The sequence below is a fragment of the Nipponia nippon genome, unplaced genomic scaffold (assembly GCF_047370975.1).
Source record: "Nipponia nippon isolate SJK-2023a ecotype South Korea unplaced genomic scaffold, ASM4737097v1 scaffold_3, whole genome shotgun sequence".
NCBI lineage: Eukaryota > Metazoa > Chordata > Aves > Pelecaniformes > Threskiornithidae > Nipponia > Nipponia nippon.
Window position 1 is genome coordinate 15,780,675 of NW_028262347.1, and position 72,089 is coordinate 15,852,763.

The 72,089-nt window shown below is 42.3% G+C and overlaps 1 protein-coding gene and 1 long non-coding RNA gene across 3 annotated transcripts; both read right to left on the reverse strand.

Moving 5' to 3' along the window:
• Positions 1-8,833: 8,833 nt before the first annotated feature.
• NAMPT (nicotinamide phosphoribosyltransferase) lies at positions 8,834-41,693 on the reverse strand. 2 transcript variants are annotated; one of them, XM_087766682.1, is made up of 12 exons: positions 41,516-41,693; positions 28,948-29,104; positions 27,542-27,645; positions 24,634-24,762; positions 23,998-24,156; positions 23,498-23,634; positions 20,610-20,835; positions 19,281-19,400; positions 16,668-16,685; positions 13,795-13,935; positions 13,505-13,639; positions 8,834-11,756 (listed from the first exon to the last, which is right to left on the reverse strand). In XM_087766682.1, exons 1-12 carry the CDS (start codon positions 41,573-41,575, stop codon positions 11,643-11,645), a joined length of 1,500 nt encoding a protein of 499 aa, XP_087622808.1. In that variant the 5' UTR covers positions 41,576-41,693; the 3' UTR covers positions 8,834-11,642. The 2 variants fall into 2 exon arrangements, with proteins under 2 accessions (XP_087622808.1, XP_087622809.1); XM_087766683.1 differs by lacking the exon at positions 16,668-16,685 and having other exon boundaries at positions 41,516-41,692.
• On the reverse strand, positions 35,663-36,959 carry LOC148054508 (uncharacterized). Its single transcript, XR_015706659.1, has 3 exons — positions 36,728-36,959; positions 36,615-36,650; positions 35,663-36,320 (listed from the first exon to the last, which is right to left on the reverse strand). It is a non-coding gene; the product is annotated as an uncharacterized LOC148054508 (long non-coding RNA).
• Positions 41,694-72,089: the final 30,396 nt, after the last annotated feature.

A 72,089-nucleotide genomic window follows, 5' to 3' on the forward strand; every position in this document is an offset into this window, starting at 1 on the left:
CCTCTGGCTTTCCTTAGATGCAGACAGAGGGATCTGGTGTCCTCGGAGCAGCCGTTTCCCTACAGACTCCCTTGGTCTGTACGACTTTGCTCTCCCGCAGCTGGCAGCTAGGCTGACCTGGAACTCAGTTTGAACCTCAAATGCACCTTATATGGACAGCTCAGCCTGGTGGGAAGCACCTTGCATGCTAAATGATGGTTACCCATCCCTGCTCACACCTAACTGAACAGGAGCAATGTGGATGAGGAAAATGCACTTCGTGCAAAATCCTTTTTTTTCCCCAGGGTATGCTGGGCGTTTGAAGGGAGTTTCCTCTTCGCCCTCGGTTGGTTTGCTGGCCGGTTACTCCCCACCTGCTTCTTGACATTATACTTCTCTGATCCAGATCTGTGTTGTATCTAACTCAGCAGTTTAAATTTCATCCTGCCATCATCCATGTGTTCACTCTTGGAAACACTAATGCCACAGTGGCCTCTCTGGACCCAGCTTTGGATGCTGTTGCCCGGGTGCACTGGCCCCGGGGCTGGAAGAACAGCATGGCAGTCCCACCAGAGGGTAGAGGAGGAAGAAGGAGACCGTGGGATTGCTCCATGTCAGTGGCTGTCCTGCACAGGTGGAAACCACACCAGGCAGAGCCCTCTGCTACCCCACGGGGGATCTCACAGCCCCCAGGGAACTGCACAGTGAGGCTGCTGTGGGTGTATGAGTACTTCTGCAGAAGATGAAAGAAAACTCCTGGCTCCCAGCGAGCAAGCAGGGCTAGAGGAACCCAGGGAGGCAACCAGGGCAAGCTCTGGGAGGTGTGTTATGGTGCATTATCTCTGTTGCACTATAGATAATCACAAAATACAGCACATATTTGCGTCTGAGCTGCTCTAAAAATGCACAGGTTCCTCTCCCAGAGAGGTCTGTTGAGCCGCTGTGGGTTGTCAAGTCCTGGCTGAAGCAGTTCAGTCTTTGAGCTCCTCCTTTCACAGAAGACCTGCTCTCTGTGCAGTTACCTGGCACCTGCAAGCATGGGAAAGGGCAGGACTTTCTTCTCCAGACCCTTGTGAAGACCTGTTCTCTAGGAAAGCCCAATGTTGGTCAGACTCAGCACACCACCACGCCTGCTGGGTGGTCCCATTCCTGACAGTGACTGTCCCACCCCTGTGCTCACAGCATCCCAACACCCCAGAGCCCTGCATCCCCTTCAGACAAAATTCCTAAGCTTGGATGATGGCATTGGTGGCTTTCCTTGAAAGACAAGCAGACCCCAGACTCATTTTTCTATGGCCATGTGTGCATTATCTTCAGGAAACCAGTGCTGACAGAGAACCTGGGCCCTCTAGTGCGTATGACTGCCACTGGCGTAACAGGGGCTGGGGGCTGGCTGCCTTTCCCACCGGAGAGCAGGTATCACTGGCTTGCCCTGGACCATGTCTATCTCAACAAGTTGTCCTCTCCCTTAAAAATGTTGTTCCTTTACTGTCTTTTCCTACCTCATCAGCATTGCTCACTGTTTTGTGGTGACTTTTGGCACATTAACATGGGTGAACACTACATTTATGTTCATTTCAGAAGCTTTTAAATGTTGCTGGAGCAGCGTCTTGGGGACATATCATCAACTAGACTTAGGTCCACCACAGCTATCTTCCACCTTCTTTATCACCAAAGTACGCGGGTTTTAATTTCATAGAAATACAGCTGCAAGCTGCATGATCGTCTGCCGGTTCTGCCTGGGTGCCGAGTGCCTCCAAGCGCCCTGATCTGCCCCACCTGGGACCTCCCCTTGCCCCCAGCCCATGGGCCAGGAGCCCCATTGCAGCTCAACAGGAGCCCCAGTCCTGCGGCTCACCATGTTTGGTCCAACACAAATTGCCCAGGGATGGGCGAGCTGCCAGGTCTGGGCTGCGCCGGGCAGGACAGTCCCCACAGTGATGGTCCCTGCCTCTTGTGTGACTTTACCTAGCTGACACACAAGTCCCACTTCTCCCCGGGGCCGTGTTTTCTCCAGTCAAATATTCCCAGCACATTTCTTACCGAAAGGTGTTTCCTTTCGTCATTAGGAATTGCAGTAGAAACCAGGATTTGGCCGGCAGCACTTCCTGCTCAAAGCTGAAGGGAGAAGGAGATCCTAAACAGAGAAGGATGTCATCTATAACCTTTCAGTTCAGAGCACTTTACTGGCTAGTCGTGACAAAGGGAACTAAATAGGGCTGAGGTCTTTTTAATGATGGGATCGCAGGTCTGTGGAGTAAAGAAAACCATCGTAGTGCAATGTTAGTTCCTCCAAGGCATTAGTACAGCACTGTATTTGGTTTTAAAAACTTGTGCAATATAGAATTACTAGGTAATTAACTACATGGATTAAAAACTGGGTCTTTCACTGATTTCAAAATACTGATCATTGGGAGTCACCAATAAGCATGCTGACGTTTAGCAGCAATGCCAAAGGGCTGGGGTCTTTTTGCCCCAGTTCAGTCTGTTCATCGGTGAACTAGACAATGTCATAAAACTTCCACTGATAACCTCTGTGGGAGACATGTAAATTGGAGGGTAATAAAGACAGACAAAGACAGGTTACTGTAACGCAAACCTGACCTGCCTGGTCGTAGTCCCATGACATCCACTGGCAGGTAGCTAAATACCAACTTACACAACACCAGAGACAGACATGCAGACTGTCTTGGCAGGCAATAATTCAGAGACAGATTTAGGAGTAATCATAGATGATCATTTCAGCATAAGCTGCCGGTCAGGTGGTAGCTGAAAAGGCTGCTTACACAACCCTTTCACATATAAAATGAAGTTATCTGGAAGAAATAGGGCAAAGATCCCTGTACGCAGAGTTTGTGAAAGATCATAGCTCATGAAAGATCACTATTAGAATGTCTTTAGTCTTTATGGACATTTCCTTCTATAGATAGAATATATACACATCTATATATGGCTGTCTATTGATATATAGATAGATTGCATGTTTGTGTGTGTAAAATATATGTGTATATATACTTATATTTATGTGATCCCTGTACAGCCAGTATATGTAAAAGACTTATTGCCAGTAGTCACTTCACGCCCAGCAAACATGCCAGAGGCACCTCGTTTCAAGTATAGAGATGACCAGGTTTATATCTCTGTTTTTTCAGGACATGAGACATGTCCACAGAGCCTTGCATGGGGGTCTAAACCAAATGGCTCTTTACTCAAATAGAGTAAGACAGATATTTAGACAAAATAACCAACAGGCCTACATGCGTTTTCTAGCCTCAGTTTCCCCAGTACTCTGCAGTCTGGTTTAGCCCAGAGTCCCTTGTTGAATACATGAACTTTTCTGGAGTCCAAGGATGAGCACTGTGCAAACTAGGTTCTCTCTGCCTCTGGTCCAGATCAAATTTCTCGTGAAGTGGCTGGTGAGGCTGCCTCTTTTATAACGTCCAGCTTTCCTGCTCCTGCGAGTCCCTGAGAAGCCCCACCAGGTGACAAGCCTCCCACAAGTCCGTCTGTCACTTAGTAACTGTCCCTCTTTAATTCAAGCCTGAAGAACAGATTTGTCCTAACGGCTAGCTGTTGTTCTTATCCCAAGGTGCTCCACTGAAATAGGTGACTGTCAACACATGAATAAAACTGCGGAATCTTGTCAGCATTGTGCCGTTCACCACCGAGAACTGCATTGCAACATGGCAGAGACAGCAGGAGAACAAGGATCAGTTTCACAAATTCCCTGAGTTGTCTGGGGTCAGATTTTCCAAATTTTCAAAAGACTTTTGATATTGCGGACAAAGGCATAGAAAAACCAAGGGACTGGACGCTGAAGGTGGACAAACTTAAATGTGAAATTACAGGAATTTGAAATTGGCAGGAATGAATTTAAGCTCCTGGGAAAGACTCCGCATGACATGTGCGAGAAAAAGCTACTTTCTCTGAAGTCCTTTGAAGGAGTCAGCGGGTGTGTGGATAAGGGAGACTCTTTTAATATAACCTACTTTAATTTCAAAAAGGCATTTAACAAGGTTTCTAATCAAGTCTTGAAGGAAGCTAAGAAGTTTTGAGACATGAGGGGAGGTCCTCACATGGCTACAACATTGATCAAAGGATAGAAAACAGAGTACGAAAAATACTAAGCTTTCACAGGGAGTGTGAAACTCCACTTAGTGATCTGTGCTGGAGCTCATGCTGCTCAACATGTTATTAAACAATCCAGAGAAGGATGAGTAAGTAGGCGACAGTTTGCTGGAGGTGCTGAGTTACTCAGGGTAATAAAGATGGGAGCTGCTTGTGAAGAATTGCAAAAGGACCTTACGAAACACAGTGACTGCAAATTAAAATGGGAGATGAAATTCAGCATAAACATAAACTGATGTATATAGGAAAAAAATAATCCTTGCCTCACGCATGAAATGATGTGTTATGATTCATCTACTACTACTTAAATACAAAATCCTGGGGTTATTAAAAAATAGCTTCATAAAAATGTCAGTACAAAGCTCAATAGCACTAAAAACAAACAAACAGAAATACCCTAGGCAATTCAAGTGTTAGGCAAGAATCATAGAACCATAGAATTGTTTAGGTTGGAAAAGACCTTTAAGATCAAGTCCAACCGTGAACCTAGCGCTGCCAAGTCAATATCCTTAATTTTGTTTATATACATCTATATTCCTACAAAATCTGAATTGCTTAATGCAACTTTATTTTCACTAGCTGTTTATCATAAGTCAGTTGAACAGAGACTGTAACACAGAGCTTTACCTCATTGTAGGAAAATTACACATGGCTGCTTGGTGAGAGCGGTACTTTCCAAATTCCATGTGTTTTAAGAGAGTAGTGGATAAAGAAAGTCAGTTGGAAGAGAACCAGAGGCAGCCTTAGCCAACAGGCATCTCGATACCCTCGCCTTTGCTGCAGTGTTGTAACAACCATCTCAGCGACAGCACTTGTGTCCGATCAATTGACTTGGGAAGGAATTATTATTTACAATCATATCACAACCTGCGAAGTCACTCCCTCTTCTCATGCTGGCTTACAGCACACCACATATTCAATAACCATATGGGCTCTTGTCTCAAAACGCCTTTGGGCAGGACCCCGTTGTAACATGGAAGAGCTAATGAAACGCTGGCCTCATCTAGTCCGGGCCATAAAAGATAGACAAGGGATAGAACACGTACGTGCTTTCTTACAACAAAACAGCCATGGGAACAGTCTCCACAGCTATAAGCAGAGCTGGAGCTGAATTAGGCTCACCAAACCCACCAAAAATGCTTTTTAAACTCCTGGGTTCAGGAAGGCAGCAGGACATGTTTTTTCATATAGCGTTGGACTCTCTCAGCAGACACAAGACCCGGCGTTGTGGTCTCTATAGACTTGAGTGCTTTGTCTTGCTATTCCGTGTGCCAGCGCAGCCTTTCTGTCTGATGGGATTAACTGCGTGCAACGCGCGTGGAATCTGGCTGGGACCCGCGAGTCAAGGAGCACCTGCAGAAACCAAGCTAAAGTGTTTGAATATTCACCTGTTTATTAATTACTAGAAAGATTATATGTGTATGTTTCAGTAGATGGCATTTATAAGGAAACTGATTTTTAAGAGAACAAATTCTCTTTGTTTTGCCAGCTCTCATGTGCCTATTAATATTTTCATGGTCACAACTCAAGACACGAAAGGCAGCAAAGGGACAGCTTTCTCTTTTGGTTTTACTGTGCGAATCTATTTGCTTTTGTCTGAAGGTGCAAAGACTGCAAAACCTTGTACAGAGGTGAAATCTTTTTATCTTCTGGAGATTTATAGTTGCAATAAAAGCAAATAATGGCCTTCAAGCAACAGTGCTGGAGGTGAGGCTGCAAAATCCACACTGTGTGGGAAGAACAGTAGCTTTAATGAAGTTTGTCACTGGCATTTGGCTTAACAAGTAGTTGCAGACCTTGAAAAATGGATTAAGGTTGGACGGGGGCACATGAACAGACCACTGCTTTGTTGACACAGGGCCAGGGCAACATTGTTTTGGTTGAACGGCCTCAATGTTTTCCCAGCAGATTATAGGATAGACCTGAACCTGCTCAGCTGAGACAGAAATCCCAGGGAGGCACCCTCACCAGAGGGAGATTAGTTGTCATGCTCTGACCTTTCTGTGACTTACAGACATATCTCTGCCCAAAGCCATTTCGTCCAGAGATTATCCTCTTAAATTGCTGGCGTATGTCATCCTTCTGACACATCCAACACCGAGCCGCAATTCCTTATGCTTAAAATAGGGTAGCATCTTTTGGAACAGGGAAAACTTCCTTGAAAGGGAAGAGCATGCCAGCCTTGTTCTTTACACTCAGAAAGGTGAGGAAACCGCATCCCAAACGCTCTGAGAAAGCAGCTTTTTTCTTCTTTTGCGGGAAAGGGAAGGAAGCTTGAGACTAATGTTCTTCGCTTTTCCTTAGAAGATAAAAGGTTTAGAGTCCATACACCTGACGTGGGAGTGTATCACTTTTATTAATCTTTTGGTGATATGAATGCTCAGCCATTATAAAGTAAGTTTCCTCGTCTCCTTTCATATAAAAGAGCTCATGTGAAAGCTTTAAATAGTTACCCTAATAACCTAAACTAGTGACAAAGAAGTAAAATTGTCCAGCCCTCAGATCCTCCCATGCGTTCTTCAACTACCCACTCAAATTTCTTAAAAACTGTAATTATAGAAAATGCTGAAACCATTTTCAATAATTTATAATTACCTGGCTACATACAGTATGTTTACTTGACACAAGCATAGGAACAACCACCAAGAATCAGATCTTCAGATCTCATAGACCGATATTAATCAATGAAGCATAAGGAAATGTAAATAGTTACACTTACTAATAAATTAGAGTATGCTTGTGTAAATATAGTTAGAAACTATATTTAGTTTAGAAGTTTCAAGTCTAGAAACAGCTTGAATTGATTTAGGTACCATCTAAATTTCTGGAAAAAAAAGAGTTACACAACCCAAATTTTCTGATTTTTTGGCTCAAAGATAAACAAACAAACTTGTCCTTCTACTCAGAACGGTTGTATAAGAGGGAAGTAAAAATATTGCCGGAGGCATGATGGCTCCCTATCCGTCCCTAAGAGACCTCTCTGCTCCAGCCAGGGGCAGGAGAGAGGGCTGCAATTCTGATTCCAGGAAACCTCACCATAAATTGAAAAGTCTAGAAATTCTATTCAAAAAGCAGTTAGGAGTACTCAGATAAAGATTGGTAAGGAAATGATACTGAACAAAATATGTTACTTGAGAAAAATCCAGCTGACTTCACTCCCATATCCTTTAAATTGCTCTGGATTATGTTACCGCAGAAATCAGGGTACCTTTCAACAAAATACTGTGCTGCAGGAAAATACTTTTTGGAAATGCTCTATTGCTAAGTGTTTTTCATCCCTTGCCATGAATTAAAACCAAACGTCTTGAGATAACTGTGAAGGGTGTTTTAAAATCATTAACAAGATCAGTTGTGCTACTAGCAAAACAGGGAAAAAAGTGAACGTAAATAACATCCATGGTTAACAACTGTGATTTCGGTAAGTGTGCCTTTACAGAGCATTTTTAATCTCAGTATTTCCTTGTGTCTGATCACCAGGTTATTTAGAAGGCATGCAGTTCTCCACATAAGGTGCCTCTATCCAGCAGGTTTAAGACAAGAGATGCATCTTTCACTCAAGCGTTTACAAATTTCACAGAGAAGGTGCGCACCTACAGGACCCTGACGGGGCTCTCGTGGACAAACCCCCCCCCCATGTTACCAGGTAGAGATGCAGTTACCATTGCTCAAATGCATCCTCACAGTTCCTGCCTCGAGCAGCTCAGCACAGATGCTATTTTATTTATTACGGTAGAATTAAAGGACATAGTAGACACATTTGTGAGTCCCTTGCCTTCTGCACAGTCCGAGGCCTGGAATTTCCCTGCAGACTCCTTTGTGGGATGATCTGGGAGCCTACCACCATACACTCACCATTAATAATCATTTTTGACTTGCACGAAGGCCAATTAGAGTAAGAAAAGCTGGAGTGTTGGAGCTGGAAGTTTTTCCCAGCATGGAAAGGAGGAGGAAGGGGCCTGCCTACCACTTAGGCTGTGCATGTTCTCTATAAAGGTAACGTAACAGAGACTTTAAATTCAAGTGCTAAAAGGCCATTATTGTAGGCTACAGGAGCCCCTTTTTACATTACAGTATGACTTGAAGGGACTAGCAACAAATGATGGTAAATAATCTTTACACTAGGTGCCTTATACACCCAAACTAACAGCGTCTGTGTTTGTAAGGTACCCTCTGCAATTTAAAGTTATGTAGGAGTTAAGCGTAACTTCTTCCAATTATGAAAATCCTGTCTAAAGGGACATGAGATGTTTTCTCTGTTGAAGAGCTGACATTTTTTTTTGACAGATACTGAAGTGAACTGAAGGTTGCAACATCTTTGGTTAATTTGCTTCCGAACAAGCATTTTTAGTAGCTTTAGAGGTAAAATTTAAATAAAGATTCTTTGTTTGAAAAAAGCTTATGTGAAATATAAAGAGAGGATAATTCCTTGCATAAAATTCAATTACAAGTGCTTCATTTTTAAACACAGACATGCAAGATGCTGAAGCACAGATGTGCTCACGCCCTAAAAAACATCCTCTTCTCTAGAAGGGAGCCGACTGTAAATTCGATCACTTAACCACAAACAGCATGCAAGCCAGCCGAGCGGCTCTCCTACGGGGGACTGTAACAACAGCACAGCTACGCTCCAGCCTGTGCTTGGCAACAAAGAGCACAGGAATGAAATCCGATGCCCAACATCGCAGCTTTAAGACAGAGTCAAATGGCTATTATTTTCACTGCCAGAACTAAACTTTATTTCCATGTGTATTACATACTGGTATTTGATGCCAAGTACATTAAAATTACTTTAACAGAGGATTTAAGTGAGGAATATTTATTCTTCACTAAACAGGTTAAGAAGGAATGTAAAAACCTATAAGAAAAAAACCTGTTTGAGCTTTGTTTTGATTTTGGCAAACCAAACAGTTAAGTACTCTTCTGCTCTCTCCTCAGATCTTTTGAAGTACCAAAAAAGCATCTTTTCATAATCATGCAGCTCAAGAAAAAAAAAAATAGTCTTATAAAATCCATTTCTTATGCTAAATATGGTTACAAATAAGAGTATTAACGCAAACCTCCCAACTCCTATTTTTAAATACAAATACTGTATTATATTATGAAATGGGGATAATTAAAATATATCAATGACTACAAATCTAGTAATTTAAAGCAAACTTAAACATGCCGTTTGCTTTCATGTGGAAGAATTAGGATATTGTATGGTTCAAGCACTGCAGTAATTTCTGTCAACTCCTTGATGGCCAGAACGTCAAACCGCCAAACGCAGAGAGACATGTATTCAGGTCTGAATAGCACCAGGTGTTTTTCTTTCTTTTTTTTTTTTTTTCCTTTTAAAGATATTAACATTTAATAAAATGAGTGACGTGACAACTTTCTGAAAGTGACATGCACAAGTAGACAATTGCTTCAAGTCTCCAACTAATAAGGTAGAAGTTTTAGACAATACTGAACAATCACTAACGTATTTCATGGTACACAAGAAAACAGTGCTTCCACAGTATATCCTCAGTTCTCAAGTACAAAAATATCAGTTATGGGTAGTCAATAGTTATCAAAATTTTTATTGGTACAGAATGAAAGCAGCATTTACTTTATTGTTTTTTAAACCATACATCATAAAATTCCCTTGTACACATGTGGAGGAGTGAAACAGGCTCTGTACTATTTACCTGCTACTGATCCTAGGTCCAGATTTAAAGTCTTTCCTGGCCAAATACAAACAATATAATTAATAGCAAAGGGAAGGCAGTTCCTCAGTGTGAAAGGTCAGCATTTAGAGTCTTACTAAAGCACTATTTTTGAAACAATACATCACTTAAATGTAATTACATACGCTACAAGTGGAAAACAAGTTTTTATTAACAAGAACTATTGAGACTGGGCATAAATGTCTTAACCACAAACCCTGGAAATATTATGGGTGCTTTGATGTGGCCCTTTTTGGCGAGAGAATAAGAACAATGAAGTATGGCTTTTCAATCTTCCTTTAAAAGCATGTTTTATAAAATTTTGTAGGCTTAAATTATTTTAGAGGACCCCCTAACATTTTTCTGTAACATCATTTACGAATTAGAAGCATTAATTACATCAGTATATTAAGCTATTGGCTGATAGTTGATCACCAGTGTAACAGAGGAGTCATTTGCTTTTGCTGTTGTTTTTTGTTTTTAAGGGAGGTACTTTTCTAGTGAGAGCCATCCTACAGTACTATGAAACATTTCAGAGGTTACTACACAGCTTCTCAAATAAAATCCTCAACAGTTTTGTTTTCTAGCAGATATTCAAATCAAGCCTATGCAGAGAGCAAATACAATCAAGTGCAGACAGTTCAAAGTATCTCTCAAACATTGTTTTACAGTTACCCTCTGCAAAATAAAAGCCCCTCTCCTCACCCCAATGTGATGGGGCAAGAAGGGGAAACAGGTCTGCCATTCATGTAGGAGTTTGGCTAGCATTAAGTTTTATTAAAGTTGTTAACAAAAATAGTTAAACATTTTTACAATTTAACATCCAGTCCGACAAAAGGCAAATCAATGAAAAAAATACAAAAAAGTAAAAAAGTGCACTACCCAGTCCAGTATTTTGCTTTAAAGTCATGTCACTTACAGTATATGAAAAATAAACCCAGAAGTGTAATTACTTTAAAATACACCGCTTCCATATTTCAGTATTTTACACATATATTCTATAGTGGAAGAGGAGATCTCTTAAAAACTTTACTCTTAAAATATTGAGGTGCATATGCCAAGTGGGATAGACTTGGCAAGTTGAGTTGCAGTAGAGAATCCTTTCAAATTTGGCATTTCATTTACATACCTTACAGTGCCAGCAAGGTCTGTAGTACCTAACCCTTCTAGTAAGAACAGTAATTTTCTTTAATGTAGATTTACTAATACAGACAACTACAAGAAACAGTGAGGTCAGCAATTCTATGGGATCTTAAGGAGATACGAGTCCTGATTTAGTCGTCAAATGGTACAATGTCACAACAAACTTTAAGGCCATGTTTTATTTGCTGATTAATGGACAAAAGGCAATGGATCCCCCCCTCCCCCCCCAAATATTTTCTTGAAAGTCTGTGCTCATAAAAATCATGAAAAGTTGGAAAGACTTAATTATTGAAACTTTAAATATATTTTACACAATCTTGTTTGTACAAAAATACAAGTTAAATATAAACATAAAGCAATCATGATAATTTTATGTAAATCCATTTTGTGATATTCTGTTATATATAAAAAAGTTTCTCAGCTCTGTCTCATTTGTGAAAAGATCAATACCAGATTGAATCACTACTGGCAAAGGGCCCTAAAAAGCACACTTTAGCATTAAATATGTTCTACAATGTAAGTACCATTTCCTGATTTCATCTTTTCTAAAGACTGGCAAAAGATAGGGCAGTATGTCCATAAACCAACAAATAATTTGGCTACAATGTCATAAAACACAAACACACAAATCTGTACAATAAACCCAGTAGCTATGCAGTACGTACTTGTTACATACACACATACACAGACATGGAATGAAACTTAGTGAGACGCCACTTCTAGTTCACTGTTCTTCAGCCTGGCATTTTGTCTTACTTCATCAAATGAATATGACTTCGTTACCTTTCCATTCTTAAATACCGTATGAAGGAGATCCTGCAAGAAACACCACTGTTTTAGCAAGAGTGATTTGGCGAATGAACAAACAACATAGGTTACACAAACTCAAAAGCGAGCACCCAAATCAAGCCTGGTAAGACTAAAGCTTTAGACTGTCAAGATACTAAATCTTTACAGCTTCTTCTGACATGTTTCACTGAAGGTTAGACAGGAAAAAGGACTCAGGCCATCCTGTGCACAGACAGAAGCTTTGTGCCGAGTAGTCCCAAAAGTGAGTTGTCCACACCTGGCCAAAGCCAAAAACGCACATCCCAAATATACCCTGCTCGAGCAGCTAGTAAGAAACTCAACCAACTAAATACAACTCAATTACAGAGGTTTAAATGAAGTCTTCATTTCCTCTAGAGCAACTATAAAAAAAAAACAACAAAACAACCAAACTTTCTTTGCAGTCCCCTTTGCACATGTATTTTGTAAAACAGTGTATCAAGAAGTGCTTGCTAACAGCACACTGAAAGAGAAATAAGCATAGCTTTGTACAGAAAAGCTAGCACAAAAGTGATGTTGAGCAGTCACTAAGCTTGATGACCTATTGCAAGGACCTGTGGACCTGTGGCTTTAGGGAAACGGGCCCACAGAAGAGCACATTTCCCTGTCATTTACCAGGGAGCCCCAAAACCTGTACCACACAAATAACCCTCTCTAATATCCCAGGACAGAAAATTTCTTAGTGAATTATTTCACCTGTCAAAAATGAAGGAACTATATATTGCCTAATTTCAGAGCCAGTGTCTTGTGATTTGTTTTAAAGAGACTTCTCACCATTAGGTCCCTCACTCTCTCTTTCAATGTTCACCACAAAGATATATACATCCATATGTGTATATATAACTTTGAAAGTCTTTTTTTTAGAGCTTTGCATCCAGAACACATTATCTACAGTGTATATCACTCAGTTTGTTTTCTGTCTTGAAATTTCTCAGAGAAATCTCAGGTTTATGCTTACTGTTGCATAAAACAGCATGCCTAGTAGTACCCCTCTGCCTAGTAGCACAGAGACATGCTTCTGCATGACAGAAAACTCCAGAAACTTCCAGCTTCTAAAGCCTGAAGTGGAATTTGATAACTTATATTCAATCCTCTTAATTCAGGAAGAGACTCAACATGCAGTTAAACATTTTATTGCTTGCACACTGAAAACGTAAGAGATATCAAACTGAAAGCCTAAGATTGGCATAAAGTTTGTGCTTACTTTACTGAAATAGCATTTCATTTTTCAATTGTAAAGAATTAACAGGGAAACTGAATTCCTGGTTTAAATTTACATCTTTGAAAACTGGGCAACTACTCCACGTACAGTGTTAACACCTGAAGGAACTATTTAAAAATCTCAGTGGGGAAGTAGAAACCAATTTTAGTTATGTTTGTCCCTCTCCCACCTCCAACTCAGGTCACTACTCAAATTGTGCGATATAGCCCATACAGAACTACTTGGCTAGCATATATTCTGCAACATTGAGACATTTTGGGAAAAAACAGCAACGTTCTCTTGTTTCTGAAGACAAACAAAAGAGAAAGATCTCTAATTGTAAAGCCTGAACATTCTACTGGCATTCTAATATTCTGTTGTTACAGAATTTGGCACTAGGGTCACTTCTGAGGTAATAAGATGGGAGTTGAACAAAAAGGCAATAAAAAATAAATTCTGAAATTAAGTTATAACCTGCTTTTTCTCCGTCTATTTTTGCACGAAGAATGATGTAATACGTTTTGAAAATTCCTACCTGTCCATACTCTTCAAGATCTCCCTTGCCTTCTTCAAGCGTCACATAATCTCCAGCAGGAGTCCTATGCAATGACAGTCTGCCTTTCTTTGACCTTTTGTTCGGATCGGCAACCGGATCCTTGAAGACATTTACCTAAAATGAAAAGAGTATTTTTTTAAAAGGAAAGGGCTTTGTGGGGCTTGTGTACTTAATGCAGATGGTGGTAACGTAACAGGAAATGTCAAACAGGTTTTCAAGTGGGAAGGCCTCTATTGAAAACATAATGGTAGAAGTTGTACAAGACATACCCCGAGACCGTTGGTCACCACGTAACTACATTTGAAGGAACAGTTTAAGAGATCTCTGGTCAGTTTCTGCAACAAAGCTCCACCAGATCCAAAGGCAATATTCTCAATACTCCATTTATTCTTCTTCATTCCCTCCACAATCTAATAAGAAAAAGAAAATTATGATGGAGCATACTTTTAGGCCATGCCATTTTTCCATAAAAATATTATACTACTTAAACAAGATGCTTTTACAGACAATTAAACCAACTAACATTCAGTTTCCAGGAGATGTACGTAACAATTCTGTCAATACTTGGCATGCTGTTTGCATTTTTATTTGTGATTCCAGCATGGCATAATTATAGAAAGATTTTTGCTGTAAAACTATTATCATGCTGGCATATATATTTTCCAAACTAGGGTAGCACAGTAATGCAATGCCCAGACAATCAGAGCTCTAAAGAAAAGATACTTCACAGGAGTATTTCAGAGCCTTCCGATTTCTCAGAATTATGGGAAGACCTCAAAGCATAGCATGTATACGGAAACCAAGCAGTCATCTTGCTCGTCAACTCCAGAAAGTTATTACCCGCTTTGACCAATGACTTCAACAGAGCAGTTCTGAAAATCACAATCGACTAGAATTAGATTAGCAGTTTTGAAGACGGAAAATGGAAATACATAAAGCTGCTCAAAAAGTTCGCTTTGCCATCTTCTCAGGCACATACTGATCAATGTGAACTGCACTGCTATCAACAGTCAAGTTAAAACTTACTGTATCGTTTCCCCTCACCCTCATTCTATCCAGACAAACATGGCATCCTCTAACCTGGAGTAATGGGTGCTAGTTTAGTCATGCTCATACATGGCCAAGAGTTGTTTCCCTGACCTGTTACTCTTATGACAGCCTGAAATGACGGTTATAGCGCCAATAAGAGAGTGTTTGAACTCCTATCTCCTAACCTTTTTACTAACAGAAGTGGGTGAGAAAACTTCAGGGTGGGTGAAATAGCAAAATCCCATCCATCCAGAAAAAAGGAAGGTGAGAAGCAGAATAGAAGGACATAATCTATGGGGAACAGTACAGAGTTTCAAAAATCAACCTCGTCAGAAATCTGGTAATCTTTTGTGCAGTCTCAGTCTCCTGCATCAAAAGGAAATGCCAGAGTAACACTGAACAGGACTGTTTCAGGACCTACTGATGTCAAGTTACTTTAAGGGACAGCTAAGGCAAGATTAAAGTTTCATAAAAAAAAAAGAAAAAGACACAATTCCAATTTCAGACAGTGGCAAAAGTATTTTGTTTATCCATTTAGTCACATGCAGACTCTCTCTTCACAGATACTCTCAAAGTCTGAATGACTGACAGAGGCCAGCCAACAGCAGAGGCAGACTGCGGAGCCAGCACCTTCTGAGGGTATGCTCTGAACACCTTCCCACTACATTTTTAGCAGAGATTTCCCCAGTAGAGATCTCATCAGTGAGTTTTCATCATTCTAATGGTACCAGCTTATTCATCCTCATCCAAGAAGAAGTCAAGCAAAACGAATCTCAGGCTCTACCACCATGACTTTCACTTAAGGGAACCCTCTGGAAGCTTCTTATCCTGAAGAAATACCCCTTCAATATGTGACAATCCTGTGGATTTTAGCAGTAGCCATCATATCCTTTCAGACAGTGACTGTGCACAAAAGGAATCCATATTGTCAGGTGATTAGGTTCTCCTGGGAGCAGTTAAAAGGGGTACCCAGGAACGATAAAGGATTGAAATGAATGAAATTCTCCCTTAAGCATCTCAGAAGTAACTGAAGATGACAAAGGAAGGGTAGGAAAAGGGATTTTGTACACCCCCTCCTGAAGCATAAAACCCAATAGTGCTGTAAGAAACCAGAATTGACTGGGCCTGGATACCGCCTCTGCTTATCCACACTGTCTTCTTAAAAGGCAAATATAGGTAAATGCCACCTGGACTATGATCAAGTTCTCTCCAGATGCTGACCAAGCCTGAAGCCATGTGAACTGCTGGCCAAGCCTGAGCTAATGTATTCTACTCCTTCCCTTATCCAGTTTTATAGATCAGGTTGGACATTGAACTCGCTTGAACATGCTCGCAAGATGTAGCACAAACTATGTGGTATAAACAACATCCTACCAAGGCACATGATGCTTAGACTTCCTGTTCACTGATACTCGTAGGTTAACAGATGCTAGTACGAGTACAGTGCAGCTGGGCCATGGCCGCTTAACCTTCTTGCCTGGGTGAGAAGAAATGTGAACCCCCTTTCAGCTGGTGTTCCTGCTCTCATTTACAGATGGTTTGTTCCTCCTGTGCCACAGGCACAACTCCTCACTTACCCTGGGTGAAGAACTGGCTTCCACCTTTCCACTCTCTCCCAAGGGATTTCCTTACTCAGACTGATCTGTGGCTGGTGAGGGGTGGAAGGGAAGGGAAATCGAGACTAAGTTGAAAGACAGCTCTGACTCTACCAGTGACCCACAGCAGCGGCCCAGATAACAGCTTCCTTAGATATGGGGAAGAGATGGCAAACAGCAGCAGCAATAGGGAAGAAAAGGGGGAGATGTAAAACAACTGAAGCCTCCCCCAAAGGAAAACAATACAGAAGAATTTCTTGTCTCATACTTTCAAACCTATACAGGGAGAACAGTTCAGGTGTCAATGTTTTGACCAGCTTTCTCTGACCATTATGAGCATGATTAATGTATCAACTGTGACTCCAGGTGAGAGGATTTTCTTTGTATAAAAACTTAGACATCTGGAAATTGAATGTTCAAAGAAAATCCTTTGAAAGTGTAGTACATTGTGGAGTTAGCAGATTGGAATGATTTTAAAAAGTGAAAATGCTAAAAGAAAGTCAGAAAAGGTTCCTTACCTGTTCTACCAGCAACCCCTATTAAAACAAAGAATTTTAAAATCCAGTTTATACTCTGAGTTGTTTTCGATATTGTTGTTTCAGCTAGTTCGGATATTTAAATGAGACTGATTGGTCATTACTCATTCTACATTTTCTTATTGCACCCATTACCTTTCATCTGATCCATAAGAATAAATCATGCCTAGAATCTAAGGCTGATATGGAGTAATTAGAATAATCACTTGCATAGGCTATAAGAGGAGGGGGGAAAAAAAAAAAAAGATGGCCACAATAATACACTCATATTTGTTCATGTAAACTTGTAAACTCCTTTTTGAAAAGGATGAATTACAGTTCAGGGTTGGGTTAGTTTTGGGGTGGGTTGTTGGTGTTTTGTGGGGGTTTTTTTGTGTGTTTGTTTGGTGTGGTTTTTTTGTTGTTTTATTTTGTTTTTTGTTTTGTTTTGTTTTTAAATGGCAAGCTATTACCCAGTCTTCCAAAAGTCAGCATGGTAATCTTATTTTTGCTGAAAAAAGAGGATAAAGAGATCCATGAAATTTAAACATGACTAAAATTAGGCTGCAAGATCATGGTCTTTTCGCTCCAACATAACTTGCTGCTGTCAAATGAGAAGTGTCTCTTTCTTTCCTGCCTGCTTCTCCCAGCTCAAAACAACAGTTGATTTTCTCTCCTGTATTGTGCTGGTGAGTACTGGCCCCTTTTTTGGGCCAATTTAATTCACTAAACCACAAAAATGATCACTTTTGGCTAAGTTAGTTGGCTGCTACATGTGTGGGCTAAATTAGTTTAATGACCAGCGGTTCAATGACCAAAGCTGACATGATGTGCGCAGCAAGATTACAGAGTCAGGAAGAGATGAGAAGGCAGCCACTGGGCAGCAATGAGTTATGTCTGCTCTGTACATCTTGTGGAACTGGATCTTCAACTCTCTTCTACTACGTATTACAGGTAGACTTTTCTACATAATCAGTTACAGTTTGATGAGGAAAATATGTAAACAGACAGATCATCTGAACAAAGAATTGCTCCTTCTGCCTCTTATCCTCTCCCATTAGCTCCTGGAATTATTCTCCTGCTCTATTTAGAACTTGGAAAGCAGTGCATTTATTCTTCTAATGTAAAGATTTTAAATACTAGTTTTAATATTTTGATTACAATTGATGCTACATAAGCATCTTTGAATATTGTCCAGTATAACAGAGAAAGCAACCTTTGAGTTCCTTACAAGAAAGAATTAACAGTCCAGTTTCTTTCCTGTCATGACTCATGAAAATCTCAACCACAACATACTTTGCTTAACAGAGGCATCAGTCCTGTTAAACAGTTGTTGAGAACAAACAGTTTATTTAAAAAAAAAAAAAAGTCTCTTCCCCTAGTATCTAATAAGACTTTCTTTCCAGCTATTAACCTCTCATGCTCGCTTTCTGTTAAGCACATTAGCACAGTTGTATGTTCTCAAAAAGCCACATGGGAAAAAAAAAATTGCTTTAAAGGCTATCGGAGGAGAAACAAAACTGTAGCGCGTGACTGCACTACAGTTGGCATATCGGGTAACAATTTCAATATTAACTGCTCTCTAAGGATCTGAGTGACAAATTTGAGTTCTGTCGTTGAGGTTCACATTATATGCTGTATGTTAGGTATGCAGACAGTTTCAGACTAACTAAAAAACAAGCCTGATGTCTCTCTTACTCCTAATTTTGAGGAGCAGCAAAAGTCAACTTTGTTAAGAAGAATCTAAGGATGTGTCAATCTAGAAAGCTAAGACAAGCATCAATAAAATCAAGTAAAATTAATATTAAATTCATCCAACTTATTTCTGTTTTTGAACTCTAATACAGCTGAACATGAATGATCCAGGACAAACTCGATAAAGTCAAGTCCTCCTCCTTTTACATGCCCCTCGTCATCTGTAGTTACTGCAGTCTGTACCTTTGTAACCATATTATATTACTTAGTATCTCTATCTAGTCAATAGTGGTGAATTTATAACTAGTTTCAAGCATGCAGCATCTACTAAATAACCAATTTTTGTCTTGATGAAATTGCACTTTTGACTCAGACTACAGTGTAATCTGTTACATGTATTTTCTATATATTCCATTAGTCGCCAAATCAATGAACTCACCTCCCTTGCCTTTGCTTTTAAAAAGTCTCCTTCAGAACTACACCTTCAATATTTGAGTGCAAGCACACTTCAGACAGTACATAACTAATGAGCCAAACCAGTTAATTACTACTATTGCTATAGCACAGCAATCATGCAGTGTGCCTTAGGTATCAATGGAAGGACCAAACGCTGCCAGATTTTGATCTGAATTAGACTTGACAAGCAGGATGAAAGCAAATAAAAGGAGAGACAGTGGGAGGAGAAGGGTTACAACAGGGGGATTAGGAAATGCCTTTTAGGTTTTTTTACGCATCTTAATAATTCCCTGTGGAGTTTTAATGAATTTGTTTTACACATTAGGATATCGCTGCCAGTGTCTGGAATGAAGGGCAGGGTGGGGTCATCAGTCTCTGCTGCCACATCTCACTAGTCATGACACAGTCCAGATTAGATATCACCATTTCCAGTGTCACCCTGACAGTCGGACAGGATTCTCCTACCTCTTGCAATGTGTTGATATCCACACCATCCCCTTGAATAACTCTGAGATATGGTGGCAACAACTTGTAGCCTTTTGAATTCTCTGTAATGGGAAACTTCTTCCCTAAGATCTCCAAGACCTATTGAAAAGAGAAGGGAGACAGTTCAAAATAAAAACAAAAACCCGCCTTTCCAATAAAGAAACACAAAATTTCCACATTTCAGTCATGCTCTCTCTCTCAAAAAAAGAAAAATCCATTAATATGCCCACATATCCTGCTCTAAATCTATCCACATAGGCACACAAACAAAAAGCATTGCCAGCCATCGTGGTGGAAGCCATTAGATGAAAGCAGTCACAGATCATATGGCCTTTATGAACTTGCACCCGAGAGCTAATCAGAACTACGCTTCCCTCCTTTCGCTCTTTGGTTGCTGCGAGTTTTTGCTATTAAACGTGTCAACTGAAGATTCTGCTCTTCTTTTGACCTCCCTTAAGATGGTGGATGAGGCTTTCAGTTTTCTGTGATTTTGTTAGCCACCAATAATTAAAAATGAAACACTTCAGCTAGGAGTCTCTTACCAGCTCTGATAAAGATTATTCAAAGTTCCTATTTGTGATATGTCATTCGTCCCAAAGGAAAAAAAAAAAAAAAGTGTTAAAGCTGTATGGATCTAATTTGATAGAGTACCAACATAACTAAAATCTCCCCTACTTTCTTATTAAAACAGTGCTGACAGCTACTCAAATTCAGAGGTATCAACAGCTTTTATTATAGAATTGCAACAATCATGCTCTCTGAAGAGCTACGAGGCAAGAAGCATTTTTCAATTCAGACGTCACGTGCCACTGACTTAAATGCATGTCTTAGAAAAGGGAGAAGAGTGCTAAACTTGTATTTGTAGCATAAGACAGTGAATTACATTAATACAGGTTGCCAAGATACCTAAACTTGGTGGTATGAAGTCTTCTTGGCCTGGCATTTATGAACACTCAAGTCGTTTCCCATTTTATTTGTTATTAAGTGATGAAAGTTTCTCTTTATAGAATCATTCCAGCATCATTAGACCAGCAAAACTGGTAACTGTAGTAAAAGCTTCAAGAATGGCATGCAAGAACGGGTTTGATGAAAAAGATTAAACTATTCAGACTGCAGAAGAGTTTCCACATCTATATGGAGATGAGGTGAATGTTTACATTTTTCATAGGTCCAAATTATCCAGCATCAATTATATACTATGCATACCAAGTTAGAGCGTTAGGTTTCCTATGTTTGTTAGTCGGTCATTACAAAACAAACAATTGCCCTTCCCAATCTCGTATACAAATGACTTCAAGAAAGGATTACCTTTAAGACAGTGTCAAGGGGATTCCCAGAATCTGGTCTAATAATAAGTGGTGCCTCTGGACTTCGGGCTTCAATTATATGCCTTAAGTCATCACCCCATATTTTTTCACAAGCATTGTAAATGTCGTAGCTGTCACTAACCACAGATACAGGCACTGAAGAAAACTGTGTCACTATGTGTTCAAAAGCATCTTTTTCATGATCTTTCCCCCAAGCTGTTATGGTACTGTAAAGTCAATTGAAAAATCCATATTAGAGAAGCATTTATATGTTAAATCACACATTCTGTATTTCCTACCAGCAACAGTTCAAGATAACGATAGGCAATATGATTACAAGACAGCATAAACTATGTGCTTATCAACTCTGTGTTGCATGGAGAGTAAATATACTATATACTAAATAAACAGCACCCTGGATTTATCTTTGGCAACTCAGACAAACGCTTGACACATGAAACTTCTTTCATATGTAAATGTGACTTTTTTTTTTTTAAAAAAAAAAAAAAACATTTGTAAGGGAGTTTCTCTTCTAAATCTGAAATTCAGACAGTTAGGGGACTACAGATGCAAGAACAGAACATCTGCTCTGGCAACTTCAGACTACAAAATGGGAAGTAGAGAACTAGCAGCATATGTCAGAAAAATCTTAGAAGAAAACACAGTTTATTTTCTTTTTTAATAGTGATTTAAAACCATTATGCTCACTCATACAAACATTCTTCTAGAGGAACCTCAGGGCATTACCCTTGCTACAAGGGTACAGGCAAGCACATAAAACAGACTTGCTAAGAGAGGTAATGAGTTATTGAATGGCAGCTGGTCTGTAATAGCTGTTCTGTATGTGGCTGTCACAGACCAGCTGACATAACTGACTTCAGTAACCTGTGAGTGAACACCTAAAAATGCTATCATGCAAAGCACAGGTGTGCAGTAAGAGCTAGTGGGCATTGAATTTTTACCATAAATGCTAGCATTAACTACTGTGTGGACAAGCCCCAGATCACAGTAGTGAAGAGACAAAATAAAATTTGTTTCAAAGAGGTTTTGGTAGTCCGAGGAACAACCCTGGTGGTGTGTCAGAGGCAAGCACCACACTCACAACACAACCTCACGTTAGAAGTTGTGGAACAGTAGAACAATTCAGGAAAAATTCATGTCTCAACACAACAAGGGTCTTGCGCATCAACTTGGAAAGGGTGACTGCAGTCTGCATTTGGCAACGCAAACTTTAACTAGGACAGTTTAAGCTGTCTGCTCTCATACCACCACTTCAATATGCTGTGCAAAAGATGCTTGTTCTGACTCCATGTGTTTGCCTTCATTACAAAGAATTTTATAGTTGCTTGGGCCACCATTTTTTGGATTTAACTGTAGTATTAAGCTAAGCTAAGAGAAGACATTTCAGACTGTGCTGGTTTTGGCTGGAATAGAGTTAATTTTCTCCACAGTAGCTAGTATGGGGCTCTGTTTTGGATTTGTGCTGGAAACAGTGTTGATAACACAGGGATGTTTTAGCTATTGCTGAGCAGTGCTTACACAGAGTCAAGGCCTTTTCTGCTTCTCACCCCACCAGCGAGGAGGCTGGGGGCGCACAAGGAGTTGGGAGGGGACACGGCTGGGACAGCTGACCCCAACTGACCAAAGGGATATCCCACACCGTATGACATCATGCTCAGCATATAAAGCTGGGGGAAGAAGGAAGCGGGGGGACGTTGGGAATGATGGCGTTTGTCTTCCCAAGTAGCCGTTACACGTGATGGAGCCCTGCTTTCCTGGAGATGGCTGAACACCTGCCTGCCCATGGGAAGTAGTGAAGGAATTCCTTGTTATGCCTTGCTTGCGTGTGTGGCTTTTGCTTTCCCTATTAAACTGTCTTTATCTCAACCCATCAGTTTTCTCACTTTTACTCTTCTGATTCTCTCCCCCATCCCACTGTGAGGGGAGTGAGTGAGCACCTGTGTGGTGCTTAGTTGCCAGCTGGGGTTAAACCACAACCCAGATAAAATTTGTCAGTTCTACTGATGAAGCAGGAGTTCTAGAACAGCACTACGTCAATGGTCCAGAAAGTGATATGAAGTAGTGTTCCTTTAAAGATGATCACTACCATATATGGGCTGTTCATTTAATAAGCCTTTCCATTATTTGTCTTGCAATCCTAAGTGAAAATATTCACTATTTAAAAGCACTAGATTTTTGTACTCAATAAGAAAGACCCGTCCCTTCCTTTATATTCTGCTCATTTCAGTATGCAGACATGCAAGTGAAATCCAAGGATTTGCATTAATTTCTGACCTTGTACAGAAATTGGATATAAAAAAAATGAGAGCTTTTCATCTCAAATGTCTGTTTGAGATCAGTTGCTTACTCTCAAAAACTCATTCACAATTCTTAGTGAGAGATCAAGGATTTACCATTGGCTGAATTAGTTATGCTGATGGAAAGCTTTAGAGCAACTGCCTCTTCTGGAGGTAATTGTGATCTGGGTGGGTCCACAATTGCAACTGACATGGTTTTTCATTTTATTATTTTATGTTTAAAACAAAATTTGAAGTTCATAATGTGAATCCTCAATATCTACTTTAACCTGTAAGCCTTCAAGTCCATTCTAAAAAGAATCATCCAAATTTACTTAGACCTTAAGAAAGTTAGAGATAAAAACATTTAAAACACATTTACAGTTAAGAACAACCACGCCACTGTTGTGCCCCTAGAACACACAGAGGCATCAGTATTGAACTTCAGCCTCAACAGCTGGATCAGTCATGGCTGCTAATACTGTATGATATAAGTGAAACAGCTTAATATTTCTGGATACAAAGATGGATAAGAAAAAATTACATTTTATTAAGCTATTTTTAAAAAGGCTTTAATAGCCCAATATCTTACCTGTGTTCAGCAGCTGGAACAGAATATCCTGGAACTGGATCTTTTGTACCATAGTACTTTTTAATTAATGCAATTCCTGCTACAGTGTCTGTTCCTTTGAAGTTCACCAAATGAGCTGAAGCTCCTATTCCTGCAGTCTGAAAACGATGCAGCTTTCAGTTGACACGCCAAATATAGAATCCTAAATCCAGTCACTGCCTAGCACTAGTTTGTAACAGCAAAACTCTGACTCAGGTCCCGTTTCACCAATACCCGCTTCATGCATTTACACAGGTAAGACAGCTTCCATATAAAAAAAGCTCTCCCAGTCTAGTGCTCACAGTCGAGACACATACCCGTCCCCAGCCCAGATCTCCCTGCTCCACAATCAGTCCAAACAGTGCTCCATGCATTCACAATTTCACTGCTGAACAGGGACACAATTGTTAACAGATACATGCTACAATCCTTTACAGTTAAGAACAATTAGACTTCTTAAATTATTAGACAAGTAGTCTTACCTCTTGTGAAGAAACTCCTCTGTAGCCGAAGTCATGCAGTTTATATTCCAGTCCTTCTAAGCTGCCAGAAGTCTCTAGCAAATATTTGGCCAAAATCTTTTTCTGCTCTCTAGAGTTTGTAGCCACTGTGATTGGATACCATGACTGCACAAGAATGGTCTAAAACAAACCCCATCACATTATTAGGTGTATGTTTGCTTAGGACTTAAAAATCCCCACTTGGCATTTAATCAGGCACAAAAAAGTCTATTTATTTTCATTACCCATTCAGAAAGTACTGATGCCTCCAATAGTTTGCTTTAGGGCTAAAGTAAATAGCCTTTATAATACCTTTATAAGGTAGGCCAGGTATTGAGCATCTCAGGAGTTATCTACTCCAAGCTACAGACACACAATTCCCCCCATCCTTCTTTCCTTGTGGATAAGAGTACTGTTGTGAATTGTAAAATTATTACAATCTCTTGCCAGGTAGGGGGAAAAGGTCTGTGTAAGAGCACTAAAAAAAATAATCCAGGCTTACTTAAAGCAGAAAATGAAGGCTGCCAGAGATTCCCCTTAAACCAATAAGGATTCAGCCTTTAATTTAAGTGCGTTAATATTTACTTAGAAAAAACATGTTAAATTTCCAAAACTGACCTCAATCCAATTTGTAAGCCAGTAGCACTCTGGATCTGTGTTTTCTACTGTGAAAAGAACATTTCCTCTGGGAATTACAGAGCCCTCAGGAACAGCCTTTATTTCTATAGGAAGATGGCCATCGTATTTCTGTGTAAGAAACAGTAATATTGTTAGACAACAGGAAAGATTAGGACCTACCTCTCTTATTTGACTGCAGTGGATAAAAGTCAGGCTATGAGTTTATTGATGAAGATTTCTTCTTCATTTCTTTCAACCCTAAAAATAATTTGGTTTGTTTGCACACCCACCAGCCCAAATAAATAAAAAAATCCACATTTATCAAAAAAGGAGGAAAATCCTGTAATGTAAAAAATAGTCTCTGTATCAAACCAAATGATGGCTATCAGTTGTATTCCTTGTGCAAACTGAGTCAGGAAGGCTTAAATATTCTATAAAAATACGTAAGTTCTACCCACAGAACAAGAAATATTTGCTACTCAGTCTTCCTCACTGCTTTCACATGAAGTAAGCTAAAAAATGTTTAGCTATTATTTCGGCCTTCAAAAAGATCTCTAGTTTTGCTTAGTATAGATGTGTGCTTTGTTAATTTATTAGAGCAGGATCCATTTAATATCTATTTTAAAGAATATTTTATCATCTCAATTATTCACTAAACACGAAATCTAATCTTGAAGTGTCATTCTTTTGTCAAATTCAGTCTTTCATCCCGAAGGACTAAACATTGTGTGAAATATGCCTTTTGAAAAAGAGTCAGTTGCAAACAGCAACTCTAAAAGAGTAATTATAACTTTCTGAAAGAGGTCTGAAAGCTAAACTGATAAAGTGTTTTGTATATTAATATTTTTGACAAAAAGCTTCTCATGAGATATCCTTTAAAGGCAAGAAAAATTGCATCAATTCAGAGAAATTACACAGATTCACAAGTAGCATCAAAACATATTCTCCAGTGCCCAAAACACCTCAGAAGTTTCTTCTACACCAGAGTTTAAAAGTTTCTTCGAAAGTGTAATATGCTGAAGCAAATTGTGTTCGCATACCACACAGGGTTTAGCTGTCAGGCTTGGAGATGTCTGTTCTGGATTAACAAAGGACAACGAAGCCTTCAAAAAGGGTCAAAATAATTTAATGATTCAATGAAGACAAAAGTATAGTTAAGTGAAAAAACAAAACAGATTTCTAAGTTGCTACAGGTGTTGATTTCCACAGAAAAAAGCAATATGGTCATGCCATAGCACTATATTAGAGCCCTTTTCAAAATTTTTAGGTAGGATCAACTTATACAATTCTGGGGTTACATCTCTATCACTCATCAATTCCTGCCGACTTCCAGCCTTTACACCACCCCCTCGTTCTCCAGGCAGTCCATTCCTCTCTTCCAGCCCTTCATCCTATCAGTATTTACTCAGTCATTTACTCTTGGTACAAATTCATGTGTGTACATTTCAAATTCATTTTGGCACTTCACTCATACAGCCATTGCTCCCTGCACTTTACCTAACACTATACATTAGGTAACAGAGCCAGAAAGCAAACAGTGGTAGGTATCTGAATATATACAGGAATTCAGTGAGCAGAAGCAGGGTCTCTGTGTGCATGTAAGGGCATACAAAGACCCAAAGGGTACATATACTTCCAGTTTGAGAGCCATCAGCATCTAAGATCACGAAGTGGAAATCATATTTGTTTATATACATGCACAATTTTAACAAGAAAATCTGACAAAGGAATAAACAATGCATATATGGGGTATGCAGGAAGGCTTCTTTTGACTAAACCAAAAGTTGAACATAACTAGTTAAACCACGTTAAAACTCAGTGTGGACATGCATGCAGCATTAAAAGTGTATTAATTTGTAAGTTTGGCCAAAGAGGGATCAAGATTACTTTAAATACACGAGAGCAGTTCACAAAGTATAATGTAGCTTAAGCACAAATATGGATTGAACTCACACCTGTAGTTATTTCAAATGGATGCAAGTCCTCTACAAACCTTTCTGTCGGAAAACAGTACTTTTTATTGACCTTGCTGCCCTTTGCAACATTTAGTTGAAATTCACTTTTCTCTTGCACACCTTATGGTCCACCCTGGTTGCAAGATGACATCAACAGACAGATGCCACCATAGAATATATACAGTCAGGGTATCCAGGGAAAAATAAATGCAAAGAATTAAAAACTGTGTTTTCAAATGCCAGAAATATCCATTCACTAGAATCCACAATGAAACTTAGCATTTAATTAATCTGCAGACATTAGAACAACTCTGATGAATGCTATTAGTCTGAATCCGCTGCTTTTACAGAGAAGAGATGTTTGCAACTACTTGAAGACTGACACCTTTTTAAACAAAAGGGAAAGAGGATAATTGTGGAAAGACTTAATTTGGAAGGATTTGTGTGTCAGAAGTGCTCAAGCCTTGTATTTCATAATAAAGGTCAACTTAAGTATTTCTGAAATATTTAGGAAACAATTGAACAAAACATGTATTTTCTAGAACTATTTACACACACAAGAAGTTGTAATGCTTTCTGCATGAGAATAAAAATGGTTAAAGATTAGTTACAGAAAGCAATGTAAATGATGCAAGCAACCACTAAGCACTATATTACATATGGAGACTTGCCAACAAGCCCCCACTTATACTAGCTGGCTGATGGCAGCCATAAATCCTTATTACCTGCAAAGCCGTATTTGGAATCTGAAAAGATGAAAATTACTTTTCTCTAAGGAATTACAATTATATGATTATTCTTTGACAGCTGCTACTCCCTGTACACTAAACATAAAAAGCTACATTTATCCAGTCTTTACTATCATGGTTAAAAGGAGAGACTGCTGTATTTATTCTACAGTTGATTCATAAATCCCTTCATGATGATCTCATACTATTTTCATAAAGTTTTACCTCCAGAATATAGTTCCATCCCTTTTCGTTGAAGACATCATCTTGAAAATGCTCCCTATATACTTCTTTGGCTTCCTTGATTTTCTCTTTGGTCACCACTTTACCTGTGGTTTCAGAAACAGATGAAAGCTTAGACACTTAGGATACTCATCAATTTATAAAATAAATAACAAAAAGGTTCAGACACAGAAAAGACACTTTGCCTCCAACAAAGACATGGAGAACATGTCAAATACAGTATACTAGCTACGTTAAAACCAAATTTTACGTTGATTATATAGATTAGGATGCTCAAGAAACCAACAGGATAAAATACACTTGTGGTTTGCAGGTGACTCAGGAACAATTTGAGATTATTACTCTTTTACGGCGGTCAAAAACCTGTCAAGAGTTTTAGTAGCAGTGCTTTTCCCAGAGGAATGCGATGATTGTGCAAGTTGGCACATGCAACAAGACATAACCAGACTAGCACAAAGGTGAAGCTACGCTGCTCCAGGGATAATCCTTGTGGAGAGGCCTTACAACCAGTCTCTGATTGACCACCTTGTGATAGGAACTGACAGACTAACCACATTATTTGAATAAGCATTGCTACTGCTGTAGGACCAATCATCTACTGGTAACGTTAGAGAACAATCCTCAGATTGCTGAAGAGAAAAGAAACAAGATTATCAAGTGTTTTGATTATAGTGGAATTCTATTCTTTGGTGGAATTGGCAGAGAGATTTATGGATTCTGGATCAAGACAAAGATATATAAGCCATATGACTAAAGTTTTCCTTCTAAAGCTTGGCAGAAGGCAACTTGCATTCAGGTCAGAACAGGTGGTATTTGCACATAATGCAAAAAAGCAAACAAAATCTTAAATGGCACCAAGGAATTTTCAGATGTTCATCTTAAAATTGTCAATACTGAAAACGCTTTCACACATAGCTGCCATATTCAATGATCTAAGCTGAGTGGCAACCAAAATTGAAGGGAAATTGAAACCATTATTAGTTTACACAGTAAATAAACCAGCAAACACAGACTAAAGTTTACGTTAAAAATGCAAAATGTATTTTCCCCTCAAATCTTCTGTCTTCTTGTGATTCTATGCACAGTCTTGCTCTATTCCCATTCATTTCAATTTAGCCCACTGAAGATGGGACATGAACACCTCTTCATTTTGAATAAACCATTGGCATAAACAAACATAGTAGAGAGGTGTCTGAATTAAGAAGTCAATATCATTTTACAAGGGTGGACATCTCATTTTCAGAATCACATAAATAAGATCTTATGCATGTCACTACCTACACTGTACCAAGATAACCTGGAATTGTTTCAGCTATAAGACTCCAGGCTTGAGAAAAATTAAGATATTTATTTACAGGTGAAGTTTTACTGGAATTTGAGACAGTTACCTTTTAAGTATTTATTCAGAATGTACTGCAAACCGTAAAAAACAGTTTCTTCATATTTCACTTTCCTTAATTTGGAATTTTCAGTCTTCTTTTCACGACATTCAAAGTAGGAATATACTTTGCTTGTATTAGGTGGATATTGCTTGTAGTGTGTAACCTACATTAAGAAAAACTTCAGTAAGAACTCAAAGCATCACTGCAAAGCACAAGAGAAATCATATTTGTACGTTAAAGCTTAGAGTAACTACCACTTCTTCTGAACTATTATTATTTATCCATTCATATTCTACGCAGTAAGTATTTAGGGGATTTCTCCTCTTTTAGCTACCTTCAAATTTCAGTTAAAAAAACTGAATTCCCCATCTTATTCTTTGTTTCTGTGTCAAGCCTTTTCCCCTAGAGTCATCTTCACAATCAGCTCTTCCACTCCCCTGATGACTTTGCTTTGATTAACTGGGAAAAACACTGGCTAGGATTTTAGGGGCGGCACTGAGCACCAACATGCCGGGTCAGTTTTCACTCTGCCGCGCTTCGGCCAAGGCTAATAGCTACAGGAAGCACAAAGTTGCCTGCCACTACCAAAGCAGAGGTACCTGCTTGTATTTGACTGGAGTTTTGAAGGCTGTAATCACATAGTTCAAATAAAAGCTATCCAGACTCAAGAAGGCGTTGACAAGGACCTTTACCCAAGAGCCTCATTCACCATGATCAGAGTGGGTTTCTCAAGCCCTGGTTACATCAAAGCCAGCTTACAAACCCGTTACTGTCAGTAATGCTGTTAAAAATCTACCTGAGGTTTGTACCTCCTCGTAACGTTTGCTAGATGGACTTTCTTCCAATCTTTGAAAAAGTGCACGTTCAGCATAAAGGAAGCATGAAAAGTTGCAGCCTGTAAGCGCGTATTACATGGTAACTGGTTATATGAACATACAATGTTATGCTGCATTCAACCATAACAGCTTTTTTAGCTACTGGTAGTAAATCTACCCAGAAATTTACTTTGAGTAATGTATCATTTGAAACAAGTACACTCTAAACATTAACAACTTAAACTTGCAAAGTTTTATCTCCTAATGTACAAAAAGCAAACTCCATGCAAAATCCATAACTCGGTATTAAACAAAGAATACACAATGACATAAATTTCATACCATCAGTGTTTAAATTACAAGATACATAAATCAGATTAAGGCATTCCCAAAGGTGAAGATATCAAAAGTTTTCTTAAATTATGAAGAAAAGTCTGTGAACAAGTCTATACATTCCACAAGGGAAAACTTCCTACAGCCGAGTAAAGCACCATCATACATCAGAACAAAACTCAAAAAGGTGTGAAAGACGTCTGAATTTTTCTCAAAACCCCAGTTTTATAGGTTAGAGCATGAGTTCATTATAAGCTTCTTGCTGTTACTTCTTATTCCAAATCACCTTAACAATTTTTGTATCTAATATCACAAGGAATTGGGAAAGGGATAGTTTTAACACTTCTTCCTTATTGCCTGTTTTTTTTAAACGTACCTCTGACACTTTCAAAATAAAATATTTGAAGGTTTCCCTTACCTGTATTGCTAAAACTGTACATTAAAGGATTTTAAAAACACAGTTTTCTTTTTCCTCTCAAATGCCATTTATATTTAGTATTTCACCAAGTTTGGACAAAGAACTAGACCACTCAACTGAACTTTTCGGTTCTCCTATACCAGCACAATGCTGTTATGGTTGTGTTTCCAATGGTGCAAGGAAACAGTCAAATAACGAAAAGGTCAATTTTCAGATCTTTCCATTATCTTTACTTGTATGAAGTTTTCAAGGCCAATCAAATAAAACCCAAGCTTGTCATTGCAAGTTTTCTGCCTTTACTTCAAACAAAGCAATGCAATGCAGGCATTTAATGGAGCACAAACCTGTTCTGTTCCAATTCCACAGCCACTCAAAAGCAGAATGCTTAAGAGCAATATTAGACCCAAAGACAAAACATTTAGTTCTAGCTATCAATAAATGTCTCACTACACAGATTATAACATGTTCTTTCCTAGTTCTACGCAGAACTTCCAAAAAAGTAAATCACACTGCCATCTCACAGAAGACTGTCTTCAGGATATCATCACGTTTAAAGGAAAAAAAACCCCAAACAAAACGAAACACACACCCCCCCAGCCCTTACTGTGGAGCAGTCAAAAATATGTTCTGTTTGACACGCGTTTCTAACTAATGGGAATATGAACACATACATACACAACCCCCTTAAAAAAAACTTGTACTAAATGGACTCTGAAAAAAAGAGCATGTAAGAAATCATTAGCAGGTTCGTTCACTCTAAGGCACAGAGAGTAGAAACTCCTTGCTTTGTACTGTTGCCACTTAAGTAAGTTACAGCAACTGTATGGAAAATTTTGCTCTTTTTTATGCCTGGGACTGGACTTTAAGTTGGTGCTTCTTTACGATTTGATTGTATCACTGGGGAACTCTGTTTAACCTTATTTCCTTTCTTCATCCTGTTGGCATGCTACAGCTTCATGATTTCAGAGTAAACGCTCAACACAGAGCCCACCAGCTTCAAGTATACATAGCAGACATCCCAGGAACGATTCCCCAAACCAATATCTGAACTCCTTGTGACAAACTCTAGAGCATACCAATGTAACGTTGCTGTTCTCACCACAACGGATCACGCAAAACAAAGAAAACTACATCTGTGTGAGACTGCCTACTCAGGTTTCCTTAAAAAAGTTTAATTATCCAGCTTACTAACTATGGGCAGGTTGCTAAAGCCAACACCTACATTATAATGAAAATTTGTGTGATCTTTGGCTATCATCTTTTAAAAAAAAATTTACTTTTGCAGTTCAAAGACACTTCCTCCAGCTAAATGCTTCTCTCTATCAAACGGGTTGCAGACCCAAATTAGTTTAAGGTGTCCAGTGCACACATTGAGTTGGAGCCACCTTTTCCTATTGCATTTAAAGACAGGTTTTTTCAGAGACCTCCTGTTCTAGCTCTGCTTTGAAGCATGATCACAAAACACAGTGCTCTGGCTGCAAATCAGAACATGAGGGCTGAAATCAGGCTGGAATGCTAACAGCAAGATTTATCCTTCATGTAGCATACCTGGGGAAACAGCTCCTCCAGACTACCTTGCTGGCAGTTTCAACCTAAAAAAAACCCACTCAAGTTCCTCAAACATTAAATCACAGGTTTAGCTAATTTTTCTGACATTAGATTAGATCTTAACCTGAAAAATATATACTGGCTTATGTCCAGAAAATAGTTATTTCTGGGGATTCAAACCTAAATAAAAATTTTGGGTATGATAGAAATGTCATTTTATCCATTAAATTGCTTCAAGTACTTGAAAGAGATTTTATTTTAATTTCACAACAGTTATATGTGTAAGATTCAATTATATTCTTCACACATTAGAATCTATTTAAACAGTGAAAAATACACATCCTTGGCAATTAAGATATTTACATCTAAGCAAACTTTACATCTGTAATTTTAAATAACTCTTGCTTCTTTTGACATTCCACAACGCTATTAGTTTTACCTATAAAGCTGAAACACCCTTTGGGTGTCTGCAAGGCTTCTCACAGACTACTCAGTATTTAAGGACACAATCACAACCTTAAGAGTACCACACTTTCCAAGCACTGCTTACTCCAGGCATGCTGTATGGGTATGGGAGAAGTGAAGCAGAAGACCTACATCCCCTCTTCACTTATCTGGCCATCTGTTTTGCTTCCAAGCTCTCAGGCAGGACACCATACCTAGCAGGAGCATATTAATACCCATCCATCATAGCAATGATGGTCAGGAGGTTTGGCATGTAGTGAAATGCCTGGTGGTAAAAAACAGTCTGAAAAAGGATCAAACTCTAGGGAGCAGGAACAGTTCACAGAAGATGCAAAGAATACCACTGAAAACAAACCAACCAACCAACCAACAACAACAAAAAAACAACACGACACTACGAGGCACTTGGACAATGAAAACTATGCTTCAAAAAAATGCCTGAATTTTCCATGAAGTTTTGCATCTTTCTGTATTCTAAAGAGGCGCAGAAAAAAACAATCAGTGACAATGTACAATATTTGAAGTGTATTTTATGTGACTCGCAGATCAGGACAGTATGATAAATCCATGCTTTCAGTTAGGGGATGACAGAAGCAGGACTTGTACAGATGGGCTCTTGGTAAGTAGGAGTGGCTATGAAGTCAACAGGAAACCCCTTCTCTACAGAAAAAAAACCAAACCAAACAAAAGCCTTTACTGGGATTAAGAGACCCTTACAAGAAAACAAAACTCCAAAATACCTTCAAAGGCCTTTTGATACTTAGTTCAAAGGCTGTGGTTTAGGTTTTGTCTACAAAAAGTATGATGAACAGCCTTGGAACAACCACCTACAACAAGGTTATGTACTATCACTGAAATAGAGCACTTTTATTCCAGTTGTGAGAGCTCCTTATTAAATTTAATCCAAATAAAGGTATATTCTGAACAAAAAATACTTGCACAAGGACTACATCTACTTAACTAATCAAGTCAGCCATTTGAGAAAAGCCATGAAGCACAAATCACATTTAGATCAGCCATCCAAAAAACCACCCCAAACTTTAAGAGTTAAATTTTAAGAAAAAGGGCTTAACAAGTATTCATCACAACACAGGGGTGACTGAGGTAAAGGCTGCATTTTTATACGCTAGACAAGAAAACCTCTGGCACACAAGCCAAATAATCTTATAATCTACAAGCTTTGTTGAACAAGAGATTGCAATTGAATGACTTCAAAAGGTTATTTACGTCTATATAACTCAAGCATTTGAAAACATGAGAAAACCAGGTCTGACATGAGTAGAGAAGTCAGATGTGGCCAAATTCTCCATCAGCGGTTTATTCGTGGTGCTCACCTAGGTCAGATGGGTGTTAACATGAGCCATCAGAAAGATGCTTCTAAGCCCTGCCTACAGTGAAGAAAACAAAACCCCAAATATCTAGCCAGCGGGGTCTTGCCTGCACTGTAACTCTACAAGTGGTAAGACAATACCAGTTCATCTAAGATGGTATTTGAACTTTCTGGAGTTCTTTTGAAAAATCTTTAGTGCAAATCTTCTGGAGAAGAGGAGGCTGAGGGGAGACCTTATTGCTCTCTACAACTACCTGAAAGGAGGTTGTAGCCAGGTGGGGGTCGGTCTCTTCTCCCTAGTAACGAGTGATAGGATGAGAGGAAACAGCCTCAAGCTGCGCCAGGGGAGGTTTAGGTTGGATATTAGGAAAAACTTCTTCACCAAAAGGGTGGTCAGGCACTGGAACAGGCTGCCCAGGGAAGTGGTCGAGTCCCCAACCCTGGAGGTATTTAAAAGAAGGGTAGATGTGGTGCTCGAGGACATGGTTTAGTGGTGGACTTGGCAGTGCTAGGTTAACGGTTGGACTCGATGATCTTAAGGGTCTTTTCCAACCTTAACGATTCTATGATTCTAAATGGGTACGGAACGACCCAGCTACTGAACCCGTGGCACTGTACAGGCACAAACATGAAGAATCAGAGGGACAGGTGGAAGATAAGCCAGAATAAGCACGGCCCTGGAAGCCAGTAGCTGGGCCACTCAGCTAGGGCACTTTGGCTTTGCAGCAAGTAATTAGGGCCCAAGGTATGGGTTGACAACTGTACTGCAAGCCTTGTGCGCACACTGAAGTGGGTTGTATCCTTTCCAGTGTATGTGACAATTGATCATAGCCTGGTTTACGTGACAAGTGAAAACGAGAGCTACAGTTGTGAGGTGCTGTGTCAAAATGGCTTGTTGATGCTGGAAGAGATATTTGGGGGATCCTCACCCCCATATACAACTTACTGAGTTAGATGATTTTACTGCAGTGGTGCCTCTGGCATTTACACGGGGGAGACTTCTGCAAAGCACCTCTAAGATCCCCATTAGTTATGGTATTACCTATTATTTGAAAACATTGTGGAAAGAGGCCGTGATTTGAAAGACTGCTTCACCTAAACCTTTACGAGGTTTAGCCAATGGAGCGGTTAAAAGCAAAGGCTGCATACAACCTAGGTGGATAACAACATTGTTAACAACAATGAGGAGATGAACCAGTACTTGGGAACAAAGTGAATGCTTTTTCAGATACAGCTCACTGGGATGACACATAACAAGCAGCAGTTGTAAGGTAGTGCTGACCCCCTTCAGGAAAAAAAAACCAAAACCAAAAAACCACAACTGTGACTAGCAGTTATATTCAACAAGGATGCTTTTGTAGATTTCAAAGCAATCACAAAAGGAATGCACATCACAAACAAAAGTGGAAATGAAAACCAAACCAAAAGTGAGTGTGGTTAAATGATAAGGTTATTTGAACAAAAGAGAAAACCTCCAAAGAATCAATCTATCTTTAATAACGCAACAAAAAGGGCATCCAACAATAGAAAGTAAAGTGCAAAACACTTGGAGTTTAAAAAAAAAACAAAAAAAAAATAAAAACAAACAAACAAAACAACAAAAACCCCACCCCAACTAAGAGTCAAGTAGAATCTTACTATTTTTGTTATACATGAGCTTCAAATTACCATAGCAAAGTAGCCTTAGAGAGACTCCAGACCCCTTACTAAAAAATGCATAAGTGAAGCAAATACAGATTAAGATAATAAGAACTAAAGTGAGAATATTGAGAGATATCTGCTCTTATGAGATGAGAAGGATAAGATAATGCAGGTTATGACTGAAGGTTGATCTTGTACCACTTTTAATGTCTCCGTATTCGAGTTCACACATCATCTCTTATATGTATTGAAAAATAAGAGGACCAGAGGTGAGCAAAAAAAAAGTTAAGAGATCAGTCAGTACTAAGAAAACTACGGAGAACACATGCAAGCAACTGAATCCCTATGGAAGCTGCACATTATCAGCGGAGATGCTCTAAGTGACCACGTCCACATTCATTTAAAAAACAAGGTCAAGTGTAAGCACTAGAAGTGAAGGTATTCTAAATTGCTCAGAGAAAATCCAGTGTTTAAAAAAGGTAACTCTCTATAGCAGATTTCTTTACCACTAAAAATTTCCATGCGTTTTGCATCCAAGATTATCATAAAAAAAGATGACAAAATGCCTTATGTTTACTGTTTACACACTTGTGAATAGTCAGCTGTACTACTGTGCATACTGCTACAAGTTTTCTGTTCCTTAATGAAAAAAGAAAAACATTTACCTTTTCAACAATGAAAGTTGCAATGATTCTGGATGGGGTTATTTTCCATTAATTTAAAAACTGGCTGAATTCTGTACAGTTGCAGTGTTCCTTTAGAGTAATGATGACTCGGGGTTTGTAACAGGACTGTGTGACTGAAAATCAAAACTTGGAAGATAATGAACCTAGATAGAGCGAAGATTGCTTCTTACAAGGAATGCCGAGCCAGAAGTTTCCAATGCTTTTCCACTGACAGAATTACAGGAGGTAAGAGAACACACTCACACCCCCGCCACAAGATTTTAATTAACAAAAATATATATATACACACATATATGGGCCGCTGAAAAAATATTCTGCAGTCATTAAGTACTAGTATCAATATGCTAAAGAGTATTCGTGTCTCTTCCTTGCATACCTCTAGCCTTCTAAATAAAAAATATACAGGCTGTCAGAGCCTGGAATAAACACACACTCACGTGAAGTGCTTCAGAAGTAAGTGCTCTCCTACATCCCTGCAGAGTAAAAGAAGTCATTTAAAGTGACAAATACTTAAAATTCAACATGTAAGACATACAGAGTTAAAACGTACTTTTTAGGCTTCCTTGAAGCGTCCAGAAAGAACCGAATTCTGAAACATCTCATTTACAGTCTAGACAGCAAGTCAGGTCCTCCTATGGGGTAATTGCATGGCAGCTCATTATAGCTATCAGCTTAATTACAAAACATTCCAAGCAACAGTAATACATTTCGTTGGTAAAAGCAAAATAAGCTATTATTACTTCAGCGAACAAGGTTTAGTCCTCATTTTGATAGCCCTTCCCCACTTGCAGCTCATGGTCTGTCCACCCCAGGCCTGGTATACACCAGTCCCTGATATCTTCCCACTGAACAACACGGCTCCGCTAAGCTGATCCTCCCAATACAGTTTCAGACTACATACACCCTGGAAGATTTCTTGCCCGCGCAGAAATAAACAAACATGGGATAAACAGAGCATTGGGAATCAAAGAAAATGGAGAGGTGGGGTGTCAACAGCGTCAGATGAATGAGAAACTGAAGCGCACGGACCCGTTTGCTTGGGAAGCACAACGAGTGAACGGAACCCTCGCCGTCGCAGAGGGGCGAGACTGCAGGGACTTCTGAGTATAGACACAAGAGGAGGACATCATGCAGCATGAACAGCGGGCTTCAAGGAGCCTGCTGATAGCCCCTCATGGCAGCTTTCTAGCAACAAGGATTTTGACCTCAAATGCTTCCCTTTTTCAGTTAATACTGAGTCACTAGCAGAAAATTTTACTATTAAAAGTGCCATTGCTATACTGGACATTCAAGGACCTGGGGGTGTTGGTTGACAGCCATCTGAACGTGAGCCAGCAGTGTGCCCAGGTGGCCAAGAGGGCCAATGGCATCCTGGTTTGTATCAGGAATAGTGTGGCCAGCAGGACCAGGGAGGTGATAGTGCCCCTGTACTCGGCACTGGTGAGGCCGCACCTCGAGTACTATGTTCAGTTTTGGGCCCCTCACTGCAAGAAGGACATCGAGGTGCTGGAGCGTGTCCAGAGGAGGGCAACGAAGTTGGTGAAGGGTCTGGAGCACAAGTCTTATGAGGAGCGGCTGAGGGAGCTGGGGTTGTTTAGTCTGGAGAAGAGGAGGCTGAGGGGAGACCTTATTGCTCTCTACAACTACCTGAAAGGAGGTTGTAGCCAGGTAGGGGGTCGGTCTCTTCTCCCTAGTAACAAGTGATAGAACAAGAGGAAACGGCCTCAAGCTGTGCCAGGGGAGGTTTAGGTTAGACATTACGAAAAACTTCTTCACCGAAAGGGTGGTCAAACACTGGAACAGGCTGCCCAGGGCAGTGGTTGAGTCTCCATCCCTGGAGGTATTTAAAGAATGGATAGATGTGGTGCTCGAGGACATGGTATAGATGGACTTGGCAGTGTTAGGTTAACGGTTGGACTCGATGATCTTAAGGGTCTTTTCCAACCTAAACAATTCTATGATTCTATGATTCACAAAAAGAGGTTCCCCAGAGAACATCACGTTGCTCAATCTCTTTAAAGTCTTATGATCCAAAGAATTAAAAAGACCGCTGTTATTTATCAGCAAGATGCAGACACACCATACCATACGCCCGCACCCAGATTCTGAGGGGATGGCATATAATACCCAGCACGCTGGAGGAATTGTCCTGTTGTGGGATTTGGAGAAGCTCAAGAATACGCAACAAAGTACACAGGAAGAAAAAAAAAACCTAACTGATGTGAAAACATTTATCTTGTTATGGGGGTTAGAGAGAAACTGGACAATTTGAAGCCCTGCCTCAAAACCCTGGAGCACTTGTACAATTCAGTAAGCCCCAGTTCATAATGGAAGCTCAGTACTGGGTCCAGCGTGTAGCAAGTCTCTGAAATTCACCCATGGGGAACTACTCCTATCTAGAAATATTGAGTATACTAGAAATTAGCATGATACTTGGTTGTTTTCCAAAAACAGCTTTTAAAGATTTTGAAACTGAATATTTGATAATCTTCTGTGACTTAAGAGGAAATGTCCTATGACGCACACACAGACACGAAAATAGTTGAGAGGAAGGGGAGGCTGGATTAACTGTCAACAGGCAAATCTTTGTCTACCAAATTACTTTGTTTCTGAATTTTTACAGGCACTAAACCAGTAACCAATTTTCTCTCCACCCCGAATTTCCAACTGTACCAACAGAGAACTGGGACACTGGAGCTACCCCTCAAACTAATGAGTTGTGACAGATAGGACGCTGAGATACCACAACTTTTTACTCATGGACAGCTGCCTAAGCTAGGGTTGTACTGTTCAGGACGGTCTGCACATTTTTTTTCCCGAGCTGTTTATTTCCACATGACTTTCGTCACCAACATTAATTTGTATAGATTGGCAATAGGATCCCCAAGTAAGTTTCTGAACTCATACATGTTTTTCATCAGAGTCTGAATGTTACACATGGTACTGCACACAAACAGATCCTACAATTGTGGATACAGCAGAAATATCTAAAAAAAAAAAAAACCACCAACAAACACACAGTAGAGCAATTCTCAGTTTTGTTTTAATTGCTAGTAAGAGTGTTTGGTAACTCCCGTAAAAAGCTTGATGTTGCAAACTACCAGATACTTTAGTGCAATTGTTACTGAAAGTGCTATCACTAAGTGTGTTTCATTGATTAGGAAATGACGGTATCACCCAGGGAGAAGAAAAGTGACGTTTGCTCACATTACTTAACAAGATAAAAGAAGCTACTTGTTTAAGCATTGTTCAAAGATGCTGGAGTTTCTAAGATTTGGAAAAAAGCATACAGGAAGAGAGATAAATTGAATAGTCCTACTAAAGCAAAGTAGACAATCTCAGCTGTTCTTAATATAATACAAAATGCTCCTAGCTGCCACAGAAAACTTCATCCAAATTCAGTTTTAAAGTGGAAAAAACCTCAGGCCTTTACTTGACCTCTTTAAGATTTCTACCACTCCTGGAATGTTACCAAATCGTCTTTCCTATGAAACAGCAAACAAAACAGAAGCAAACTGGTCATCTGTCATCCCAGAGCTCCTCACTACCACTAATCCTAGAGCAGATCCAGTGAATTTAGGAAAAGTAGTGTGCAAATTAGATTTAAAATAGATACCGTTTAAACCCAGGCCTACAGTATTTGATGTGATTAGTCTCAGATATGGGAAAAAAGCGGATCTTCCATATTTGAATAAGTTTGATAACAAACACTTAAACATAGTTCTTAAAGAGCACCATAGCTAGATTAAGCCCTTAATGAAAGCAGTTTTGCGAGCCCTCAACAGCAGTGTTAGGATGCTCTAACTGAGCTGCTCTAAGATTTATCAGCACCTTCCAGTCTTCCAACACACCTTCCCAGAAAGAGCAACAATAAATGTTAAGAATTTCTTTACAAAAAAGAGCGTCTTTATGTAACATCACATGATAATAACACCACAGAGGAGCTGGGAAAGGTACAACAGCACAAGTCAGCAATCAGAGCACACACTGAGGTTTGTCCTTTGGTAGTCAGCCAGTAACAAGACCTGGCCGTAACACCGTATTTGCTTTTTTCAACTCTTCTATCTAGAAGTAGTCCCTGTCCCATCCCCCCCCAAACCCATTTGAGTGGTCAAATCTTTAAAAAGCTGTAACATAATAAATGCTTTATGATGATAATCAGGACTGTTACTGTAGTTTTGTTTAGGGCACCAACAACCTCTTTGACATTGCAATGCAGCTCCTGAAGGAACAGAAGTTAGTTTTTCATTCTAGGAGACGTAGGGCACATCTGTAGGAACCAGACTCGGGGAGTCACACGCCAGCTCTGCCCAGTGTCTAGAAACCGTATGCTTACATTAACGCCAGGCTGCGCAGAAGTGGGACTTGGGCCTGGGCATACTCACGTTGCGAGGCACCTCAAGAGCTTCTGGGTCGGAAATCAGCAGATCGGAGTGCGGACAGCGCGCCTGTACTCGGCCACTGCGCCCGTACTTGGCCATTGCTATCAAGCAACACTATTTTCAAGCAATTTCATGGGATGAAGGGAGGATTGTGAAGTGTGGTTCCCTACTCTGCACGAACACCTCGCCCAGCAAATCTGACCCCGCAAGGACCAGAAACCAAGCAGAGGACTAGAAATGACGTGGTTTGAGTCAGCCGGTTCCTCAGAGCGCTATGCAACACAACCAGATACAAAACTGCAACCGGCACAGTTTCGCCGCCCGAGCCGAGCGGAGCGGGAGAAACGAGACACGGAAAAAGCGAGCAACGGCTCTGCCGGCTCTCCACCCTCCCGCCGAGGCAACATGTGCGCCCGCTCCCGTCCCCGGCGCGGGAGGGCGGGCAGCCCGGCGGCCGCCGCGGGCCAGAGGATGCTCGGCGGCGGCAGGCGGCCCCCGCCTCCGGCGTGCTCGCCATGGCCGCCCCCGGCGCCCTGCCCGCCCCGCTCCGCGCCCGCGGGACGGCGGCGCCCACCCCGCCCGCTTTCACTTTCTTTTCTCGCCCGGCCGCCGCCGGCACCCCCCCGGCAGCGCGGCCCCGGGCACCCCGCGGCGGGGAGCGGGCTCGGCCGCCCCTCCGCGGCACGGGGGCTGAGGGGGGCGGCCCCCGCCAGGCCTCCGCGGCCCCCCCTCACGCCGCCCCGAGGCCGGGCACCCTCCCTCACGCCTCGGGGGGCGGGGAGAGCCTCCCAGCCCCGGCCAGGGGGAGGCAGCCGGTGGCGGCGGGGACGGCCCGGCTCGGCGCCCCGCGGACGTGAGCGGCCCGGCGCCAGGCCCGGCGGGTCCGGTGCGGCGGCGCCAGGGCGCCCGCAGAGGTGACCCCCTCCCGCCCTCCCTGCCGCCGCGCCCGCGCCCACCTTGTAGGAGTCGGTGGCGAGGAGGATGTTGAACTCGGCCCCCGCCGCAGCGCACTCCATGTCGCCGAGCCCGAGGAGGAGGAGGCGCCGCCGCCAGCACGGACAGGACTGGGCTGCGCCGCCGCCAGCGATCGGTGCGGGGGGAGAGCGGAGAAAGGGGGGACGGGGACGGGGCGGGGACAAGGGGATTACGGCCGGGGGGCGGGGAGCTCGCGCGGCTCCCCGCGCCGCCGATTGGCTGCACGTCTCCGCCGCCGGAGGAGGTGCCGCGAGGTCACTGCGCGGCGGGGGCGGGGCCAGGGCGGCGGGCAGGCTCCGATTGGGCCCGCCGCCCGGTCGGCGGCTGTGACGCGGCGGGAGGCAGTGAAGATCCCCGTGCTGCACGTTGTCTTTCATTGGATTCCGGGCGGAGGGCGGGAGGGGCGGGGCCGGCACGGTGACGTCACCGCGCGGCCGGTGCGCGCTCCCTCGCTATTGGCCGGCGACGCAGCGGCGGGGCGGGCGGGATGCTCGGCAGAGCGGGCGACGCCTCCGGCGGCGGGAGGGGAGGGGGCAGCCGGGGGGGGGGCGGTGGCGGCGGCGGGAGCGGCGTGCGCGTGCGTGGGGGGGGCCGGTTTCGATTCTCTGCGGCCACCGCCTGCGGGCGGGGGTTACGGGAAAAGGCGGGCGGCGGCCTCGGACCCCGGGGGGCGGGGGGCCGGGGGCCGGGCCGGGCCGGGCACAGCCCGAGGTGCCGCGCCCAGGGTCGATGCTCTGCCGGGAGCCGCCTCTCCGCTCCCTCCGGCTGTGGGGAGGCCGGCGGCCTGTGCCGCACCGGGCGCTGTCAGCCGGCGGCGGGGGCGTGGGAGCTGCCTCGGGGCGGGGGGAAGGGAAGGTGCCGGCAGCCGCGCCGATGGCGAACAACCGCTGAAGCGAGGGCAGGGCTGGCTACGAGGGGCGGCTGCCCGGCGGGGCTGCAGCCCGGCCTGGCCTGCAGCCAGGCCTCGCCGGCCCCGCGGGGTGACGGGCCCGCTCCGGGCAGGCCTGGGCCCCTGCGAATGAGGTGGCTCGGGGGGCGAGTCCCCCAGGAGGGACGGAGGCACCGCTGACGGCGTGCCTGCCGCCGCGCTCAGCCAGGGGGGGACAAGTGCGGCCGCTATGGACTGCCTACGCTTGGGTCAGGGCCCTTGGGCCTGTGCCAGGAGGAGGAGGAGGAGGAAGGGGACGGCACGTATGCTTGGGGAAAGAGGCGAGGAACGAGGTGCAGAGCTCGGGGACAGCAGATGCGAGCGCGTGAGAAAGCGCGGCGGTTGCCGTGCGGAGAACGATGACCACGCAGCCAGGCGTAGGAGCTGCTGCTCCCGCCGGGCCTCCTGTTCCCCAGGCGCCGGGATGGCGGTGCGGGAGAGGGCTGCCGGGCCTCCCGGAGCATCCGAGCCTCCGTCTCCACCTCCACGGGCTCACAGCCAGTTGCTCCAGTGGAAGAATAAGATACTTTGCTATAGAACAGTACCTCCTAGCCCTCTTGTAAGTAGGTGTTGATCTGAAATGACACGTAAAGATACATATGCCTTCCAAAACCTTTCCTTTATACTCAGCATAATTGTAATTGGTCTTCTAATCTGTGTAAATACTTGCCATGGAGGTACATTAAAACTAAGCCCAAATGAAGGACAAGCTCAAACAACTTTATTGCACAAAACAACCAAAACCACGCGACAGAAACTAATGAGAAACAGGGGCAAACTGAAATCCATCAACACTCCGGTAACGTTTCACACATAACAGGTTTGAGGTGTCAGTCAGGGTGCTGTTACTGCACGTCAGTACGCACGAGAATGACGATCCAACGCGCGCACACTCGCTCACTCGTGCGGGGGGGACTCTCTCCCTCCCGTGGGTACCCAGAGGGTGCAATCGCTCACCCCGGCGGGGTGGGGGCTCACTCGAGGACACCCAGAAGAAATCACTCACCCGAAGGAGGTGAGGGCACCCCATCCCGGGAAGTCTCCTCAGGCGGCGCCCCATCCCGCGGGAAGAGGCTTCGCACATTGTCCGGCTGCTCTGAGAAGGCCGCTCCGAGGGGGCGGGCGTCCATCGGCCGCCCCATTTATATCCTCGGTCGGATCTGAGCCGTGGCCATCATTGGCCATGATCCAGAAGATTCTCCGAGCTGAGGCACCTCATTGGCTGTGGGCCCTGTCTGTCGACCGAGAGGCCCCGCCCCCCCCGCCGAGGGGTGCACGTGCCCGGGGGCACGGCGGAGCACAGAAGGCGGGAAAATGAGGCGCGAGAAACCGGTGGTCGCCGTGCCAAAGCCCCGGTCTTCGGGGGGGCGGGGGCGGAGTGTAACTGTCATGATACTTGATGGTTTTGAGTCATATTTAGCCATTGTTTGCATTGTTCTGTGACAATAGGAAACACGGCCTCTTCTGGAGGAAGTAGCAAATATGGTTTGTGGCACAGTCGTGGCTCTTTCAAGATGGGAAGGTGCTCTTCTTGCCCTCTACTGATTAGATGTATGGAAAAAATAACAACATTCAATCTCGACTATACTACTGATCAGTACTGCATTAAAAAAGCTGCTTAATTAGCCTTGTCTGTAAAACCATTGGTGTATTAGCACTTAGGTTGGCATTTGATGATCTACAAATCCAAACCCCAAATGGTATAACTAATATCTGTTTATTAAGATGATTCAGAAAAGATGTCAGAAATCAGTCAGATTTTCATAGAAATATGAACATCCAAGAAAATGGAAAAGAATAAGATCAGGCATGGGATCCAGATGTTTTGGACCTGATTCTACATCGATCCTGGTTCACCCATAAATACACTTGAGCCACATTATTTCGATTACCCTTGTGTACCCCTGTTGACTTGCCATTTCATGTGAGAGAAGCACCAGGTCTTTCGTTTAATCGTGACTACTTACTATTAAACCATTTATTTACTGCTTAAAAAAAAAAAAAAAGGTAAACACTGACAGCTACTAACAACAATCAAGCTATATGAAACTACTTTCATTAGTTTTCTCAGGAGGGAAATGCTTCCCATGGAGCAGGAAAAAGTCAGTGAAGCAGTTGGAAATATGTGAGTATTTATATGTGAATATATGTGAATTTATATGATATGTGAATACGTGTATCAGGAGTTTCCTGTAGGCTTCCCTCTGCCAGCTTCTCTGTGTGCTCTTTTGCAACGAAATCTGGGCGTAGCAGTGGTAATTGCTATTATTGCTATTATCCACCATGAACTTGCAACTAACTCTTCTCCTTGTCTTAGATTTTCCGCTTGCTCTTGCTCAGTCTCATGGACATGAAGTTATCTTCGTACTGTTACTTCCCCATCACAGCAAAAAAAGTTGAAATTTCCATTTTCTTTCTCAGGGCTCTCTGTAGCTCTTCCCCTTCTTACCTCTTTGTCTTGTTTGTTGCTGCATAGCCAACCCAGTCTGCTCTCTTCCATTAGCAAAACTTAACTTAAAGTGCTATTTACTTGCTAGTCTAGAAAGCTGCTCTACCTTTTTCCACATCCTCCTTAAATATAAAATGATTTTTCTGAGGTTGTCTGGACTCGACTCCTCCTTAATTCCTTCTGAGGATTCCTGTCGTGGAGCGTCCCATGAATGCGACAATGTGATTATGGGATAATTTGAAATTATCTTTATAAACAAATCTCCCTTGTTTTGTCCTAAAACTTTCTTCTGTGATGTCATTTGCATCAGAATTTTCTCCCCTACCATGTCCTTTATCTGTATATTTTTCATGGTGAAATTTCTCTGCCGCAAAGGACAAATCTTAATTTTTGTTTGTAAAGTCTATTTTAATACAAGGCAGATTAGTGAAAATAAAAATAAATTATTTTGATCAGGTCAGTCTTTTATCTTAACTTGCAAGAAATTAGAAAAGTCAGAGAAATACTACAGGGCTTGTTGTTTTTTTTGAAAAATGACATTTCTCGCTACAGAATTCTGCTGATATATCTTCAAGCCTTCAACAGAGTAATTCATGATTATTTACTCAGACAGAATTTTTGTCAGCATCTTCCTCCTCCTCCTGCTGGCTCTTTCTTATATCTTACGATGTGCCAGAGCTTGAATAATGGTTTAATTTAGCTCATATGAACATCTCTAACACTGTATCTGTAATGAAATATTGTAAAGTTAGGACACTTCAGAGTATTAATAGAAAATGGTATTATGCTAAACAGAACTATATTAAATCACAGGTTGCTGGTGAAGAGAACATATTTTAAGTTTGGAAAAAATTAAATACAACTCTTGCAGCAGTAGATGGTGGGAGTATAGTTACAACCGCAGAAGAGAAATAATCTTAGGAACCTCAAACATTTGATTCCTGTGCTGTGTTTGTCATCTATTATCTGTGAAACCAACTTTGGACTGTTCATCTGGTTTATTGAAATCAGGATTTATAATGTATGTGGGGCTTAACTTCTCTCTTCAGATGGAACCACACCAAGAAATCCTGTTCTTCAATTTAAATGCGAGTTCAGCAAAATTGTTTCTGATACCATTTAGCCTGCTGATAGAGTCAGAGTTCTTCAATAATTATCTTCTAACATTTTCCTTTGGCATATGAGAGATTTTTAGAGGTACTCATTTTAGATATTTTTAATAAACAAAGCTCTAATGGTAGCTTTAATAAATTCATATTAATCCAGGGACATGTTTTGTTCCCCAGGGATTTCTGAGAATAAATGATATTCTGTGTAACAGAAGTGTCCAGTCAGCATTTTATGTATATAAAGTCTATAACGTAGTCTACTGCTGTATTTGGAGGAAAGCTATTCTGCAAATATGTCCTCAAGTTGATGTCTTAGGAGGTGTGCAAGGACAGCCAAATTAAGATGGATATTACATTACATCCCTTCTTCAATCACTATTGCAAAACTTGATATTTATTTCACCTAGCCGTGAGAGTCCCATCACAGTTGCACAGAAGATCTATGTGACTGAAATTTCTGCACAGGACATGGTTATGCACAGAGGGTGATTTTTTCCCCCTGAAGTGTTTCTGGTTCTTTTGGTCAATAATTCTGAGCCCAAACTAATCCCCCGTGCTCCCTTTATCTTGGTGATAATTCCAAGGCATATTGACAGAGTAAATGTCAACATTATCTCTTAATATTGTTATTTTTCTGTTCAAATATGCTGGCGAAAGCACAGAATTTTAGCTGTACTCCTTTGTGCCTTAGGTTTGGTGCAACTAGTGCTTATGGTGGTGTTTAAGCTTATAATGATTGGCAACAAGTCCCTCGGTGCCTGACAGCCAGGCTGGTATTGCTGGAGTTTATCAGACATCTGTCACTCTCCGCCTCGGTGCATACAGTTTCTTCACTGTGGAGCTATGAGGAAAACAGAGTGGAGCCTGTAGACTTTTTTTCATGGCTAAGTCTCCTAAATCTCCTTTTATCCTTCCTAAAGCTTCCCATCCTACACTATTCTGCAGCATCTGAGTGTTTCCTCTGTGTTCTTGTAGTGTTCTTTCACCTTAGATACCTGGCTGGGGCTCCAGAGTTAATCAGTGCATAATTGGTTAAGATCATATAAGTAGATTTTAGTGGGCTCGAGAATTTAATTCTCATTGCTAAACAGTATCCATCAATAGTCTTGTTAAATAGTATCCCAATCACAAGGAATTATGGAGAGGTAGATTATTTTGCATAGAAGTGAATAAAAAAATCCTGACACATCATTTTAAATCATATTCAGTGAATGAAGCAAGCCTAGGATTTCTCCCCTGTAGTTTATCCAAAGGCTTGTGTAGAAGTCTGATTAAATCATAACTCAAAATACTCTTTAAAAATTATGTGTTATGCAGACTGTATAAATAACTGACTATAATATGTATGAAAAATAAGAGGAATTGCTTTATTTATGCAGTATATGGGACAAGGTTAAAACCAGTGCAAGGTTCTGTTTACAGGAGATGGCAGATTATTCTGGTGAGCAGTCACGCTAGATTATATGTAATTTGATATTTAGATCTTTTGTCTGTGCGTGTCTATATATATATAAAACACTAATATTCTGTTGAAATACTGCCTGAAGGTCTGCCTACTGAAGTTCATGTTCAGACCATGGCATAGCATCTCTTTTCTGAACTCCAGCTATCAAGAGGTGTTCATATGACTGCAGGACCTGGGTCAGAAGATTCACAGCTCAGCACAGCTAACCTTCAGATGTTTCTCAGGTTTTGTGCTTCTGAGTGTGAGTCACAGCAAGTCAGTTTTTCTTTATAGGTTCTTGAGAACTATATCTTGCCACAAGTCAATGCATGTATTTCTGCTTGGAGTTGGATTACTAGCTTTCCAGACATGCTCTGAGAATTCTTGCCTTGATTTTTGGAAGAGGTGAATTTCAGATTATGGCTTTGTATCACAGCATGTAAATTTTTCTTTCTTGACATGCATTGCATAACCAGTACTGAGGTTTTTGCATGTTCTTCAAAGAGTAACAAAAGTTCAATCGCTTCATTGTTCAGAGTAATGTGAAGCTGAGATAACTTGAAAATGCTGTCACACAGATGGATGAATGCCACAGGACACCCTGAAGTTTCCTGTGTTACAGAGATGCTTGACTGGTTCTGCATAGCCAGTGTGGATCCAGCACAGTTCACCAGCTTTGGCTGAGTCCTCAGGCTCCCTCCACAAAGAGCCACTCAGGTGGATCTGCATTTTTTCAATGCTTAAGATTCCTCATGAGCTGGATGGCACGTAAGTGTTGCGCATGGATATTTGAGTGCATCTGTCTAGCACCAGCTTGGATCAAGAAAGACCTTCCTGAACAGGAGCTTGCTGAATCTAATATGGCTCTGTGAAGTTAGTGGTGCTGGTGTTGCACTTCTGCATTTTCCTGATTTTGTACTGGGGTCCAGATAGACAGTGAATGGAGCTGGCTTGGGTCAGTAGAGCTTATTCTTCATGTTCTAGATCATATAAAAATGGCTAAACTGCTTCCAGATCTGAACCGACACTGAAAGCTGTTTAGCCTTGTTTGTGCAGCACTGCATCTGAGCCAATAAACTTTGTATTAATAACCTCTGAGCTATACAGAGTGTGTCCATGGCACAATTAATGGGCAACTGAAATAACCCTCTATAGCTGGTTAAGTGATGGCTGTGGAGCATGGGACGCAGTGCAAGAAGGGAGCTGACATGAATATCAGACTGGATCACCTGTGCTTTGCCCACACATCAAGGTTCCCAAACATCCAAACAGCTGGGTTTCTTTTTCCTTTAAATCAAGTGCACACAAAGTATTTTCTTTGCCTCCCAAATCAAATTTCCTCCACTTCATTACAGTGCCCTGAGGCTCAGCTTGGGCAAATAGAGTTCATCATAATGAATGCATCTGGCTTTTACAGGAAGAAGAGTGAAGTATTTCCAATAAATATATTTCAGGATTCAGAAGTACTTCTAGATAGTGTCTTCAGCAGTGTTTGGCCAATGGGGAATTTGCAATGTTATGACATAGTGTGAAGATTTTACCACCGTTTGTCTAGAATAGCGTTTGTAATTTAATCAGTTTTTACTGCTCTGGAGTAAAACAATAAATAGTGAGTCCTCTGGAGCTGAGACCATGTCTAGTTCTGTGTTTGTTTATCACTGACGTGGTGAGGACTGATTCAGACCAGAGCCTCAGCACTAACACAGTAACACCAGCAACCGCAGTGTCTGCTGGGCATGGTTGAGCTCTGTATGGTGAAGGGATGAGAGACCTGAAGCTAAACTGATTGATTTTGGTTGTGTATTTCACCATACACAGTATGTATTCAAATATGAGAGAGGTGTACAGTTGTGTGTCTCGGTAAAAATACGAGGTTGGCAACACTGGCTACACCACTGAGTTGGCAGAACATGCCGAGTTCAACCACGGTGCTACAGTCATGTCTGAGGACCAAATGACAGTTGTCCAGTTTGGAAAGACAGAAGATGACTTTCTAATGATCCAGGTCTCCATATGTGTTCTAGCAAGCTGAAGGTTATATTTCTCTTCATTTGATTTCTACCTACTTGGGAAGAACAGAAAAAAACTAGAACCCCCTAGAAACACTGATTGCCCAGAATTTCTGTTTTCACTGTGTAGACAACATGACAGATTATACATATTTAGTGATTGCCTAGTTTCTGCAATTTTCTTGCAGGTTTTGCAGGAGAATACCTGAAGCAAAACGAGAGAAATCAACGCATTTGTGCAAAGCAGTAGAGGGCCAGACACTCAGCATTTTGCTACAACCCATCAGTTAGGGGAGTTGCAGTTTCACAGCTTATGACATCAACCAGTCTCCTCACATGAACTTCAGCCTTGAACTGTCTTTTCTGTGGGGTTGTGTTAACACGCTCAGACACCTTCTACTTAGGCTCGATCTGAAACATGCAGCGCTGCTCCAGTGAGCACTCTGAGCTGCCACTGACTTCAGTACGCTCAGGATCCTGTATACTGTTTCTTTAAAGAGAGAAAAAAAGGAATAATTTATTTATGCTCTCTGAAAGAATGGTATGGAGGGCAAGCTGTACTGAACAGACAGTTTTCTGGCAAAAAAAAAATCACAAGGCTACAAAATGTATTGCACTACAAGTTTAAAGAAATGTGTGATTTTTCCCTTGCACCCTTTCTAAAAGGGAACTGGGAGGTTTATCAGGCAAAGACCTTGCTCCTGCTGTTCCTGAGGAGTGCGAATGTTTAGATTATAAAGGGATCAGGACAGAGCCCCAAGTGTTGTCCATTTTCATAACAGTTCATCACAGATCATAGTTTGACTAGGGGACAAATTAAGACTGTTTCAGTAAGTCAGCAAGGGTATCTGTAACTGTGGCTGGAGCTGTGATACTGCATAAGGATGCAGGGCTGTTCTGCTAAGTCATCCTAGCTGTAGGTGAGAAGCCCTGCATGCAGATGCAGGATCATTTCTGCTCACTCAGTGCTGGTGCATGCAAACCACTGCTGGACTGTGCCATGGCTTGTGCTTCTCCTGTGCAGAGGTGGAAAGCAGAATGGTCTGGGAGAACACCTTTGAAACCGGGGAAATCCTCATGGAAATTTATGTTTGGGTTTGTATTTTGTTGCTTCTTAAGGTAACAATGAAGGGAAAAGACATATATTTGGAGTATTAGCCTAAGCCCATAACCAGCAAAAACTACCTCAGGTGCTTAAATTTAGGATGTTAGCAGTTTAGTGACTTTAGGAGGATTAAAGTCAGCATATTCGATGAATAATTGCAGAAGTGGTGAAGTAGTGAGTGTGTGTACGCCTATTTGCAGAGCTGGAGACCTTTCTTTTTGATGTCTCAAACAGAAATGATATGTGAATTTTTTTATTTTTTTTTAAAAAGTGGTCTTACAGAATATTTGCACTGCGCATAGGGCACTTTGCTTCCCAAGACCTCTGTGGACTGATCTACATGAAACGCAGAGTCATTGGAGCAGCAGGCACCCTCCTAGAGCAGTGCCCCACAATCCTTACGGTTATAGATGAGACGTAGGTTTCTTCTGCTCTCTTTCAGATCCAATCCTTCTTCAATTCTCTCCACAGTAGACAGGCCTGAGCAGATGGGCACGCAGCCTAGGCTCGCCCGTAGCCAGCTGGTCAGGGAGCTGCACTGGAGGGCACAGCCTGGGAGCATCCGCACGGCCCCTGTCTGCGGGGCTGCTCTTTAAATGCGTGGGCAGTTCTCTGCTCTCACTCTCCACATGGAAAAAGATTGCAGCTGTATTTTGCGAAGAGCTTAATCCCATTAGTGTGCACGAAGCATGGCCTAGAAATGCCTGCTGGATGTAAGCAGGGGAACGTCTGTGGATGCTGGCGGGCTGAAGAGAGGCAGGCACCTAAGCAGTCAGGCTGTGGGCAGGCACAGAAGCATACTGATAGGCACCAAGAAAGTCTTTGGGCTATACAAATGGGAACCTACTACATTATACAGAGTTTTCTATGAATAGTATGTTTGGATGTAGGTCTTTTTTTTTTTTTTTTTTTGTGTTAAATTCTACTTTACTCACCTTTGTCCTAATTTTAATTTAGTGCTTTGTAATTAAACATAAAATGAAAACTGGAGAGCGGAGCCTACTGTGGCAGGAGACAGGGATGAACTTTATGCATCAATTTCAATACAGATCAGACTGATGCATAAAAAACCACATTACCTCAAATTATGAGGCGCTACAAGAGGTGCTGAGAAGTGGAAGGAAAAGCTGCCTGAGCCTAGTAGGAAGAGAGATGGCAGGCACACTATGCGACAGCTTGTGCTGCATCAGGAATCAATGTGGGATCCCAATCTGAGCTACTCGATTTGGATTGCACCCACCCAACAGATACCTGTAGGGTCTGGCTTTTCCCTTTCACTTTGGTGACATTTGGGGAGTTTGTCAATCTGATAAGTTGCAGTGAGCTGAATTACTGCATAGCCCCCTGCACACAGTGCTTTCTTGCCAGCTTCTCTTCTCCTCCTGGTTTGCCAAGCTCCCTGAATTCAGTTCTTCCTCAATGGTCTCAAGAAATGAACCAAATAATTAAAATATACCCCTGAAATCCACACTTGTTTATAGCTAGTCCTTCCTGTGGGATCATTAGCAAGGTGTCTTTTATAATTCTCTCTCTGTAAATTTGATACTGAGATCTCAAAGTTAGTGGAAACAGGAGTGAGAATTTAGATTGCTGATTTTTAGAGGTAGGATTTATGTGTCAAAACAGCACTGAAGTTATTGCGTAGGATGAAAAAATAATCAACTCTCTGGCAATATTACTTTTTAAACATGGAAATGAGATCATCTTTAGGAAAAAAAGAATCCGGCATTTAGCTGATTGGGTAGCAAGTAATAATCATTCCACAAATGTTTGGGGAAATTCATGGTCCAGTGAACCCAGTGAGGCGAATAGTTGGCTTGTGACAATCCTTGGTGTCAAATGTGAAACGTGAAACTTTCCATAGTATATTGAACCAGTCCCTTCCTTATGTTTTCATTTTCTCATTAATTTTGTCTTTCTATCTATCTAAAGCACCCATTTTGCTGCTTCTGGCAGCAGTTTCTTTCTTCTTGCTGGGGAAGCAGAAGGTATCTGGTGTATTTTTTTCTACAGATACCTCCTCCTATGGTTTACGTAGTAATGTTTTCTCTCTTTTGTAAACTGATCATAGTAGTGGTAATTAATCCATATTCCTGTTAAGAGGATTTATTTCCATGTCACTTTGTATTTATTACTGTTTATGTATTATCCAGTCACCTCACTTATACTGTCATGAAGATCTGTCATTTGATAATAACTTGATTCCAATTAAAAGATTTAATTTCAGAAGACTTTTAAGATTTAAATAACAATTAACTGATAAATGTTGTGCAATATTTGTTAATCCCAAAGGTCTCTTTTACAGAGAGAATGGAAATGCAACACTGGAAATTTGAGGGGGGGATGACTGAGTGTGTAGCTCAAGAAACACTGTTCTATTTGATGCTGAAATAGTAAAGAGTCAAAACTTTTCTTCCCAAAGGGAAATATTCAGAGGACAGTGAGGGTCAACTAACTAGCATGGAGCAATGGAAAAGACTGAGAATGAAATTAAAGATCAGAAAATAAACAATCCCGAAGACAACAGTGAGAATATGTATATATGTAGAAGAAATGGTCAGTCGCCCTTGTTTATGCAGACAGTGCTGGGGTAATCTTCCCCACGCACCCTGTGAGTTGTGGCTATGGGGAGGTTCTCAGGAGTTCCACTAGATCAGGAAATCAACAGAAGAGTTGTGTCCTGATTTATGTGTTGAGTCACACTGCGGTACATTGGTGTTCTGGCTGCTGGTTACCCCGTTTAGCTTCTCTTCTAGCATATCAGCTTTCCAAAAGATGTACCTGAGATTATTTTGTATGGTGCAAAGGCAGGGTCAGGGCCAGGAGGATGGCTATGAAGTTCCAGTCCTACAAAGGTGATAAGAGAGCTCTAGATGCAGTCAGGAGGTGGTATGGTTCCAGATTCAGACCTGGGAATTAGTGGATATTCCTGGATGCAATGGTGATGTGTAGCCTCTAAAAACATTATTTTGAGCTGGTGAGAGAGGACATGCGTCAGGAAGGGAAATAGGTGAGCTGAAGTCTTGGCAAGTCCTGAGCCCATTTCTTTTCCCACCATTTCTTGTTGGATCTCAGGCAGCTCACTGAAATTCTCTGTGATAATTCATAGAGCCGTCCAGGTTGGAAGAGACCTCATAAAATCTGTAGTCTGGCCTGGTGCTCAAAGCAGGTCGATAAGGAATTCAGACCATATATTTCAGGGCTTTATTGTGTCAGATCTTGAAAATTTCCAAGGACAATTGTCTCTGGACAATTTGTTCCAATGCTTAATTATGATTAAGCATTGTGATTGTGATTCCCCCCCCCCACTTATATCCAGCTGGAACCTCCCCTGTTTCAACCTCCTTGTAGACACTGAAAGGCTGCTATTAGGTGCTCTCTAAATCCTTCTCCAGGCTAAACAAGCTCAGCCTCACCTCATAGGACATGTGTGATCTGATCACATTGGATGAGTCAAGATTTCTCAAGAGATACTTGCCTTAGTCTTCTTCCAAGGAGAAGATAGTTCTCCTTTACTCCCCTCTCTAGGCACAACAGCCTGGGGACCTTGCTGCTGAAGACTAAAGTGAAGGAAGCCTTGAGTGTCTCAGCCTTATCTGTGCCCACTGTCACTAAACCACCCATCCCATTCAGCAGCAGGTCCACATTTGTTTATTCTTTGAATGCTAATGTAGCAGTAGAAGCTCTTGTTGTCCGCAATGTCCTTTGCAAGTTTCAACTCTAGCTGAGCTTTGGCTTTCCTGACATCATCGCTCAGTGCTTGGGCAATGTTTTAATATTTCCTGTGAAATCCCTTGTCTGTCCCATCTGTCCATCCATCCATCCATCCATTCATCCATCCATCCATCCATCCATCCATCCAAGCATCCCAGAACTCAGCTGGTATGACTGATCTAATAACCTCCCAGTGATTCCAGAGATGTCATAGCTCTGAATCCAGACGCAGAGCTCTAGCTGCTCCTGTTTCTCTGGCTGCATGTGTTTGTGTACAGGCATTTGAGGTGGCCCCTTTACACTTATTTTATCCTTCCCAAGGGGTCTCTTGCTCTTGTCACCTTGTCTCACCTACTTACCACGCTGACCTCCCTTGCTTAACTGCAAGCTGTTATCACCATTCCTCGATGTATCTTGTTTGAAGTCCTCTTTACCAGTTGGCAAGCCTGTTCCTTCCCTGTAACATGAGAATGGTTGTACTTTTCTGTCTTACTGGCTTATCATAATGATAAATACATGAAAAAATTGTGAGCAGAGCTGGTTGAAAGCAGAAATATCTCTGACTTCTGGGAAACTTGTGTGTGCAATGAAAATCTTTATGTTAGAAACAAAGGTAGAAATGTCAATATTTGATGTGGAAGGAGTTATTAATAATTGTTTTAAGATAAATACAAATATTTTTTTAAAAATAGTCTTTGAAAATGTTGAAATTGAGGCAGGGAGCTCAGCTTCAAGACATCAGCTGCAGTGCACAACTTGGATGCTCTGCTTGGAGCCCCAGCAGGATGAAGGGAACTGGGAGACTGGAAGCCCTGGGAAGAGTGAATGAGTCTGAAAGCTTTGGACCCAATGGTTGCAAGGTTTCTGGGCTCCTCACTCTCTGTCAAGCACTAAATAAAGCTGGGTCAGCCATACCTTCGGGGTTTCCTGGACGCCTGAGCATGCTCTAGCCTAATAAAAGGATTGGAAACAGGCAAGATAAGGTTTTATTTGAACTTCTCTTTTTTAATAAGAAACTCTGTAAAGCCTATATGTATTCATGAGATGTGTTAGTTCTAGCTACTCAGTATTTCCTACCTGTTAAGTCAGAAGATTGCGCAACCGGTTGCTCAGATAATGCAGCACTGTCGCTCTGGTAGTGCAGGCTGTTGGGAACCCAGGAAATGTTGGTCCCTGCCATCACAACCAGAGATTACGAAAGACCCTGAATGTTATGCCAACAGTGAAGGAAGATGGCTACAGCATGGTACGTGAATAAACTGTTCCCCTTTTACTGTGCACAGAGAGTAACCTCTTCATGAAGATATAGCTGACTTTTTTTGATGATGCTTTTCTTCAAGTGAGCTGACTGGAAGACCCATCAGAGTAGGGAATGTAGCATGCAGCTGCGGTGCCCCCTTGAAGGACACTACAAACAATGTAAATACCTTTGAGCAATTGCTGTAGTCACTATTTCCTCTGATCGTCGACTTAAGGTGAAAGTGATTCAGAACGGTTCTGGTTGAGAAGGGGAGCTCACAATGGTGGGACAAGTCTGCATAAGCAACACACACTGAAATCTTTCTCCATATAGATATGTCTGTATCTTGAGAAAGACTTTAAAGTCTGTAAATTCATCATAAGGACCAAGTACTCCTGTGAATACTTCTGCAAATACCACTGTGATTTGTTTCTGTATAAAAGGCTATGTTGTATTTTATCTTCGATGAAATTTCTGATCTTCAGTTGAGTTACCTAGAAAATCATAGTGAATTCCTGAATAGATTTAACGCTCTTGATTATAAGTGGCTAGGGAAAACCTGGACTTCACTTAACATTTTCTGAGCAACACCTAGCACTTAACAGAAGCAGCGAGACTGAAGTGCTTTGACCTTCTACAGCTCAGGTGTGTGCGGCTCTACCTGGCACGTAGTGGCAATCATGCAAGTACGGATGCTCCAGTTTTTAAGGGCACTGCTGGAGCATAAACCTTTACTCCTTTCATACATGCTAATTACATACAGCTTAGCTGTGTGAATAGGGAAGTGTAAGAAGAATCAAATTAAAATACATGGGCCCTGTTTCATTCTCTGCTACATTGATATAAAATAGGCATAAACATATTTAAATCAGTAGTAGTTACTGCTATATAAAACAGGTGTAATGATCACAGAATTAGGCAAATTTAAGCTGAAATTTTCCCCTCTTCTGGTTTAAGTAAAATGGATTAGCAGATGTGAACCCTGATTCAACAAAGGCAAAAGACTTCATTAGCACAGCACTTCAGGATGTCTTTTTTTCCGATCCATGTCCAATTTGGTTAAATCATAACAATTAAATCAAAGATCAATAAAGACCTGTACCATTAGCATATTTCTTTTAACATGTTGGATAAAAACAGATTTTCAAATAATTAATAAAACTGCTGTATGTCACATTAGTGTGACTCTATATCATGTCAATATCAAGCCTGTTAAATTCAATCTGATTAAGCTGACAAGGGCTGGGGTTCTCAGTATTAAAAGCACCATCAGGAGCAGTAGTAGATCCTTATCTTCTATGGACTAGCCAGTGGACAAGATGAAAGGTATATCTCTTATTAAAACTGCATTTTTACTTTACAAGTATCAATCACTGATTATTTATGCCATTATCAGAAGGTCTTGCATTATAGAATGAAATGAAATGAAAAGTGTCCACATCACTATATTGTCATGTACAAATTGTTGGAAGGTTTTGCTAATGCCATCAATGCAGTTAGATTTTGAAAACATACCTTTCTTTAATGGAAAGTTGATTATATACTCATTCTGTAGTAAATGACTTTTTATGCACATCTCTCAGATTTTTTTAATGGGTTATTTCTCCAAGAACTAAGATTTACATTTTTTTGTCTCCTGCTGCAGCCAAATCAGAAGCCCAAAGAGATTTGAGATGAGAAGAATTTATACTCTGTGTTTATTATCTTACAGAACCTTACAGATTTTTTTAAAGTAAGAATATTAATCCAGCATTCTGAATAAATTTCCCATTTCTTCAGCTTAATTGGAACAAGGGTCTTCATGTTATTTTTCACATGTAGTCAAACACTGCTATGTGGTTTTGAAAAGTCACTTCAATTCAGGGAGACGGTATTTCCAAATGTATGAGAGATTTCGATCAATAAGATGGTAATCAAAAAGAATATGTTTTGTACTTCTGTATCAGTCTGTCCTCCTAAGATCTTAGAGCCCCTTGAACATCAAAAGAATGAAGCCTATAAAATATATCAAGTAGATAACTTATTATTTTCATTTAATAAATAGGGAAATTAAGGCATACAAATTTGTAGCCGTTTTTTAAATGTCCACTGGAGTTTTTTTGGGCAAAGATTTTGTCCCAGGCTCTGGGTTCCGAACAGTTTCCAGCATTTAATTATGTTTAGCCCTTGAATTTTCAATTCCATGCGTTCATCTGGAAGAGTTAGCATTTTTTGTGGTGCCTCAGTCACTGTGTGTACCTCATTCTCTGATCACTCCACTTTTTTCATGTTCCTCCATGAACTGTATTGTAGCTCAAAGCAGCCCACCACTCAGCAGCTTGCTGCCAGGGCCCGTTGGCATGGGCACTGCATTTTGCTATTGTTTACTATTATTCCTTCTGTGGTTTTTTGCTGTTCTTTTTGCTATCCTTCTTCCTTGGCTATTCCTTTTCCTTATCCAATTTAAATTTAGGGTTTTACTTTTTGCTTTTTCCTTCTCCTCAAACAAAGGTAGATACCCCAGACTTCATCCTCCTACAGAAGGAAGACATGGGGTCTAGAAATGATGTTGTTCATGTGAGGCTATGCTGGAAGAGAGGGGTCAGGTTTTGCTGCCAGGAGGATTTCCTAGCAGTAGTGCTAGAAGGGGATGGTTATAGAAGCATATTGGTTCAAGGTTTAGGGCAGTAAGTGTGTGGCTAAGGGCTTGTCAAAAATGATCTCACTTAAGATGATCAGGTTGAAAGCTTTGCCTAAGAGTTCACCCTGGTGCTGCATGTAGTTTGGTCTTCATGTAAGGCCTGTCATGCGAGAGGAAACCTGGGACACTGGCTTGTCATTCCCATCCAAGGTCAAGAACAGTGATCTAGGTGAAGTCCATCCAATGAAATCAGGAAACTGCTTCCTTCCTCTGTCACCACCTTCCTCAGTCTTTTTGCCAGGGTTCTTCACTACCCAGAAGCCTAACATTGGTGACTGCTTTGCTTTGTACAGTTGCTTCAACCCTAAGAGAAGTGAGAAGGGGCCATGCGGGCAATGGACTGTGAATGCAACCATTTTCCAAAGCTGTCCCAGTCATTCTCACTGCTGTAGACCACCTACAGACAGTATAGGGTACTGGGTTTGTCAAATAGGAGTTTCCCTTGTTTGGCATCAGCTGGAGAGGACTTCTGTGCAGGTTAAGAGCATGTTGCAACTATTGTGTTGGTTGTGTACATTGCAATTACAGTTCTGGGAGGAAAAATTGCTTTGAACAGCATCTGCTTTAATTTCCTGCCACTGGCCTGTGTCATGGTGTTACTGTCAAAGTGCTATTGCAGTTACATTTATTCACCTTACATGGGAAAAATCAGTGCAGCACTGTCTTCCCCCACCCCCTTTTTCCTTTTCCAGAACTTCCTTTGCTATAGTGTCCCCTTCTCCACCTTCCACTAGCCTTGGAAAATGTCTACCTGTTGTCAGGCCACACTGGCATTCCCAAGAGTCCAAGCAGTCATCAGCAGTGATATGGTGGATGAAAGGAGAAAGGCTGGAAGAAACAGGTACTTTCTGGTAAAACAAAGCAAGATAGGAACACCTTAATTCTTCACATAGACAAGCCCCAGGATGCACAGACAATTGTAAGTCAGCATGAGACGAGATATCTGGGACATATCTTCCACTAAAAGCCATTAGAACTTGGTTTTCCAGTCCCTACCTGAACACAGAATCCATGGTATGTCACTGAGCCCACTGAGAACGGGGCACAGAGGCAAACTCCAAAAGCAATTAGAAGGGACCTCAGGAGATCTCCGAGTGATCTATGGGATCATACGGTGTTGCTCAGGGCTTTATCCAGTTGGGTCTTGAAATCTTCAGAGGATGGAGACTCCACAACTTCTCTGGACAATCTGTTCTAATGCTTGACTGTCCTCATGGTGAAAATGTTTTTCTCGATGTCCAGTCTGATACAACCTCTCATGTTTCAATTTATGCCTGCTACCTTTTGCTCTTCTGCCATGGATCACTTAGAGCCTTCTCTTCTCCAGGCTGTAGAAGCCCAGCCTCTCCTCATGGGGCATGTGCTGCAGCCCCATGATCATCCTGAACCTCCACTGAACTTATTCCAATTGATCAACATCTCTCTTGTATTGGAGGCCCCCAAACTGGATGTGGTATTTCAGATGTGGTCCAATGAATGGCAAGTGGGATAGTCACTTTTCTCAATCTACTATTATTTTGTTGTTGTTGTTCAGCCTTCTGCTACTAATGTAGTGGTAGAAGCTCTTTGTATTACCCTTCACATCTTTTGCAAGTTTCAACTCTACTAGAATTTGGCTTTCCTAACCCCATCCCTGTGTGCCTGCTCAATCTTTCTAAATTCCTCATTTGTTGCCTATCTCTGCTCCCACCTCCTGTATGCTGTGTGATTGTGCTGGGGCTCAGTTATGAGTTCCCTATTTACACTATCCAGTCTCCTGATAAGTCTACTTGACATCTTGCATATTGCACTTGTGCTTGGAGGATGCTGTACTTAAGACCTTGGCAGCTTTCCTGAGCTACTTCACACTTCAGAGCTGTTTCCCATGGGATTCTTCTACCTGTCAGTTGCCTGAAAAAGCCAAAGTTTGCTCTCTTAAAGTCCAGGGTCTGTACTGTCCTACTTATCTTCCTTACTCCCCTCAGGACCTTGAACCCTGCTATTTCATGGCCACTACAGCCAAGGCTGCCACTGATAATCCCATCCACAACTAATTCTTCCTTCTTTGTGAATATCAGATCCAGCTGTATGTCACCCTTGTTTGGCCCATTCAGTTCCTGTGTAAAGAATTTAGCCCGGCATCCTCCAAAATTCTCCTGTATTGCTTACATCCCACTGTTTGGCCCTTCCAGCAGATGGTAGAGAGGCTGAAGCCCTCCAAAAGTACTGAGAAGTCTGTGACCCAGAGGCTTCCATGTTAGAGGAAGACTTCATCCGCTTTCTCACCTTGATCAGGTGGTCTCTGATACAAAGTCCCACCACAGTACGATCTTTATTGGCCTATCTTCTGATCCTGACCCACAAGCTCTCAACCAGCATGTCATCTATCCCATAGCAGAGCTCCATACATCCAAGCTGCCTCTTCACATAGAGGACAACTCTCTTGTCCTCTTCCCTTGTGTCATTCCTGAAGAGCTTCTAGCCATCCCTCACATCCCTGCTGTCATACAAGATGTCCCGCAACATTTGAGTTGTTCCAGTGATGTTGCAGTTCTGCATGCAGTGCTCTAGGTCTTCATGCTTGTTTTTCAGGCTCTGGACATACATTTGACATGGGTGTCCTTTTGCCCTATCTTATAATTCCTGACATCTCTCTTGTTCCCACCCACTCGCATCATTTGCTTTCCACTACCAACCTCTGTTTCTTCACCTAACTGTGGGTAATAACTTCCATTTCCCAGTCTTTCTGGTTTAAAGCCCTTCTTACCAGGATGGCCAACTTTTTGACAAAGATGTTCTTGCCCTACTTCATCAGGTATACCCTGTCACTCCCCAGCAGTATTCAATCCTCAAATAACATCCTGTCTTTGTAAAAGCCAAATCCCTGCTTGACTGCCAATAAGGGTTGGTTAAAGTGCTCAGAAGCATACTGGACCAGACCACTTCTCAGTCTGGGTGGGTCACAGTATAGCATACAGCAGGTGGACAGCAAGTGTGAGAAGGGCTTTGTCTAAAGGCATCATTTATTTTCCGAGGACTACCTGAATCAGCAAGAGGTGCTCAGTTGACTCACTAATTAGAGTTGGTTATAAAGTCCCAGCAAAGAAGGGCATTTACCATGGTGTCCTTCCTATACTGTGTATAAACTGACTCTTCCCTTCCCTCACCTTGCCTGTGCTTGCTCAACTCCTCTCTCTGTGATCTGAAGCATAGGCTGCTGCTGAGGTGAGTGTGTTGAAAGAGCCTTACCGTTTAATGGCCTAATCCTCTTACGACACAGGCCACAGATGAACAAGTCTCTCTGAGGCTTCTCACTCCACTGCTGAAAATGTAGACCTTGGCATTGAGGGCACTGTAGGGAGCAGATATGAGCGGTGCATTGTATTGTGTGTTTTCAAAAATCTGCAGGGATTGATACACATGTTCTTTCCACAGTGTTCTCAGGTGGTGAGACACTGACTGCTGCCATGCTGCCGTGACCGGTCCTTCTGCCCAGGGCCTAGAGATAAATGGAGGTGGGTGACCCTATCCTGTCAGGGACCCTGAGTCAGAACTGGTCTCTTGACTTGCACCTGGTCTGCAGTGGGAACATCACTTCCACAAGAGTGTGCCTGTTGACCTTGTAGGAACTGGGTAGCAGAGCAGCCACTCCTAATGGAGTAGCACCAGCAGTCCAAAGAGAGGGAACAGGATTGATGATGAATCCTTTAAGACCATTCAAGAGCATGCTTTGTGAGCCTGCAGCCCCAGAGTTTCCTTTCTCTGTGGAGGAACCATCAGAGCCAATGAGTTTTCTGCCATGAGAAGAACACTTTCCTCAGACTTCTGCTCCAGAGGCCCCAGTGTCACTTTTTGTCTCGGAGAAGTCACTTATTCCATAGTGACCCCATTGCAACTTCTAGATCCTATGCCACTAAAGACATCGATGAGATCCATGTGCAGCAGATGGATGAGGGTTGTCATGTGTGTTGGAGGTGTCCATGCCATTTGGGTGCAATGCACATGGAAAGGCTCTTGAGCCCCTGTGCAGTGGAGACATGCTCGATTTGGATAGTGTTCCAGACGAAAATAACAATCCCCAATCTCCTACTAACTGCCAGTGAGACATAGCAATTTGACAGCAGCAGTTTGGGCCAGTAATTCACTCCAGAACATGTAGTAAACGCGTACTGCAGACATACCCAGAGAGGAACATATGTTTAGCTGAACATTTGTTTTCCGTAACACTGAGAGACCTGACATTGCCTGAAAACTACTTTGAACTACAGATAACTCTGTAGTGGGGAAACTAGGCGATAAGCAAAATCTGAGCCAGATCTTTTGCAGCACATGCCTTACAACAGGAGTACAATCAATCTGTACATGGTACTTGCACTCATCAGGTACTAAGCAATGAAGTATCTACATAAAGTTGGACGCTCAGTCTCTTAAAGAAAATTATGCTTTGTTGGGGATGATGGACATAAGGGCTCCACCTGCACTAGTGTTAAGTGTTCTTTTATAACAGGACATTGCTCATATGCAGCCTTGAAAATGCTTCTCTTTCTCTGTGAAGGCAGAGGTTCAAATCCCTTGAAGCCACGGTATGACAGCCTCATCAGCTAGCAGTCCACAGCTCACAGCTTCTTAACTCAACTGACTCCGGAAAAATGCAATCTCAGACTAATTAAATAGACAGCTGCAGCCTTTCACAAGTTGCAGTAACATATTGCCCTTTGCTGTTTCCAAGGCTTTCAGGAGGAATATAGTAACTCACATGGACTTCAGTGTAGCCCATATGCATACACTGAAATTAAACAACCCTTCAGTTTCCAGGTTTTTACATACATAATCATGTGCAATGAAAATGTGATTGGGGACTTCAAAGCCAAAAGAGTTTAAGGAATAAAATAAAAGAAAGGGAGTGCAGAAGGAATGAGGAAGACAGACTGTATTTAAAACTACCTTATGCCATTTTACCTATTAATATTTGCACAGGAATTCTGAATCAGATTAGTCTTCACACAACTCGCCCCAAAAGAGTTGGATTTATTCCAGGTATTTATTATGTGCTGAAGTACCTGCCAGCCGAGGATGCGTTGTCAGAGATCACCTTCATATATCCTCAAGGAACCTCCATTCTCTTGGCCTTGGGAGAACATATATAGCAAAACTCAGTTGTTGAATGGCTGAATGCTGCTTTCATCTCGTGTCTGAGAAGAACAGTTAAAAGTTAAGCATCTTTAAAGGAATTTGAGAAAACAGGAATTCATCATTTGGCAGACTGTGTCTCAGTTTACTGTATCTGATAGATGAAAGATACACATGGAGCGACAGCAATTACCCTGGGGTAATCAATAATTTGTGAGTCCCTCTGAGAAATCTTTGTGGTGTGATTGTAGAAGTTTGCAACTGTCCGGAGTAGTGAGATCCATATACAAAAAATTATATATATTTATATATTTTTAAATACAGATTTTTAATTTTTAAAATAAATAAATATATATTTATTCATCTATCTATTCCTGAGATAAATGACACATAGGAATGCAATTGAAATACTGTTGCCATAATAGTAAAAAAAATGCAGTATGTGGCAGGTTAACTGACCAATGTGTATTATTTCTGCCTTATGAGGGGACAGAACTTCTACTAAGGGTGACATTTTCACAGTCTGCAACATCTAATATTACAATATAATGTATCTATGACTCAGACCCTCTTGCACACTACATAACTTAGGTTTTACATGAAATGTTTGCCTGTGTTTCACTTTCACATTGGTATTTGTTCTTTTATCCAGGGGTGTATCACTCAGACATCCCGTGTCTGTGATTAAGGGGATCTTTAGCCACCGCATCTGCTGACAGCAGAATTGACTGCCTTGGCAATTGTGTAATAGTACAATTTTATTTCCACTTCTGATTTACTTGAAGTAGGATTAGGGATCAGCATTAAAATTAAGTGCCTGGCCACTGCAAACAGCATTCCCTGAGAAGCTGCCATGGCTTTCTTCATTTAAAAGCATATTCTGAAAAGAATCTTCAGATTTCACAGTGCCCTCATTATGGACAGCAATATCCGAGGGTACCTGAGGACTTTATAACTGCTACCAAAGTTGACATTGTTCTTTATAAACTTAGATAAGTACAAATAAAGCTGTCAGAAATTATTTAGATCAATGAAGTGATTGAATTATAGCAATCAATCATTGTACCTGCAGATATAGCAGCATCGGTGTGAAAAACAATCAATCAAGCGTGAAAACTCCAAGTCAGCCAGCAGAAGCGAGCAGGGTGGAGCCCACCCAGATGCACCAGCTCTGCAGGCTGCCCCCCCACACTTAAACCTCTCTTAACCCTTTCCCAAAATGGGCACAGCTGGAGCAGGCCTGTACAGCTCTTACATGATACGAGGAGACTGTTTTCCCAGCTCAGAGTACAAGTACGCAGAGGAACTGTTTGAGACACTTTATGTTAAGCCTCAGTGGTCCCCGATCTGTATTAAAAGCATACAGAGGGTGGTAGCTACGTGCAGTCTGACCGTGGGCAGGGCTTTGTCTTCATTCTGCAATCTCAGCAGATTCCCTGTTACACACACACACACGTGCACACGCACATGGCAGCTATAGGACTGAAACTCATCCTAAAGTAGGAAGGCTACTCGGCAGACATCAGGCTGTCAGGTTTTCTCCTTTGCAATGCTTTCTGAGAGATGGACAGACAGCCTTCATTTGGCAACATAAACAAAAAAACAGCTTTGGTAATCTTTGGCTCTACTTCTAATCAACTGCTGAGCCAACTGCTGATAGGCAGAGTTAACCCTCATGTTCAGGCTTTTGGGGATATACTGAGCTGTTGAGCTGTGCATCTTTCAGAGGGAGTGCTATAAAGGTATTTTAATAACCATTTCTCCTGCAGCCCAATGTTGCATAGACACTCAATGACAGAGTGTTTGTTTAAAATAAAAACTATTTTTTTTAATCTTATCATAAGGTAACTCTCACATGGGGAATCAAATCTCTCAGAATGGTTGCTCGCTGTCCCATGCCAACAGGAGTCCCCACTGCAATGGCCGTACAAGTTCTTGGTTGCAAGCCATCCTGCTGTCCTGCATGACCATGCATAATCTATCCCTGTTACCGTCCCTGCTGTGGTGGGCAGATGTTGCAGGCTGTGTATAGCATTGGTTTGCAGTGGTGACCTGCCTGGGGTGAGCCCATGACCTGCCGTCTGCCAAAAATCTTTCCAGCCTGCCCTGAAGTAAGTGAAAACATATGGTGGAAAAACACACTCATGGGCGACTCATGCCAGAGCGGGGGCACTGAGGAAGAGAGTGGCAGAGGCCATGACGTGCAGCATGGTGGAAACCATTACACACAGAGTGTCAGGAATCATAAAGTGCAGCCCAGCAGAAGCAGTTACGTGCAGGGCAGCAGAAAGCCATCACATGCACTGCTTCCACTTCCTACACCGCCTGTCCCCTTGCCAGAGGAGTTTTGACGGACTAGATGTAACTGCGGCAAAAATAAGGGAAGCTGAGGCCGGGAAGGAGGGAGGATGGAGTTTTGTGTAAGTGTTTGTCTAGCTGTTTGTGTTCTTCTTTCCCTCGATATCCAAATCAGGGATCAGAAACTTGTGTGGCCTGGCAATAAGTTAACTCAAGTAAAATATCCCAACTCTGGACTGTTTTGTCCATGACAGCTACATACAAAACTAGTTTAAATATCTTAACTGTTAAATATCTTAACAAAAGACTGTCCTACATGAGTATTTTTGCATCTACAGGAACAGTTTGTACTGACTGTTTACAAATGTCTTATCTATGTACAACTTGATCCCTTCTGCAACTGCTGAAGCAGCAGAACTGTGTGAGAACCTCAGGGACACTCCACCCGGGATGTTAATCAACACATACACATTTAGGCATACAAAGGAGATGAGCTACAGCAGGAGCTACCTGGGGGAATATGTAGAACTGTCCAAAATTCCCATCTGGAGAGCTCCTGTGTGTCAATTACTTAATCATGGAGGTGGCGAGGAATTCAGACCTGCTTTCAAGGCAGTCTGTTGTCTCAAGCCAGCCCTACTATCTCATCTGTGCTGATGACAAGCTGGGGTGTTCCTGGACCACCCAGGGAATTAATGACTTAAGTGCACTGGGTGTGCAGAGAGGCACAGCCATGATACCCAGCTTTGCCACAGTTATAACTATGGGACCGACTTGAATTTCATACTTAGAACTTAAGTCCGACAGCTCCTGCCACTCCAAGATACTTTCCTGGTCTTCAGAATTTGGAAATCTCTGTTCTTGGATTACTGACTGAAAGAATTTATTCAAATTGAACACACTTCCAATTGATTCTGGATCATAAAACTTCCCAGGAAAAATTGTAATATTGTCCAAAGCAATCAATCAGTGTTGCAGATAAGCTTTTATTTATCCAAACCTGTGACTTAGCTCTACCATTTTAAGGGAATCATTGGCCTCTGTCACATTTGCAGCAAGACAACCTTATAATGAGTTGTAATTGGGTGTAAATTATTATGGCAACTATTACATTAACTTTAAGCTTTTCTTCATCTTGATATATGCCATCAGCGGATTTCACTATATGCATGTTGTCACACACTGGAGCACAATAGGTTCATTCATCAAGCAGTCAAGGCTAACAGAGAAAGCAAGGTGGCCTCACAAAACCTCTTGAAATTGCACTCTGCTGATTTCTTTTGCAAAGGTAAATAGGGGTTGCATTGTGGCTCTGTTTCTTCTGCTCTCCAGGTCCCCAGAGAAACTTTGTCTTTCTGAAGTGCTGTTTTCTCCCATCCCCAAGAATTGTCCAGGCCTGCCCCAGACCTGCCATGCGGGATGCTGAGCTGCTGAGGTCCTCTGAGCTCTGCTAGACCATAGTGTTCAGAATCAGTAGTTTTAATACAGACTTTGAGAAGGGTAGTGGATTTGTCAAGAATTGCTTCAGGGAAATGTTTCTGTTACCGACACTACCTCATGCAGTCTCCCTTTCCCTCAATAAGGAGAAAAAAGCTGCCCAAGGGCCACATCTCCAAGAGAGTGTCCATAGGCAGTTTAGCCTATGTTTTACCAAATCAAACAGCTCTCAAATGGGTGTTGGAGGCCTAGATTGGCTGATAACGTGGCAGAGGATGTTTTGATGCAGAAAAGAGAAGCAGCCATTCCCAGCAACCCCGGCAGCAGAGCTGCAGCAGCCTCAGCAGTGCCTTGAAGGGTGTCTTCTCAGCCAGCCTGGTCAGCAGTTGCTGTAATACAACATCTAGTCTCCTCAAGTTGGGGATGAAAAAAGAGGAAACTATATTGCTGAGAAATGGGTTTTGAAATAGTAGAGAGAGAAGTATTTGATAGCAGCCTGAGGTCAGGGCACTCTGTGTCTGGGGCTTTCAGTTCAGGTTTAGGTTTCTGGGGATGAAGAACTGTAACTCCCTGTGTGTGTGAGGGAATAGTGCCCAGCTGAGTGTGGCTTCACTCCCAACTGAACACCGCTGAAATACCAATGAATAAATAATAATCATCTCCAGTTTAATAGCTGTCTGTGGGAATGGAGCGCAGCACTGTTTAGTTTCGACCAGCAATAACCCTGAGCAAATCAGTACCATCTGGTCTCAGCTCAGAGCTTTCCTGATCAGCATAAAATAAAATAGATGCAAAAGTTTCAGAAAATAACAGCTACCCCCAGAATTATCAGACTAGCGTCGTATGTCAGTCTTTCTTTCCAGCAATGCCCCCAGGGCTGTGTCCACCGTTACTCAGGAGTGACAAGGTCTGGATCTCAGGCCTGAAATGTTCTCGCCCACAGCTTTGGGGTTCCAGCAAAAACAGAACAAGAATTTCATCATGCTATTAAATTATGTTCATCCTTGCTAACCTCTGGTGATGAGTGGCTCCATTTGAATTTAATGCTGCCAGCCTCTTTGCATCTGTATGAAATAGAGTCATAATATATCTTAAGGACCTGTCAGGGAAAGAGCTACAGCATTTTTATGCAGGATAACTCCCTGAGGAAGTGGGATGAAATGGAACCACCTCAAAGCTTCCTGCAGGAAAAAGTATTTGAGGCAGTTCAGTGGGAGATGGGTCCCAGAAGGGCTCAAGGACCCACAGCAAACAAAGACACTTTGTCTCTGTCTTTGTCTCAGGGCCATCCCTGCTGAGGGGTGACAAGCTCCTGGAACTGAATCAGGAGCTGGAACAATGAAATGGCGTGGAAGAAACCAGTTTCTTATTTTTCAAATATAGCAGTACCCTCTCCCTTTCTCATGCTTACAAGTAAACAGGAGTCAGGGCCAAGCCGTGCTGCAGCGGCACAGAAATGATGGTGGCAGTGTTGTGCTGAGGGATGGGCTTGTGGGTCAATGGATACGGGCAGCATGGAGCTCAGCATGGGCTGACCTGCCCTGATAGGAGGCAGGGTCACGAAAGGGCTTGGGGGAGCAGCTGGGCGCCATGCCGGCTTGGCGGTATTCCGTGGCCGCTTGTTAGACTGCCAGTGAGCAATACTGTGTTCTCTCCTGGAGCTCTAGGAAATCACAGTCAGTTTTAAGAGCTCATAAAGGTTGCACCCAACTTTTCAGGCTGTTGAGTCTCAAAGATAGGAATAAATTAAGAATCGTTTTTATTCATTCCATCAAGCTAGTGAACACTTACTGCCTCTCCTTCACAACAACTCACCATTTCTCAACACCCCATTGAGGTTCATGTTCCACCTGCTCAGCTAGGTACTTCGAGAGTAAAATGGGGGTGTCTCTTTAATACATGACCTTGCACAAGAGCAAGCTCCAGACTTGTTCCCTGACTCTCCCAGATACGCAGTCTTCAAGCTAATACTGCTCCTGCCATCAGGTAGGAAACACAGGGGTGTGAGCTGCTGTCCTTCTTCCCCACATGTGCTTCTGGCTGGCTGGAGCCTGCTTAGGCTGCCTGAACCACGCGGCCACAGAGCCCCTGGCCACGAGCAGCCTTTGCCACTTTGCCATTTGTAGTATCCTCCACCAAACCAAGCTGAAGTGGTGAAGCTGCTGCATGTTCCAACTGGGAAGGGAGAGGGGATTTGGGCAGTAGAAGAGTGTTCCCTGCTTTGCAGCCCTGCTCCAACACAGAGGGCTGTGCTCAGAGAAGGAAAGACAAGCTTGTTTTTGCAAAATAAATATCATGCAAAGAGGGATTTTCCCTGTAGTCCAATATTAGTTTTTTCTGCACTATCTACATGTTGGCAGACGACTTTTAAATGAGAATGACTATTTGCCTCCAGGTGATATGTGAAAAAAAGTTGACTTAATTTAATGCCATTTCTTTGTCAGGGTTCCATTTCAGGCACAGGTGTTGGGTTTAGCCACACCGAGTTTCCGAGCGTTATGAAAGAAATCCCCCCGGGCCAGGCTCAGCACATCAGCAGGAATCCAGCTGGCTTTCACTCCATGTCCTGAGAGATGCCCTTTCAAAGTCCACCCTCTCAGAGACACGATGAACTTTCGATTCAGCATTTTACTGTCTCAGTGACCTAAACCCTAAAGTTAGACTGAATCCTGACATGTCTGGCAGTCAGGATCTGTTAGGATCTGCCAGAGTCTGACAGTCTGACCTAGAACTGTGTACGAGTTGGGAAGAGGTGCAGAAACGGAGGTGGCAGAAGGAGGAGCAGCAACAGTAGTTTGACAGATGATGTGAGCAAAGTCATTGCTTGGCATTACAGAGATGCAGAATTCCCTTCCATGGCATGGAAGGTGCTTATCCCAAAGTAATAAAATCCTGAGTATGAAACCTGGGGATGCAACAGTCACTCACTGAGTTTTTGGGAGAGCATTTAGACTACCTTGACTCAATCCTGGAATAAAGTTGCTTGTAATCTGCAAAAAGTACAGTCATACTATATCCATTGCACTTTACTAAAGAGGCTGTGGTGGGTTTCTTGCTTCTGAGAGTTTGTAGGCTACACTAAAGGCTTTCCTGACGCTGAGGCTATGTTTGTGCTAGGCAATTAAACCCTGTTCTCTGGCCCAGAGGCCACCTGGCATGGTTCAGCTTGTGTCTGTACAGCCAAACTCTCCCATCGCCAAAACAGATGGCTGCATCCAAACAGCCTGTAAGGACCCAGGCTTGTGCCAGCCCGCACCTTGGCTGGACATGGTGTGGGTTGCCCAGACCCCACCCGCGCCAAGGACCTTTCTGACAATTTAGTTGCTGATCGCGAGCTGGTGCTCAGGCCTCTGTTCTGGCTCTGTTTTGCTCTTTGCTGTGGACTAAAGCCTCAGGTGTCACATGGAGAAGCCTGCTCTGGTTTGAAAGGAGGCAGTGTGAATGGCAGGGTGCCATGGGGCCCCCCATGCTCAGCTGTGCAGGATGCGGCATGGCACCTGCTGGCCCAGCTGGCCTGGCAGCCAGGGGAAAACTGGCTTAGGAGCATCATCACTGCCTGTAAACCACAGCGGGAATGGTAGAGGGGCTGTTTCCTGGCATAAATGTGTGCACAAGACAAACAATTTATGATAGGAGAGGTTTTTCAGGGAGGAAGAGGAAGGATGTGCTGGAGCTGAGGGCTTTCACTATAAAGGAGGAATTGTCCTGAACAGGAACTGTTGGATTTTTACAGGCATTTAGGGACTCATGAGATGACGTGTGTGTAGAAGAGGGCATGATGACGGCAATATCCCGTCTCAAGTGACTGCACAGCTGGGCTCCTTCAGCTGGTGACAGAGCAGGCACCAAGGGAGCAGACACAGGCTCCAGCGGTTGGGAGGGAGGACTGGAGACAAGAGGAGGAGAAAAGGAAAGCCTGTGTGAGGGAGCAGGCTTGTGCAAGGTGTTGAGGGTGTCTGTAAATGAGCCAAAAGAAAGGCAAACGAGGAGAGATTAAAGATAGTTACTAATTCATCCTCTCTCCCCGTCAAAGCTATATGATGCTTCCTCCCCTTATCTCCGAACCAAACTCTGCTTCTCCCCTCCCTGTCCCACCCCAATTCTTTCTCCCATTTTTGACTTTTCTTCCTTCTCTTCCTCCTCCCCCCCCATCCAGTCCCTGTGCACTCTCTCTGCACGTGTTGAGCATTTACCAAAAGCATCAGGCGGGGGCAGCTTGGGGATACATTGGTGAGAGTGGGGTCTGTAGCCCTCACTAAAATCTCCCCAAGCTTTATTTCACTGTTGGGCTAATCCCAGCCAGTGCACGCGCCAGCACTGGACACGACTCCACAATGTCCCGGAAGACGATGCACAGGACTGGAAGGTCACTGTGCCTGTGCAATGGCCCCCATCGGGATTTCCCAGGGTGCCTTCACGTCTGTGGAGACAAGTGTGTGGCAACTTGGGCTGAGCATGAAAAGCAGCAGGTAGGAGGTGGTTTCAAGGTCTTGACACCTTGAATGTCCTGTGATGTCATTTGTGAGACAAGCCATGAGAACTGATTGGATAACCATGTGCTTCAGACCTCCAGTGAGTCTGAGCAAAGCAGATTTTTTGAAAGCCCACAAGCTAAAGAGCAATGTCAAGAAATATGGGAAGTGTTGACCATTTTGCGAAGCACTTCCATCAGCCCCAGTCACCCTTGCTGGGTTCCTTTAGCAGCTGCATCCACCCAGTCCCTTCTCTCCAGCTTCTCAGAGAGACCGTACTGATTTTAGAGGTGCATGGGCAGAAACCTGCCAGGAGGGGTTTTTTTTCCCATTTTTGCAAACCTGGCTTTCAAAATCAGTGATAACCACCTCTTACAGCATGCAGGAGCCATGATTAGCACTCCAGGCAGGCAGAGGCTCAGATGAGGGGAGGAAACTTTTGGAGCCAAGGAGGGCCTGAGAATGAACACGTTTGCCAAAATATGTCCAGTTTTGGGTTTTTTCAGCAAGACTGTGAATTGACATACTTCCCCTCCCAGTGCAGAGATGCCACAAAGGCAT

Coding starts and splice junctions, on each gene's coding strand:
- NAMPT (XM_087766682.1), bottom strand. CDS start 41,575: ATGGAGTGCGCTGCGGCGGGGGCCGAGTTCAACATCCTCCTCGCCACC. Junction 24,763..27,541: donor GATGGAACTATATTCTGGAG/GTAAAACTTTAT, acceptor TTTCTTACACAG/AAATACGATGGCCATCTTCC. Junction 11,757..13,504: donor ATCTTGAAGAGTATGGACAG/GTAGGAATTTTC, acceptor TGTTTCTTGCAG/GATCTCCTTCATACGGTATT.